The following is a 71,117-nucleotide window of genomic DNA, read 5'->3' on the forward strand; positions in this document are numbered from 1 at the left end:
AATCATACAGCAAGAATGAAAAAAGATTATGAGCAATGACAGAAGTATGAGAAAATTATCTGAAGCAGCCTTTTACTATAAATAACCATATGATTTAACATGGTTACTAACAGCAGTGATCACGGCTGAAAGCCTTTTTGATACAGAAGTTATCTGAGCTTTACCTTTAGTTTTTGAACAGGATGTCTTTATTTAAAAAACCTGAAACTTAAAACATCAAACGAACCTTCCTATATTTTCCCCAAACTGAACGTAGTAATTTGGTCTCTGTGTATTCTGAAAGGGGATTCCACTTCTTCAAGTCCTTTTGGAAACAAATGACTAGAGGGAAGTTTCTTATTGTTGCCAGCATGGTGAAAAGAATGTCTAGTCCGAGTTCCAACTTTATTCACGGTTACCTCTGAATGCAGCATTCTAGTATAAACAACCCTATGATTTAACACATGGGAAGAACTGCCACACTTCTCAGATTCCACTAATTTGATGTATGACCAAAAGCAATGATTCTCAAGTTTCATTTAAGAAACCTTTTAAATTACTTTTTTTACATTCTGAAGCCTAATTCCTGCTAGACATTTGGGGTGGATCTGGTGATACCTGGAGACAAATTACTATATGAAATAAAACCCAAAATCCCTTAAAAGAGAAAAATTTTGAAATCCAGTCGTTTGATCGTTAGCCTTCCCATCCATGTGTATTCCACACGGACACTACACTGGAAAGCTAATTCACACTTGGAAAATGCCATCAAACCTGAAGAAAGTATTAAATTTACAATGGCACTCTAGATTCTGCCTTTATTAACTACAAATATGTCAAGTATAAATGTTAAATGAGCAACTTTTAACCAAGGATAGCTACTACTGAATGCTCTACACATTTTAAACATTTGAAGAAAATGTGTATTTAAATGTTCATCTCAATATTGGTAAAGCTGCAACTTTAAACAGTATGTTACTTTGTTGTGGGGATGAGCACTAGGTGTAATATGGAAACCAACTTGACAATAAACTATTTGTAAACCCCCCTCCTCAAAAAAAAAAACCCAGTATATTACTTTGAAAAAGTAACCAAATATATATGTTATCAGATAAGGCATAAAATTAGGTTTGGAAAATTGTTGCAATTTACACTTTGACCACTAACAGAATTTACTACAAAACACAGATGAGCACTTTGGTGACTTCTTAAGTGCTTTACCAAGTGCATGTGGGCTCACTCTTCCTCATGAAAACAGGAAAAATACATCTGAACGTTTTACATTAAAGTCAGAAACACATTCAATGGATCACAGCATTAATTTAATTACCGTGGAAGCTTAAAAACAGACACATTCTATACAGTTACAAATTCAAATTCAGTTTACTTAACTGTTATCCTGTGGCCCACTAGGAGTCTTAAACTAAAAACTGGAACTAAGAATTTCAGGCAAAGTATATTTTTCATGTATGGAAACCGTTTAATGGACTCTGAAACAATAAATCTTCTCATGGTCACTGTTTTAAAAAACAGTGATTTAACAAAGGTTTTTAAACAAAGGTTTTTAAAATAGACATGACCATTTTTTCTAATCCAAAATATGAAGCTTGAAGTCTCTAACAAGTTGGAATATAAAGTTTATAAACATTAAAATTTTGTTTTTAATATAGAGAAAACCTTAATATTGTAAAACAACAGCTGCTAGATTTTAAGAGTAGGCCACAATGTCGATTATTACCACACAGCGAAACCCACTTACTGAGCCCACTTAATCACATCATCTTGCCACTACTGTGGTGTTTTCCTAAGTGCTGTAGAACATTCTTTGTAGGAGGGAACTCCTGCTTTCCAATCTATAGAGATGAAGAAAAGAAGGGAGAAATCAACAATAAAGCACACGGATTGCGCCAAACCCAACACGGCTGAGCAGCAGACAGTAGCCCTCCCCTGGTCTGCGGTCTCCCTTCCCGAGGCTCCATCGTCGGTGGGCAGGGGCGGCCAAGCACGCTGCAGCAGCAGACGGTCTTCCTTCTGAAGCACTGTCAGGAGGGCAGGGGTGGCCCAACGCTCCATCCCAGTGCCTGCGCCACTCCCTCCCTCCGTCTCATCACGTGGGCACTGTACCATCTCCTCATCACAAGAAAGCTAGGCTACGTACAACGTGAGCTAATTTGAGAGGACCACATTCATATAACCTTTATTATACTACATTATAACTGTTTTATTAGTAGACTGTTGTTAATCTGACTGTGCCGAATTTGCAGATTAAACTTTATCACTGGTCTGTAGAAATAGAAGAAACAGTGTATCGGGAGGGCCTGGCTGGTACTGAGGTCTGAGGCATCCACCGGGGATCTGGGCAAGTGCTCCTTGCAGATAAGGGGGGGCCACTGTCGTTATGTGTCAGTACACTCTAGTGCTAAATCAATTACTGTCATTAAATTCACTTACCATAAATATGAATATCAAAACCACGCATTTACCATTAAATTCTATCATCACTAAACTCTACTACTCTATCAAAGCAGAAATAGGCCACCGGATATTACACACACAGAGAACTATTCAGACTGTTTAACAGAGGAAACCAGATTGTTCTTGTAGAGATGTGGCAATGTCTTGAACAGATCACTTAAGTGAGAGGCTACATCTATTCACTATGAAGCACCTCAGCTAGTGTCATAAAGGTAGAGTTGCAAACCGGCTTAGTAACGAACACCTACTACATGAAAATGATTACATGTCCAGTATAACAAAGATATCTTCCTCTATGACAAAGGTCTGGCAGGCTTGCCTGCAGTCCAAAATAAAATACCTGGGTTCCCTAAGCTTGGGGTTCTTCCTGTAATGTAACTCACTGTATGTGCAGCATCACCGGGCCCTCCTTGAGTTGCTTTATGAGAACTGAGGCTCCAAGAACTAGGCAAGAAAATCATATTCTGGCTACTGCTATTGCTGTGGGAAAAAACTCTTTTGTCTCTATCCCAGGAAGCTCATGTCTTTTACCAGCATTAATGAAATTGTGGCAAGTTGTTAGTTTCCAAGTACAATAAAATCTCAAGATCCTGGGATTTCCCATGAAGAAGAAAAGATTTGACATTCTACTTCTCGTTTGTTCAGAATTTTATCACATATGAGTGGTGAATTTTATCAACTGCTTCTGCCTTTACTGAAATAACAATTTTTCTCCATTGTTCTATTCAGAGAGTGAATTACACTGATTTCCAAATGTTAAATGGACCATTCCTGGAATGAGGTCAGTTTGGCCATAAACTATTATTCTTTCTACAAATTGTTGGAGTTGGTCTGCTAATATTGTTAAAATAATTTTTGCATCTGTGTTCATGAGGTTGATCTGTAATTTTCCATTCTTCTAACGTCATTGGTCTGGTTTTGGTGTCATGACTATACTCATTTCTCTAGAAAACTTAACACTAATATCCCTTCTTCCTGAAATGTTTGAGGAATTTATTAATATAGCCATCTGAGCCTGGATTTTATTTTGTGGGAAGAGTTTTATTTATTTAATAAATATAGAATGAGTGAGATTTTCGGTATCTTCTACAGTCTGTTTTTGTTAAGGCTGAATTGTCCTAGGAAGTTGCTTGTTTCATCAAAAATTTGTATTAGAGTCGTTTGCAGTGTCCTCTCACCTTTCCAACGACTGTAGGATCTGCAGTGATACTTTCTTCCTGAAAACTATTCTTTTTTTTTTTAATAAAAATTTTTTTACAATTTATTTTTGAGAAAGAGAGACAGACCACGAGTGGGAGAGGAGCAGAGAGAGAGGGAGGCACAGAATCTGAAACAGGCCCCAGTCAGCACAGAGCCCGACGCAGGGCTCGAACCCACGAACCGAGAGATCACGACCTGAGCCGAAGTCAGACACTCAATCGACTGAGCCCCCAGGCGCCCCTGTTATTTCTTTAAGTATTGTATCTACCCATTAATGTTTTCCTCTTATTCTGGGGCTTGTGTGTTAGATCTTTTCATTCTCTTCCATTTGTTTTTTGTATTCTTTAAAAAGATTATTTTTTTAATAGTTTGTGTATTTTTGAGAGAGAGACAGCATGAGTGGGGGAGGGGCATTGAGAGCAGGAGACACAGAATCTGAAACAGGCTCCAGGCTCTGAGCTGTCAGCACAGAGCCTGACTTGCAGCTTGAACCCATGAACCGAGAGATCATGACCTGAGCTGAAGTCGGACACTCAACCGACTGAGCCCCTGCCCAGGCGCCCCTGAAAACTATTCTTTACCTAATTTGTGTCTTTTCACTTTTTTGCTTTGTCGGCTTCATCAGGGGTTTATCAACTTTATTATATTTCTTCAAGAATCTTTTGGCTTTGTTAATCCTTCTTATTGTATATTTGTTCTTATTTCAGTAGTTTCCCCATTTCTTGTACTTCTTTTGGATAATTTTTTTTCTTCTAAGTTGAGTTATATACTCTGCTCATTAATTTTGTTTCACTTTTATGACGTAGGAACTTAAGGCTATCCACATCAGTCTACAAAGCTCTAACAGCTTCCCTCAAGTTTTAATGTGGAGGGTTTTATTATCATTCTTTAACTGAAACCCACCTTCTAGTTTTCGTTACGTGATTTCTTTGTTCACTCACTGTTTAGACATTTATTTCCAAACGCGAATTTCCTATTTATCTTTCCATTGCTGATGTCTGGTATTCTGAATTGTAGCCAGAAAGCACATTCTTTCTCAGTCCCTGGTATGTACTGGGACTTACTTTATGGTCTAGAACATAGCCATGCCGTGTAAACATTTCAGAAGCCCTAGAGACCTGACTTTGCAATTATCAGGTGCGTTACATTCTACATAATGTCGAATAGGTCAGCTTGGTTACTTGGATTATTCAAATCTTCTATACCATTACTCACATTTTTGCTTCGTCTATCAGAGAGGTATTTTAAAATCTCCCATTGTAGTTGTAAACTTGCCAATTTCTCCTGATAGTTCTGGAAATATTTGCTTTATATGGTTCAAGGTGTTTTACTAGATGCATACAAATTTCAAACTGTTACTTATTGCTGGTAAATTAAATATTTCTTCAGTAATTTTACTGAAATTAACCATATGGTCCAGAGCCTATTTTGTCTAACGTTACTATAGGGTGGTTCTTTTTCCCATCCGTTTATCTTCTGATATCCTGTTTTTAAGATGTGTTTCTAGAGATACTATACAGTTGGTTTTTATGTTTCAATGTCTATCTTTGAGAGAGAGAAAGAGAGAGCGAGCGTGAGCAAGCATGAGTGGGGGAGGGGCAGAGAGAGAGGGAGACACAGAATCTGAAGCAGCTCCAGGCTCTGAGTTGTCAGCAGAGAGCCTGACACGGGGCTCGAACTCATGAACTATGAGATCATGACCTGAGCCAGAGTTGGACAGCCAACTGACTGAGCCCCCCAAGTGCCCCTTGGAGAAATGTCTACTCAAATCCTTTGCCCATTTAAAAATATGTCTTTTTAAACTTACTGTTAAGTTATAGATGTTCTTTACAAATTCTAAACATTGACCCTTATCAGGTAAATGATCTACAAATACTTTCTCTCATTTTGTGGGTTGCCTCTGTTGAGAGTATCCTTAGATACACGTTTTTAATTTCGATGAAGTCTAACTTATCTGTCTTTTCATACCCAAGAAATCACTGCCAAGTCCAGTGTCATGAAGCTTTTCCCCTCTTTTCTTCCAAGAGTTTTATAGTTTCAGCTCATATGCTTAGGCCTTTGATCCACTTTGCATTAGTTTTTTTACACGGTGTAAGGTAAGACGCCAATTTCTTTCTGTGTATGCTTCTAAAAATTGTTCTTTTAGTAATGACACCACGGATTACAACATGTGTCCGCTATTTATCAAAGTCTGGTATAACTGGTACGCGTGTAAGAGGGGACTTAACGCACCAGGACGGGGACCGCTGTCCTTTGGAGGATGTGCTCGCAGGGCTGGCCCCTGGCCAGTGGTGCCAGAGGCGGGAACAGTGGCTCACAGTACCGGAACTGTAAAAACAATGTGCTTTATGTTCTGAGAGTCTGGAACTTTGGTATGTGTGAGGCAGAGAATCCTATGTAACTGGTCACCAGTAAAAATACCGGGCACTGATTCTCTCATGAGGTTTCCTGGTAGACAACATTTCATAGGTGAGTCAGAACTCATTACTGGAGGAAACAAGCATGCTTGCGGGGCCCCGCTGGGAAAGGACTCTTGGAAGCTTTTGTCTGGTCCCTTCTGGACATCACCTTCATGGTTTTTCCCCTTTGTGGACTTGGCTTTGTGTAATTTTGTCAAATCACAGCCATGAGTACAACTATATATGGAGTCATGTGAATTCTCCAAGCGAATCACTGAGCCTCGGTGGGCGAGTATTGGGGACCCCCAACAAAGTACATTTTACCCTCTTCCCAACCTACAAGGGGTTTAGAATAGTTAACGGTACTAATCCTCTTTTAGCTTATATACTAATGTCCTAGGTTTATACTGGATGCCATAAAAATACCCTTATTCTTGTTTTACACAGTCAGTACTAATTGATATCTACCACATTTCGCTCTTCATTTCTCCTGCATCTCTGGCCTTTCATCTAAAATCATTTTCCTCCTTCCCAGAGAACACTCTTTAGCATTTTCTTTATTGTAATGAGTTTTCTTCTAAGAAACAAATTATCTTAGTTTTTAATTGAGTAAAAGTATATTTATTTAACATTTATTTCTGAAGGCTCTTTTTGGGAATAAAGAACCCAAGGTTTGCAGAATTATCTGATAGCTTCTGTTAAGAATCAGACGTCAATCTAATTGTTGTACTCTTGAGCTAAATTCTTTTTCCTCTAGATATTTTATAGTCTTTTTAGCTTTGTTTTATTATGCAGTTTTTCCTCTGATTTACTGAAGTCTTTTTATTTTTCCTGCTTGGGATTTGAAAGGGTTTTACTGAATTTGTGGCTTGATGTTTTTCATCATTTAAAACTTTTCGGCCATCTTTTTTTTTTTTTAAACAAAAATTATGTCTGTTCTATTTTCTCTTCCCTTTTTAAAAGTTTCTTTATTTTGAGAGGGGGGATAGAGAGAAGGGGGGGGGAGAGAATCCCAAGCAGGCTCTGCACTGTCAAGAGTGGGAACGCAATTGGGGTTCAATCTCACAAATCGCAAGATCATAACCTGAGCTGAAATCAAGACTGGGATGCTTAACCAACTGAGCCACTCAGGCGCCCCTATAAGCAAATATTTTTTAAATATGTCTGATAACTTAAATATTTGTGGAGTCCCTGTGGAGGGACTATTATCTAGTGTTTATGCTCATTTTCATTCATGTGGTCTCACTTCATTTATTAGTTATTTTGGACTATGCACTCTTATTTACAAAGTAACTGGTATGTGCAAAATTGTTGGCAGAAATAATTTAAAGCCTAAAATGATGCTGCTTTATTCCAGAGAATTCTTGTCTTCACTTCCTCTAGGTGCATGTCAGAAATAACACCAGATCACTCCAACTTAGGGAATAACTTCTGAAGCTGATTTCCAGTCTCTGAGGAACTCTCTCTTTCTGGTTCATAGTTACTTAACCTGTTGAGGTTCCAACCCACTGCTGAGAGTTCACCAACGTCCCATATCCCTGGCTTCAAGGCCATCAAAGGGTCCTTTAAACTAGCTACCCCTCTGCAAATATTACCAGAGAAACAGTGGTCCTGACTCTGGGCATGTTTCCCTGAGCCTCACCGTGCACCCTGGCCCATTACCTCGAGAGCTGCCCAGGGCCTTGTTTAAACAGATGTTCTTCAAATTTATTCAGCTCTTCTAGCTGTTGTCTATAAAAGTTGGCTTTAATCACCTAGATGGCTATAACTGAAAACAAATCCCCATTCCAGCTAACAAAGGATCCTATGTTTATGCATGTAATTAAAAAATACATACACAAATTCTTTGATATACTTTTCTGCAAGAGGGGAACTTAATTCCCCTCTTCTGGAGTGTGGATTGCACTCAGTGACTCACGTCTAAAAGAATGTGACAGAAAGCATGGTGTGTGACAGGTTACAGACACCGCAGTTTCCACCTTGCTCCTCTCTCTGGGGAAGCCAGTCCAGCAGCCCCAGGGAGAGCCCCGTGTGGAGGCCCATGAGGCCCACAGTCCCGGGGATGAGCCATCCTAGCAGCAGGGCCTCCGGCGTTTGTCAAGCATCCCGCTGGCTTCAGCCTAGGGACTCCTGTGATGCCACAGCAAGGTGTTGCCTGGGCTGCCTAAGCCACTCTGAACCCTGACCTGCAAACTATGAGATAATAAATGTTGTGTGAGGCAGGATCTGGGTAACTGGGTTTGCACTGATATCTTGGTTTTTAATTTTATAATATTATTTTTAAATTTAATACTATTTCTATTTGAAAAAATCAAGTTTAAAACAATGGGTTTTAATCTTAGAGAATGAATGAGCACGAGTGGGGGAGAGAGGCAGAGGGAGAGGAAGAGAGAGACAGAGAGAGAGACAGAGAGAGAGAGAGAGGGAGAATCCTAAGCAGGCTCCACGCTGAGCGTGGAGCCCGACATGGGGCTCGATCCCATGACTCTCAACATGGGGCTCGAACCCGTGACTCTGAGATCATGTCCTGAGCCAAAATCAAGAGTCAGATGCTCAACCGACTGAGCCACCCCAGCACCCCAATAGCTTACGATCTTTAAGTAATATTTAAATATAAAAGATACGCTTAATTTACCTCTTGTTGCTTCTTTTATTCCTGACTGGAATCAGGGTTTTTCAAAACACATGAAGTCATTTCCACAATAGTATTAATAGATAAGCCATTCAGAAAACCTTTATGATTTACTCTTACTTCCTGAAGAGCATCTATAATATGGTCTCTACGCAAAAGGAAAACACACATAAGCACATATCCTTTCCAAAGTAACACATTCTAAATATGGATAAGCCATTGCACTGAACCATATTTGTCCATAAAAATATGACCCCACTGAAAACACCATTGAAGTCATTACCTGCTAACTTCTGGATGTAGTTCAGCCAGTCTCTTCACGATTTTGGTAAAGCTACGCAGATTCAATGTATTTGGAGGTATGAACTGAATAGGCGTATCAGGTAATAATTTAGTAGATTCGATCTGTTTACAATTCTTCTTGACACCCTAAATAAGCATTTTAAAGTTTTCTTAAAAGCAGTAACCATTAATTATATAGACACTCCAACGTATTTAATTAAAATAGAATTTAAAATTATAAATGGTAAAGTCCCAATTCCTAAGAAATTTACTTTGATGTGGTATTATTTATATCAAGCAGACTTACTTGAGCCCTGTTCAGAGTCATGTTAGTTAAAAAAAATGCCACATCTGTTCTCTAACAGCAGTGACAAAACATTTGAAGCTATGTCTAAATCAGCCTTTCTCAACTGGGGTGCTTCATCTGAACCACAAAACACAGATACTATCTTCTCAATCTTCCCAAAGATAGGACATAACTAGTTCCATTTTCGGTGCACAGGAGAAAGGTTAATTCACCACATACAGTGGATATCTTAGGCTTAGGGCATGGAGGCTTAATTCTCTTACCCAACCTGACAAAGAAAGGCTGGTTTACAGAGTAATTATCAATACTCTATATTTTACTTACTAAATATGTAGTCAATACACTCTATGCCCAGAAGTGGGCCACATACTATGGAGGGAAAACTAGTGATATAAAATTGAACCCCTTCCACTTATGAATTGTACAGTCCAATCAAACAGACAAAATTAAAATGATTATTTACTATTAACCAGGCAAGTAGGCTATAAACTGTATGACGTCACTGTATATCCCATAAAAAGGGAGGGCTGAGACTTTAAAGTCTAGATAAAAAGACAGGGCAAGATACATAAAATATCATATCTATGCCAGAATACTACCTATTTTACTTAATTGCTTAATATCGTATCTACTTCACTAGCTTTAGGCTGTATAAGAACACATATTTTTTGGTCTGTGTTGTTCATTGCTGCCTTCCCAGTGCCTAGAATACTTACCTATACAACGGATGTGTAGTAACATGAATAGATAAAAGTTTGGGACACAATTGACAGTTCAACCACAGAAAAGAGGAGATTTCTAAGAAAGAGCCAAATTACTGGTAAACAACAACAGTAGCAGTTACACTAACTGAGTACATTCTCTGTGCCAGGCACAGTTCCAAGAATTTTTCTGTGCTAACCTCATTTAAACCCCACAACATCTGCGAAGTAGAACTATCATTCCCGTTTCACGATAAGGAAGCTCGGACAGAGGTCAGGGCATGTGCCCAGTCACACAGCGAGTAGGCAGCAGAGCTAGGGTCTGCCTCTCGCCGTGGACGGTGAGTATCTTCTGCACAAATGAATGTAATGAATGGATCTTGAGAATCTGAGAAAAGAAAGGTGACAATATCTCACATACTAAATAAGAATGAACTCAGAGGGAGGGGTTGAGATGGCAGAGTAGGAGCATTCTAAGCTTGTCTCATCCCTCGGACACAGCTAGCTAGTTATCAACTCACTCCGTCCACCCTAGAACTCAAGTGGCGGTCTGAGCAAACAAAACCTGTGAGTCTACAAGTAGGAAGAGTCTACCACCTTCTGGAAGGTAGCAGGTGTGGACAGTTGACTTGGGGGAGATATAACCGTGGGTCCGGCCGTGGGGAGGGAGCCTGCTTACAGAGGATACTGCAAAGTCGTATAAGCCGCAGATGGCAAAATCTGGATTTTCAGCATCCGCTATGGCGGGGGTCGCAAGAACAGGTGGTGACAGCGTGCTGCACTGTTCCAGGCACAGGGGCGGGACTCCGGCTGAGGGCAGCGAGCAGGGTGCAGGCTGTCTGCTCTGTTTTGCCATGAACTCCAAACCACTGGGGGTTGCGCCACCACTTTTCTTGCAAGGCAGGTCGGGGTGGGGGGGGAGGAGGAGGGGTGGCAAATGGCAGAAGTGCAGGGAGACCCTCTCCCAGAGGAACAGTGCTGATCTGAGCTGCAGGGGTCCCTAAGATGTGGAGTTTTGAAACACAGTTGCACACCTGAGATAAAAAAGCTCAGACACAGGCAGGGTGAATGCAGGGTTCTGACGGAAACTGGGGGACGCAAGAAGGGTGGGGGATTACCCTTCCGTGAGGGTTCCGGGAAGAGCGGGGATGCAATCTTTCATCCTGGGGCTAGAGAGCAGGGCGTGGCCATATTCACCACACCCATCAGCCCTGAAAGCCTTCAGGGGGCAAGACAGTGGAGGACAGGGCCACTTACACCTGTCTGCCTGCACCCTGCTGATGCATCTCCACTGAAACAAGTCAGCCTGAGAATGGGCACAGCAGCCCCTCCCCCAGAAGACCAGCATAAACCCCTCTCCTGCACCAAGTCTAGTGACTGCAATGCTGCGAAGTTTCAGCCCTGAGGAAAACAGGACCTGACTTGTTTACTTTTATTTTTTTTAATCATTTAAAAAATTCCTTTTTAGTTTTTTATTATTTTTAAGATTTATGTACATATTTTTAGATATGTTTTTGATTTATTTTGATTTCATTTATTTAATTTTTGGATCTAAATTCTTTTAACAAGCTGACCAAAACACACCCAGGATCTAGCTTTGTTTTTTCCTTTGTTCTTCTTTTCTTTTCTGGACAGAATGATGCGATGAAGGAATTCACCCCAAAAGAAAGAACAGGAAGTAGATCTCATGGCCAGGGATTTAATTAATACAGATATAAGTATGATGTCTGAACTAGAATTTAAAACAACAGTTATAACGATACTAGCTAGGCTTTAAATAAAGCATGGAAGACACCAAAGAATCCCTTCCTGCAAAGATTAAAAAAAAAAAACCCAAATCTAGTCAGATCAAAATTAAAAATGCCATGATATGCAAACCCAAATGGGGGTCATAAAAAAGCATGGATGAAGCTGAGGAGCAAATAAATGATACAGGAAATGAAATTATGGAAAATGATGAAGCTGAAGAGGGAGAGAGCTAACAGATCACGAAGGTATATTTAGGGAACTAGTGACTTTATTAAAATGGAATAACATTTGTATCATAGGAGTCCCAAAAAATGAAGAGAAAGAAAAAGGGGCAGAAGGTTTATTCAAACAAAGTATAGCTGAAAACTTCCCTACTCTGAGGAAGGACATACATCTAAATCTAAGAAGCACAGAGAACTCCCACTAAATTCAACAAAAGTTGACAATTGCCAAGGCATATCATAGTCAAATTCACAAAATACTCAGACAAGGAAAGAATCCTGAAAACAGCAAGGGGAAAAAAGCCTTAACCTACGGGGAAAAAAGCCTTAACCTACAGGGAAAGGCAGATCAGATTCACAGCAGATCTGTCCACAGACACTTGGCAGGCCAGAAGGGAGTGGCAGAATGTATTCAATGAGCTGAACGGGAAAAATATGCAGCCAAGAATTCTTTAACCAGCAAGCCTGTCATTTAGAATAGAGTTCCTGAGACAAACAAGAACTAAAGGAGTCTGTGACCACTAAACCAGCCCTGCAAGAAATTTTAAGGGGGACTCCCTGAGTGGAGAAAAAAAGACCAAAAGCAACAAAGGCTATAAAGGACCAAAGAACATCACCAGAAACACCAACTCTATAGGTTAACACAATGGCACTAAATTTCTATCTTTCAAGAATCACTCTGAGTGTAAATGGACTAAATGCTCCAATCAAAAGACACAGGGTGTCAAAATGGCTAAAAAAACCCAAGACCAATCTATATGTTGCCACCAAAGCCTCATTTTAGACCTAAAGACACCTGCAGATTAAAAGTGAGGGAATGAAGAACCACCTATCATGCTAATGGATGTCAAAAGAAAGCTGGAGTAGCCATACTTTTATCAGACAAACTAGAAGATCTAACAATTATAAATATTTATTCCCTCAACGTGGATGCTCCCAAATATATAAACCAATTAATAACAAACATAAAGAAACTCATTGATAACAATGCAAGAATAGTAGGGGACTTTAACACCCCACTTACAGCAATGGACAGATTAAGCAGAAAATCAACAAGGAAACAGTGCCTTTGAATGACACACTGGACTGCATGGGCTTAACAGATATATTCAGAGCATTTCATTGTAAACAGCAGAATATACATTATTTTCGAGTGCACATGGAACATTCTTCAGAATAGATCACATACTGGAGCACAAACCAGCCCTAACTAAACAACTATAAAAAGGCTGAGATCATACCATGCATATTTTCAGACCACATGCAATTAAACTTGAAGTCAATCACAAGAAAAAATTTGGAAAGGCCTCAAATACATACAGGTTAAAGAACATCCTACTAAAGAATGAATGGGCTAGCTAGGAAATTACAGAAATAAAAAGCACTTGGAAGCAAATGAAAATGAAAACACGACAACCCAAAACCTCTGGGATGCAGCAGAGGCGTCCTAACTGGGAACTGCAGCTCAGGCCGATCTCAAGAAGCAAGAAAAGTCTCAAATACACAACCTAACCTTACACCTAAAGGAGCTAGGAAAGGAACAGCAAATAAACCCTAAAACCAGCAGAAGGGAAATAATAAAGATTAGAGCAGAAATAAACAGTATAGAAACAAAAAGACCCAGTAGGACAGACCAACAAAACTAAGAGCTGGTTCTTTGAAAGAATTAATAAAATTGATAAATCCCGATCCAGACTTATCAAAAAGAAAAGAGAAAGGACCAAATTGATAAAATTATGAATGAAAGAGGAGAGATCACAACCAACACCACAGAAATAGAGTTATAAGAAAACACTATAAAAATTATGTGTTAACAAACTGCACAATCTGGAAGAAATGGACAAATCCTAGAAACTCACAAACTACCAAAACTGAAACAGGAAGAAACAGAAAACTTGAACAGATCCACAACCAGCAAAGAAATTGAATCAGTAATCAAAAGTCTCCCAACAAACAAAAGTCCTGGGCCACACCACATGGCTTCCCAGGAGAGTAATTCCTATTCTTCTCAAACTGTCCCAAAAAATAGAAATGGAAGGAAAACTTCCAAACTCATTCTATGATGCCAGCATTACCTTGATTCCAAAACCAGGCAGAGACACCACTAAAAAGGTGAACTACAGGCCAATATCCCAGATGAACATGATGCAAAAATTCTCAATAAAACACTAGTGAACTGAATGCATCAGTACATTAAAAGAACTATTCACCATGATCAAGTGGGATTTATTCTTGGGCTGCAGGGTTGGTTCAATATTTGCAAATCAATTGTGATACACCACATCAGTAGAAGAAAGAAAAAGAATCATATGATCTTTTCAATAAATGCAGAAAAAGCATTTGAAAAAAATACAGCATCTGTTCTTGATAAAACCCCTCAACAAAGTAGGGATAGGAGGAACATACATCAACATCATAAAGGTCATATATGAAAGACCAACAGCTAATATCATCCTCAACGGGGAAACACTGAGAGCCTTTCCCCTAAGCTCAGGAACAAGACAAGGATGTCCACTCTGACCATTACTATGTAACATAGTACTGGAAGTTTTAGCCTCAGCAGTCAGACAAAAAGAAATAAAAGGCATCCAAATCAGCAAGGAAGAAGTCAAACTTTCACTATTTGCAGAGAACATGATACTCTACACAGAAAATCCGAAAGACTCTACTAAAGAATTGCTAGAACTTATACATGAATTCAGCAAAGTAACAGGATATAAAATCAACATGCAGAAAATTCTGTTGCATTTCCACACACCAATAACAAAGCAGAAGAAAAAGAAATCAAGGAATCAATCCCATTTACAACTGAACCACAACCAGTAAGATACTTAGGAATAAACGTAATGAAAGAGGTAAAAGATCTGTAGTCTGGAAATTATAGAACACTTATCAAAGAAACTGAAAAGGACACAAAAAATAAAAAAGTATTCTATGTTCATGGCTTGGAAGAACAAGAACAAACATTACTAAAAATGTCTACGCTACCCAAAGCAATCTACATATTTAATGCAATCCCTATCAAAATACCACCAGCCTTTTCCTCGGAGGTAGAACAATCCATCCTAAAATTTGTATGGAACCACAGAAGACCCTCAATAGCTGAAGCAATTATGAAAGACAAGACTGGAGGCATCACGATTCTGGACTTCAAGCTATCTTACAAAGCTGTAGCCATGGAGACAATATGGTACTGGTACAAAACCAGACACATAAATCAATAACACAGATATAAAACCCAGAAATGGACCCACCAACTGTATGGTCAACTAATCTTCAACAAAGCAGGAAAGAATATCCAGTGAAAAAACGATGCTCTCTTCAACAAACGGTGCTGGGAAAACTGGACAGTAACATGGAAGAATGAAACTGGAGCATTGTCTTATATCACATACAAAAATGAATTCAAAACAGATCGAAGATCTAAATGTGAGGCAGAAAGCAATCAAAAGCTTAGAGGAGAACACAGGCAGCAACCTCTATGACCTCAGCCACAGCAACTTCATACTAGACACAACACTGGAGGCAAGGGAAAAGCAAAAATGAACTACTGGGACTTCATTGAGATAAAAAGCTTCTTCACAGGGAAGGAAATGATCAACAAAACTAAAAGACAACCTATGGAATGAGGGAAAATATCTGCAAATGACATATCTGATAAAGGGTTAGTACCCAAAATCTATAAAAAACCTATCAAACCTAACACCCAAAAACCAAATAACCCACTAAGAAACAGGCAGAAGACATGAATAGACACTTTTCCAAAGAAGACATACAGATGGCTAATAGACACATGAAAAGATGCTCAACATCATTCATCATCAGGGAAATACAAATCAAAACCATGATAAGATACCACCTCACACCAGAGTGGCTACAAGTAACAACACAGGAAACAAGTATTGGCGACGATGTGGAGACAGGGGAACCCTCATGCACTGTTGGTGGGAAGGCAAACTGGTGCAGCCGCTCTGATAAATAGTGTGGAGGTTCCTCAAAAAACCAAAAATAGAACTACCTTACAATTGAGCAATTGTATGAGTAGATATTTTACCCAAAGAATACAAAAATACAGAATCAAAGGGGCACCTGGACCCTGAGGTTTATAGCAGCATTATCAACAATAGCCAAACTATGGAGAGAGCCAAATGCCCATCAACTGAAAAATGGTAAAGAAGATGTGGTACACATACAATGTGATACATATACAATGGAATATTACTGAGCCATCAAAAAGAATGAAATCGTGCCATCTGCAATGACATGGATAGAGTTAGAATGTACTATGGTAAGTGAAATAAGTCAACCAGAAATAGACAAATACCAATTTCCTTCATATGTGGAATTTAAGAAACAAAACAGACAAACATATGGGAAGGGGGGAAAAAGGAGGAGTGAAGAAAACAAACCACCAGAGACTCATTTTAACAATAAGAGAACTGAGGGCTGATGGAGGGAGGTGGGTGGGGGATGGGTATTACGGAGGGCACTGGGTGTTGTATTTAAGTGATGAGTCATTGAATTCTACTCCTGAAACAAATACTGCATTGTATGTTAACTAAAATTTAGATAAGACATTAAAAAAATACAGAATTAAAAATCTTTGTGACCATGGGTTTTGTAAAGATTTCTTAGATACAACACTAAAAGCACAAGTTAAGAAAGAAAGTTAATAAACCGTATGTCATCAAAATTAAAAACTTCTTTGAGAAAGACAGTATTACAAGAGAGAAAAGCCTAAGTACAGGCTAGAAAAAGTATTCCCATATTATGTATCTATTTTATAAAAGATTTGTATTCAGAACATAAAAAACTCAAAACTCAACAAAATAAGCAATCATTTATCAACTGATGGACACCTGGGCTGTTGCCATAATCTGGTTATTGTAGATAATGTTGCTATAAAAATCAGGATGCATGTATCCCTTTTATTTTTGTATTCTTTGGGTTAACACCCAGTAGTGCAATTGCTGCATCATAAGGTAGTCCTACTTTTAACTTTGTGAGGAACCTCCACACTCTTCTCCATGGCCGCTGCACCAGTCTGCATTCCCACCAACAGTGCATGAGGGTCTCCTTTCTCCATAACCTCACCATCACCTGTTTCTTATGTTGTTGACTTTAGCCACTCTGACAGGTGTGAGGTGATAGCTCATCATGGTTTTGATTTGTATTTCCCCGATAAGTGATGTTGAACATGTTTTCATGTGTCTGTTGGCCATCTGTGTTTTTTGAAAAAATGTCTATTCATGTCTTCTGCTCATTTTTTAACTGGATTATTCATTTCTGGGAACTGATGAATGGAAAAAGATGTACACACATACATAATGGAATACTACACAGCCATAAAAAAGAACGGAAGCTTGACATTTGCAATGACACAGATGGAGCTAGAGAGGATTACACCAGGCGAAATAAGACAAAGACATATGCCATATGATTTCACTCCTAGATGGAACTGAAGGAAAAAAACCCAAATGGGCAAAGGGGAAAATAAAGGGAGAGAGGCAAACCAAGAAACAGACTCTTAACTACAGAGAACAAAGTGGTGGTCACCAGAAGTGGGTGGGGGATGGGTGAAATAGGTGATGGGGATTAAGGAGTGCATTCGCCATGATGAGCACCGGTTGATATAAGAAGTGTTGACTCACCATACTGCACTATACTGCATACCTGAAACTAATATTATACTGCATATTAACTAGATGGAATTTAAAAGAAAACCTAAAAAAGTAAAAAATCAAATAAAAATGGTCAAAACATAAACAGCAGTGAAACGCTATACACACAATATGGGTCAGTCTCAAAGCAGCTCAGACAAATAAGGTTACAGGGTATCATTTATATGACACTCTGGAAAAGGTAAGATCATAAGAAAAGGAACTAGAGCAGAAGACAATGTCCTGGAGTGATGTTCTGGAACGCCAGCCACTTTGCTGAGCAGTGGAGAGACGAGAGTGCATGAGGTGATGTCATCACTGCTCATGTGATGAGGCACATCGGGGGCATATATAACATGATAACTTTATTTGGTGGTTTTAACAATTTTGAGCTAAGATTAAGATTAACTGTGTAGAAAGGATGAGGGTGTAAGTAAGTACTTGCACAGCAATACTGCCCAAGAATCAAGAGACAAGAGAGACTGGAAAGCACTGGTGACGGGCCTAATGCACGGTGTTTAAGAGTCTCTAGCCAGGTCCACAGAGACCTACATTCCCCTCCCCCGCCAAGAGCAACTGGACTCGTACAATCAACAGGTTAGGGTGGGCCCAAGGCTCAGCTTAACATTCTCATTCCCACGTCAAGATCCCTGCTTCTAGAGTTACCTGTTCTGCAAGCTCCTCATTGCAGGAGAGCATATACAAAGACCACGTAAGGGATCCATCAAGAAAACTCACCTCACAGTCTGGCTCGGATCCCAGCTGCCTTGGCCTAGTTCTGGGCAATCTCGAAATCAAGGAGGCTGAGCTACTTTCTTTGCTGGTGCCCCTCTCCATTCCATTTTTGTGGTAAAGTGATGAGGTATATTCTCCAGGAGTTTTCACAAGCCGCACCTTTACTGACTTTCCATTTATTTCTTTCCCATTCATTTCTTTCACAGCCATCTTTGCATCAATGTTTTTTTTAAAAGCAAGGGATGCATATCTAACATAAAAGCAGAAAATCAAAAGGTTGTTAATGACTTTAAATTGCCCCAACCCTCACTTTGGTCTACTGGATAAATACTATCTTTTACAAGAGAGTTGCTCTTAAAATTAGAACACTTACTATACTTACCTTGGGATTAGGAAGAACATTTATTTAGAGTAACTAAAAAAAAAACCAAATTAAAGATGGGAAATAAAAGACAGCATTTCTTATGAATTCTCTCCTATTAATTTTACATTAAAATTTCCTGTGTAACACTTGCAAAGTTGCCATCTGACAGACTAACACAGAACAGTAGTTTCAGGACAGCTGGTTGTCCATTCTAAAGACATTACAATTATTCTCTGCACATAAACATAACCGCAAGGTGGATAAAAGGCTTACCTGTGAAAGGCAAATTTTAAAAACATTTGGCAGAATACGTAAGAGAATGTCCTCAGGACCTTGCTAGGGGAAAAATATGAGGACCAAAAAAGAAGTCAGAAAATGGAGCCAGAATTTTAACTGTCTAACTGAGAACGAGTCATCCTTCTGGAAGCACCAGCTCCAGATGTGTCAATGGAAGGATACACCTCAAATCTGAGAAGGAGTTGTTTTCAAGGGACAGGACTGTGGATATATTTTATCGCCTCTTGTATTTTTCTTTTTAAGTTTTTTTTTCTAAATTTCCACACAAAATGTATAATACTTCAAGTAATAAAAAAAAAACCAAAGTTTTTTTTTTAAAAGGATGCAACAAGTACTAAAAGAATATTTCACATCAAGTAATACTTCCACGATTACAAAACTAATTTAACATAGTGAAATGTATTAACAACATATCAATAGGTCAAATTAAAAAAGCACATGATCTTAAGTGACTCCATTTAAGACAAAATTCAGCAACTATTTTTAATAAATTTCAACCCCAACTACATACAAGATTTTTTCTTAACTGGTAAAGACTTTTAGATCTGATAAACAGCTATTATCATTACTGATAAAACAGTTAAGGCCATTTCCACGAAGCTGTCACCATTATTATTTGATACTTTCGAATGTTCCTATAGCGATCACAAAACAGAAGGTGGCACGATACGTATTGGAATGATTATATGCAGATGATGTAAAAAATATAAAAGCATGAACTAAAAGGTAACTAAAATTAAAAACACTAAAAGTACAATTTTCTGAGCAATTGTTTTTAGATGCTAGGATATCACTTTACTTATTTAATGCTGGTTTCACAGCTTTGATGGTACTATTATTACGGTCACTTTACAGATGAAGAGCCTGAGGTACAGAAAAGTTATGTAACTTGCCCAAATATATCCAGTAAGCTACTGATGCACCTGCGAATGAAGCCCAAGCCATAAGCCATCTAGTTAAACTCCTGCATTCTACCGCCCGTATGAAATGGTATGAAACAAGATTAAGTGTACAAAAATCAATAAGCCATTAACGGCAAATCAAAAAGTATAATGAAAGACTGGATTGGGAAGAGCACCAACTGACTTCAGCTCAGGTTATATGATCTCACAGTTCATGAGTTTGAGCCCCACATTACGCCCCATGCTGACAGTGTGGAGCCTGTTTGGGATTCTCTCTCCCCCACTCTCTCTGTCCCTTTCCTGCCCGACCAAGTAAATAAATAAACTTAAAACAAAACAAAACAAAAAGAACAGCACCAACTGGGGCAACTGGGTGGCTCAGTCAGTTAAGGATCTGACTTGGGCTCAGGTCATGAGCTCATGGTTTGGTCCGTGTGTTCGAGCTCTACAGTAGGCTCTCTGCTGTCAGCATGGATCCTGTTTCAGATCCTCTGTCCGTGCCCCAACCTCACTCAAAAATAAACATTAAAAAAAAAAGACCATCACCAATTAGTGACTGTAGCTATTTGTCGATATGTCTCCCTCTACCAGGCCGGGAAACCTCTGTGGCAATGGCCCCCTTGACTTTACCACCGCTGTGGCTGGCGTCCACTACAGGACTCCTGGCACACAGCAGACACCAGCAGATGCACACTTGCTGAATGTGGGAAACATACCTATAATTAGTAGAATCATAGACTGAAATTTCAGAAACTTGGTATTTCTGGAAATAAGACCTTAAATCAGCCTGAAAGAAAAATAATAGTTTGTGAAAGGTAGGAAAAAAAACCCCCAAAATATGAACAATTAATAGATTTTAAAAATGAAACTCAAAAAAATCAGTCCCGGCATACCTCAGACACTGAAGGGCAGAGACCACCAACATGAATCAAATAACCTTTATCTTTCCGTAAAGTTTCGGTATTTTTCGTTTCTGCTTGAAGAGAAACAATATAGAACAGAAGATGGCCATTACTGTTTTGATACTTGAAAAGAACCCTGAAACCTTTTTTATGATTGTTATTACAAAGCTTACTATGACGTTATTACCAAGTATCAGCCCTAGACTGAAGACCAAGAGCCTAGAGTACAGTTGTAAGATTTTGGGGTCTTCCTCATGTCATCTTCAAAATAAAGAGATTGGATTGGTTGATTTTAAGTCTTGTAGCTCAAAAACAGGTCAATAACCTCTAATCAGATAATCAATTACATCATAATCAAGAAAGGTGTCTTTCACTGTCATTGGTTCAGAGAAGCGCTATTGAAGATGTTGGACGAACACAGGATCCTGAAGGCCCCAGGGTGATACTGTACATGTATCATGTATATTCCTTTGCTGGGGAAACATCCCACCAACAAACCCTTTAAATCAGAAAAATATCAGCAGGTGGCAATGGTAACGGCATATGATAAAAGGGGGGTACCTGATTTACGTAGCACTTGTTGGAAACCACAAATATTAGGATTATAGATACATTTTTTGTTTCAGATAATTCAAAACTCTTAGAATGCATTTTCACGATCTCTATTTTGAAAAGAACTGGGTCTGAAATCAAAAAGGATTTACTGAATTGAGATTCTTTCAACCTATCGCTGGCACATCAGTGGTGCACAACAAATAGTTGTTGAATGAATTCTTAAGAGTAGCTTTACTTGTTTCCATGTTTGTATAACAATGGGAGAGCTGTACGCTTAATTTCCTATTTCTCCTTCTCTAACATGCCCAGCACTTCATACGTGTCATCTCACATAATGCTCACGAGCGCCCCGTGACCCAGCAACTGCTACCATCTCCTTTCTGCAGAGGAGGGTGCCAAGGTCTTAGGCGTTTAGGTCACGACTCTGGTTAAGTGGTGCTGCTGGGTGGGATTCAGGCAGAGTCCTTCATCTCTAGGGAACGATAACTCAGCCTTCTTCATTAACTTAACCTCTTTCAATCTCTTGGTTCATAACGTACTGTTTGTTGTAGACAAAACAGTGAAACTAATTACCTGTACAGTTTTACATTGGGGTGAGGAGGGAGCAAAGAGCTACAGTGAGCAAATTATCAGGAGACATACATTCGACTCATCCCCTCCTCTTTCACTAGTTCAGTACATATATGACCACCAAACACCCCACGGGCAGAACACTGCACATGGCACTAGGTATGGGTAGTGAAAAATACAGAAAAATCCGACCTCACTAAGCTGCTATATGATGTGGGAGGGCAGTCCACAGACCAAGTAAGCTACGTACACAGTGGGTGCCAAGTGACGTAGACAAAATTAATGCAGGGAAAGGAAAAAAAATTAGTTACAATTAAAGTAGATGAAATAATGTCATTTTAAGCTGCAGATGTGTATTATGTATATGCATAAAGAAAGCATAAATGAGTGGTAAAGTATATTGAGAGTGGTTAATGCAAAATTGGTAATTTAAACTTTCTTATATTTTATTTAAAAATATTAGTAAGCATAATTTACACAAGCAAAAAAACACACCCCCTGAAAACCACTGCCATTATGTCAAATAGAAGAAAAAAATCCAGGAATACATATAGGAAAAAAATAAAGGTATTGTATATTTAGAAATGATAGAACGGCAATGATGACAGACACTAGAGGAAATTACAACTGTTATAAGCAACTAATACTATCCAAAGGTGCAATAATATTAAAAGTTTAGTCCCCAGAACAGCACAAGAGATGGTTACAGAACGAGCTACAGTAATTCAGGATTTCTCAGTAAATCGTTTGCAACCAACCTTGTGTAAACTTGGGATCCCCTCTGTCCTTCTCCAGCTGATTTTCCTGTGTTCCTGACAAGTCAGCTCCGGTCAGGTTTTCTTTAGCATCAAACCAGTCTTCACTTACTTCTCGGTCATTTCTGCAGCCTGAGAAATTGAACAGAAGTAGCTATGAATTCTGTCTGATGTTAAACTCTCTGAGAAATTATCTAACAGGCTTCTCAGAATGAAATAGCATGACGGCAATTATTAGTTTTATGTAAAAATGTCAGCAAAATATAAACCAAGCAGAAGACTCTTTGAGAAGGAGTTTTCAGTAGCCCCTGAATAAAAAGTACTATTCTGAGTGACCTGCTTCCCAGTACTTATTACTTTTTTTATTTTATTTTTAAATATTTTATTTATTTCTGAGAGAGAGAAAGTGAGAGAGAGAGAGAGACAGCATGAGCAGGGGAGGGTCAGATAGAGAGGGAGATACAGAATCTGAAGGAGGCTCCAGGCTCTGAGCTGTCAGCACAGAGCCCAATGAGGGGCTTGAACCCACGAGCCTTGAGATCATGACCTGAGCCGAAGTCAGACGCTTAACCGACTGAGCCACCCAGACGCCCCTACTTTTTTATTTTAAAGAAAGCAAGTGAGCACGAGCAGGGGAGAGAGGGAGAAAGAGAATCTTAACCAGGCTCCACGCTCAGCATGGAGCCCCATGTGGGGCTTGATCTCATGACCTTTGTATTAGGACCTAAACCAAAGTCAAGAGTCAGACACTCACTGACTGAGCCACTCAGGTGCCCTTTCTAGATTTTTTTTTTTTTTTTTTTTTTTAATTTTAGAGACAGAAAGAGAGAATGCTTGAGCAGGGGAGAGGAGCCACTTTTCCTTTAATTGACAATGATTCCTTAGTTTATTGAAAGCATTACTTTTCTGATTTTTAAATTAAATTTTTATACACAGAATAACAGTAAACATTTAAAAAAGGGATTAAACAATACCGCAGCTCTATTTCATAAAAACTGAATTAATGACCTTTTTGGAATGATTATAATCTTTTTTCACAGAGGGCAAAACTAAAACCAAAGTACATCTTATATAGAAGCAAAATGGACAGAAGAAAGAAACTTCAGATTGGAAAACACGAAGCAGAAGAGTCTGGATGCTTATTTGGCATTATCAATATCAAATAATCTATCAAGTAACCTTACAGATGGTAAGTAGATGGAACAAGAACGTACTTCGCATTCATAATCAGACTGATGATGTTCAATAAATTACAAGTAGTTACTCTGACGTAATCATGGGCACTAGGAACGTTTTAAACTTGATTTAGTTTTCCGGCAATGACGCAGGACTACATCTTTACACTGACCTTTTTCATCAAGTTTCAGTTGACTAAAGTCTAAGTCTAGGTCACCATTTTTTAAGCCATCTTCCTTGGGTAACGTAGCCTGTTTAGGATGACTACTGTCCGACAGTAAGCACATCTGAGGAGAATAATAAAACAATAAATAAGGACCAACAGCTATGGACGCTGTGGGGCAGCAGGCATCCCCACGTGCACTTGCTTACCTGCGCAACAGTGAGGGCGGCAAGTGCTCAATCATTTTCTCTGCTGAGCAACTGGACATGAGCGACCTGTTGCTCTACGTTGGTCACACTTAACAAGAATAAGGTTTGAAGTCAGCCTGTGTATGGCGACCGACACTATCGATATTTAGCAAAGTGTGGCGTGCACACACACGAGAAGTACTTGAGAGGCTTTTCAGAAGTGTACATGTGAGTATTTTTCACGTTAACAATTAACAGTAATAGATTTAATGTGTGCTTATATATGCCTTTTATTTATAAAAAGTAGTATTTCTTTCCCATGTATAACAGCTACTCTTTACACCTAATTTTAAAAGAATCATTTAAAAAAACACAAAGCAAACAACATCATAGGTAACACACAGCTACAAAAAACTGTGAAGATAGTACATGAGTAGCTGAAACTTAGAAACACTATCTTACATTATACTGGTTTGCACACAGAACCTGTTAATTTAATTTCATCCTAACTTTAATAGGTATTGTCTGAAAGCCCAAACTAAGATTATAAAAACTGCTGTATCTGCATCTTGTATTTTTAAAGACATCTTATTGTTCTCCCCAAATAAGCAGGTTATATCCCTGTTATATGTATATAAGATGTTCCTCCAGAACCTCATATATTATTAAATGAACATGTTTAACAATCTATGTAAGAAATGTGAGGATGTTGGGGCGCCTGGGTAGCTCAGTCGGTTAAACATCCAACTTCGGCTCAGGACATGATCTCATGGTCAATGAGTTCGAGCCCCATTATCGGGCTCTGTGCTGACACCTCAGAGCCTGGAGCCTGCTTCAGATTCTGTGTTTCCCTCTCTCTCTCTGCCCCTCCCGTTTGTGCTCTGTCTCTCTTGCTCTCAAAAATAAATAAAACATTTAAAAAAGAGGATTAAAAAATGTTTTGGGGCGCCTGGGTGGCTCAGGTCATGAGCTCACAGTTCGTGAGTTTGAGGCCCGCATCGGGCTCTATGCTAACAGCTTGGAGCCTGGCGCCCGCTTCAGATTCTGTGTCTACCTCTCTGCCCCTCCCCCACTCACGCTCTGTCTCTGTCTCTCAAAAATAAATAAACGTTAAAAAAAAGAAATGTGAGGATGTAAAAATCTGGTTTTAGAGCTGTTAAGTTCATTTGTGGATAACTGAGATTTTGTTTAAACAAGTGGAACAATGGAACACATAATTTGCTGAAGTAATTTACTTTTAAACACGTGTAAATAGAAAGTATATAACTCAATAATAAGTACTTAACTTTCAGCCTTGAAATGCACCCTTTTATGTAAGACTACCCAAATAATAGCACGTCAGGGGTAAGACCAAAATCAGAGAACTAAAGTGGCTTTTCTGCCCCCTTGCCTCACTTGACAATGGACCACACCCGATGCCTCTGCGTCAGTCCCCAACTTGCAGAGTGCTCCCACAGACTGCCATCTGACAGACAATTCCTTAGGGGAACAAAAGAGATCAAGAAAACCTATGAAAGGCATTGAAAAACTTTTTTTTATCATTTCACTAAAGAAGGAATTAAACCTCTGCTCTCTCTAAAGTGAATGAGACATTACTTTACCTTCAGAGACACAGGCAACAATTAGTTTTAACCGCACTGGACCAGGGGGACAGTGGTCACACGGCCTGGTACGGCTCAGGTTACACCTCCTGTCACGGGGGATTAGTAACATCACCACCTGTCACCCTCAGAGGTCTCCTGGTTTGACGCAATGTTACATGGTCACCCCACTAAATGTACACTATTGGCATCTGATCAGGACATGAAGTTCCTTCTAATCAGTTACACTGTGTCCCTCCAATGGTCGTACACAAAGGGAGCTGAGTGAAAAGAAAGATGTGAGAGCATATGAAAACCATGGTTTACTCTGCCTGAGCCATAAAATTAAAGATTTACAGCAATCAACTACTTTTTAAAAATCTCACTTGAGAGAGTGTCTTTTTTAGGCTTGAAGAGACGTCAACATCACATGTATTTTGATTATCTAGTTCAGAATCTGCTCCTGAAAAGCTAAACAGATAAACATTTCATTAAGAAATTTGTCAATGTTCTGAAAAAAGGACCAAAAGAAAACTTAAAGCTAACTGAATTAAACAGTTTTAAAGATCTAACAATTCTACATTGGATGAACCAGTAACTTACACGTGTGGTTCCTCTTTCATTAGCTGGAAAGAGAGGAAAGGGAAGAAAAATCTTTTAGTTTAGAATGTATTTTGTGTAAATGAGGTAAAATCATCATTCTAAAACAACAAGCCTACCATGGAGGCCAGGGTAGAAAAGGTCGATAATAATTTTGACTCCACGGACAGCGGGAGCAGCTCCTCCAGCGGCCGGCCCTGGACTATTCTGTCCTTCAGGCTGTCGTACCGCACCTTCAGGTCTCCCAGCACAGACAGCAGCGCTGACCCCAGCTCCTTCTGAGTAGAATTTCTCCATAAGTTCCTGTTTGGAAGTTACATTTACAAAACTACTTAGGTACAGGTCACCCACTGAACATGATTATGTTACATTACACGCAGAGTTCTAACTCTGCCAGATCTTTACAGATTTTTCCTTTAAATGTTTAGTAAAAGCAAGTGAGCCAAAGAAGAGGTTTTCTAGGGGCAGCACCACAACCCGCCATGTGTAAGCTAGAGAGAACTGCGGCAGAATGTCGTGCCAAACTCTGCAACTGACTTCAGCCATACTTGGGACTTTATTTAAAAAAAAAACCATCAACGCTATCTTTTGACTGGACTCCTCATCCCGACATACACTGCTGCCTCTCCATGAAATTGAAACGTGTTACTTTTGGAAGCCCTCTACCCCCAGGCCAGCTAACAAAATTAGTTACAATCTACCCCTCATTTTGCCTTTGGAAAATAAAAACTAAAGATGTTTTCTGGTATAAATTTAAAGCTTGTTGTAAACTTCCAAGACACAGATTTAAAATGAACAATCACCTGTTTACTCCTTCCCTGTTGTCTGTTACAAGCTTGTAAATATCCCCGCAATGGCGCTGGCACATCTGGTAGTGAACGTTTAGAAGGTGCAGCTCTGCCCTCACTGCCCTCTGCATGACCTCCTCACAGCACCTGGAGGGAAGACTCCTCCTCGACTCTTTATAAAGTGGACATTCCCTTGAAAAGAAAAGACTGGATTCGGTAAGATTCCAAATATTTTTCTCTGGTTAATGACACGCCTTTCAAACAGATTTTAAAATTTCTTATGTTTTCCCATCAAGCTTAAATCAATTTCTACTAAAGATGGAAAGGCTGTAGGAGCACATTACATCTTCCGAAAACAAGGATGTCATGTCAAAGTTCTAAAAGTCAGGGAAGTAAGAAATTCTCCAATGTATATTCTCTTTTACCAAAAAGAAGGATTCCAAAGTAAAATATCAACTTCATTCACCCAGAATCAATAGATTTTCAACCTAAACCAAGCTTTGGCCAACATTTTTTAAAGTTGTAAGCATTCTGGATGGAAATGCTTCTTAAATGTGTTATCTCTTTGGGGCGCCTGGGTGGCTCCGTCGGTTAAGCATCCGACTTCGGCTCAGGTCATGATATCATGGTTCGTGGGTTCAAGCCCCACGTCGAGCACTGTGCGAACAGCCAGCTCAGAGCCTGGAGCCTGGTTCAGATTCTGTGTCTCCCTCTCTCTCTGACCCTCCCCTGCCCACACTGTTTCTCTCTCTCTCTGTCAGAAATAAAACATTAAAAAGAATTTAAATTTGTTATCTCTTTAACAGAAAATAAACATAATTTACATGTTTCTTAATTAAGGGTTGTTACTATAAGCAAATATTTTACTGTAAATAGATCAAAAAGCCCCAAATCACTATTGTTCTCTGAATGTTAATAGTTCCTCCCTTGCGGCTACTTGCCACTTCGTGCTGTTGTCAGTAGCCCCGCGTGGGGAACAAGCTCTTCCACTGAATTTCAGAGGATTGGACACCAGATTAAACTCATTAGAATGAAGAGCAAATAAAGGAAAAAGTAAATGACCTCATGCATGACAACGAACTTGGCTTCTCAGAGTCCTTCCCTTTCCTCTCCAAATCCCCATCCCAGTTCTCCATGAATGCAGAGTAAACTACACAATGAATTAAAATCAAGACTAAAAAACCCCAGTGAGAGTAGCTATTTACTTCTTCAAATGTGTAAAGTTTCCCATAGGTGCTATGGGTCTATAGGGGTAGAAAATGAAAGAAAATGGAGTAAATTTGTATAGATTTGAGTTGAATCAACAGAGATAATAAGATGCTATGAGTTTCTGAGGGAATTACTGAGACTGAATTAGTAAGTGAAAAGCTTTAACACTATATGTTACCCTAATGTTTATTTGACAGCAAATGGCCAAAGCAGATGGCCCCTTAAGGTCCCTTATAGCTATTTTTCTACGTGGTTAAACACCTTACAAAAAAGCAAAGTATCATTTTGCTTCTTTTCCCCATGTACATCCGTTAAGCTTATACATCTGACTTACCTTTCAGGATGTTTCTTTAAGTCTGTGATAGCAGATGTTTTTCTTAATTCCAGGGAATCCTGGAAAATATGGTTTAACGTTAAATTAGAAATAAATACAAACAAATGCTGTATCTGGAGTTCCAAACTGGTCAAATGCAAAGCCCGACTTCTAACGGACTCTGGCAGCAGCTGCCTCCCAGGAAGGCCAGAGTTCGGGGGCACTCTGTTCTCCGTCTCCTCCCAGCCAGCATTTTCTCACAAACGCCTCAGGAACCCCCGTGATAATGTGCTGAGTTATAACGTACGCTGCCTTTCTAGAAGGTCAAATAAAATTTTATTATTAGTCACACTGGCTTTACCTTACTTAGGAAATCTCCATCAGGTTTTGATCCGTCAACTGAGAGAGATCTTCCCAGCAGCCCTCTGCTCATTGCCACTGGTGTGTCTTCATGACCTTGGCCATGTGGCCCATCTGTGTTACAAGCCACACTTCTTTGTCTTGCACTCTGCCAGTCCCCAGGCCACCTTCTGTTCGTCATGGTTATGTCTGTATTGCTTGACGTGGATACTACAGACGGTCCCGCACTTGTTGCCCTGCTGGTTGTGAAACAAGCCCTAAAGTCAGTGCAAACGTCCACGGTCTGATTAACGGTGACTGCGCCACCTGCTGCACGCATCCCCAACTCGGGGTGTGTTCCTTCTATGCTGTGAAAACACGGCTTACTTGTGGTGCTGCCCCGGACCGCTCTGAGGGGGGGGTCTGCTACCGCCTCAGGGGCTCGGACTGCAGTCTTTGGGACAGTGACAGCAAAATCTGAGGCTAAGCTGGGGGCATTTTGTCGGCTTGTGCAATGGGAATATCCACAGGAGGAAATGACGGAATCATCAAAAACAGAGGCCCAGGGAGGCTGACAATCTTCACAGGGCTGGAGGAACACCTGTAAAGCTCTGTCTTGTCGCAACGTGCTAGGATTTCTAAGGTGGTGCAACTTGCTGCTCTCAACGACTTCATCCTCACAAAAATCTTTACTTTCAATTATCTGACATTTCACCTTGCTGGTATACATTTTGGTTTTTAGTGCTTTCTGAGGGTTCAAGAAACTGCTCTGAGATCGAGATGCCTGGTTTTCAAGGGGACTGCTCCCTAGTACAAGGTCATCAAATACCGTGTGGTACATCAAACTAGTCTCTTGTTCCTTACACCTTTCCGGCTCTGGTTCATGATACTCTCTTACCACAACGGAACTCTGAAACCTGGAGCCATGAGGTGCATCTTCTTGTCCATAAACATCAACTGAATCTAAAAAGATGCTAGAATCACTTGCCAGTGTAACGTGATTTCCGTCTAGAGGGCGAGCACACGTAACCTCATGAGCTGAATTCCTCGACCCAACCACTTCCAGATCAGGTATGTGTAACAGTTTCGTGTGGTCAGAAGACACGCGGGCGCCCATGCCTTCCTGCTCCTCGGCGCTGTGGTACTCCTGCTGGGAGTCCTCATCCAGCTCACGCTTCTGCGCGTCTCCAGCAGTTTCTTTACAATCGTCATCCGAGATCTCATAGGCTCTCTCCAAGCCAATAACCTTCATACTGTGATGGTCCAAAATGTCAAAACACACCCCTGCTGTGCTCTGTGTTTCAGAATCCAATTCTGAAGGTGAGTGAGTGAGACTTTCATTCTTCTGTTCTGACTCGGAATAACGTATGGAGTAGGTTTCACTCAAGAAAGCAGAGTCCGCACTCTCCTGGAACTCAGTAGACTGGGAGTGAGCGCTCTCTCCGCTGGCGTCCAGGCTCCCAGCACAAGAGGGCTCCAGGAAACCCGCCATGTCAGGCTGGCTCACTTCTGGGCTGTCAGCTCTTTGTTCTGCTGCCAAGGAATGCGAGTCGTCCTCAAGAAAAGCCAATTTGGGTTCATTACAAACATTGGAAGATAACAACACATGCGCTTTCTTAGGATTAGAAGGTTCATCTGATTAAAAAAAGAAAATGTTGACAGCAGTAACATTACAAGTTCAAAACACTAGACGTCACCCTCAGACATGATCTGATCAAAGCTCTTCCCAACAGAGGGCTTCTTTTTACACTGCCCATGACAAATACCCCTTGCGGTTCTGCTGTGGACTCAATTTTGTCCCCCTCAAAATTTTATGTTGAGCCTTGACTCCCAGGGTGACGATAACTGGAGATGGGCCTTTGGGAGTTAAGTGGGGCTACAGAAGGTCATGAGGATGGGGCCCCCAGGACGGGATACGTGCCAGAGAGCTTGCTCTTTCTCTCTACCATGTGAGAACACGGCGAGAAGGCAGCCATCTACAAGCCAGGAAGAGAGCCCTTCTGGGAACCTGACCATGACGGCACCCTGATTCTGACTTCTACCCTCCACAACTGTGAAAAAATGTGTGTTGTTTAAGCCGCCCAGTCCACCGTATTCTGTTACACCAGCCCCAGCTGCCTGAGGGAACAGCCAAGATGCTTCTTGAACTCGTTCAATGGCAAGGGGTTTACTATTTATAGGGCAGCCACTCTATAATCTCTGGGTGCCTAAGGACACCTCAGGCATTGTAGAGACAAGGAAAGAAGACACAGGCACTGCACCCAGACACACCCGGCTTCCAGAAGGGACACAGATAAGAACCATACATGTGAGTTTGACCCAGCTGCAGGGTGCTGACAGAGTTGTGTTAATGAGCAAGCAAATGGCCGAGAAGAAAGGAGATGCAAACTTCAGAGAAAACTTTACATTAAAAAGTGTTGTGAGGGGCGCCTGGGTGGCTTAGTCGGTTAAGCGTCCGACTTTCGCTTGGGTCATGATCTCGCGGTTCGTGGGTTCGAGCCCCGCGTCGGGCTCTGTGCTGACTGCCAGCTCAGAGCCTGGAGCCTGTTTCAGTCTGTGACTCCCTCTCTCTCTGACCCTCCCCTGCTCACGCTGTCTCTCTCTCTCCTAGAAATAAATAAAACATTTAAAAAAAAAAAAAAAAAGTGTTGTGAAACAAAATGGGCAGTTTTTAGGCAAATCAAACTGCACGGTACAAAGTTAGCTACGTGAAAGACACGGCATTTTCGGGAAACTGTAAGCCACTCTGTGGGAGTCAAACAGCTCCGTGGAAATGACAGGAGCTATGAGCACAAAGAGGCCTTTCTCAAGGTGCTCCGGAGTCCGGCTCTCGCGCTAAGGCAGCGGACAACCCCTGATGGCTTCTTAAAAGGGTGGGCGCGTGGGGCGCTTGGGTGGCTCAGTCAGTTAAACGCCGACTTCGGCTCAGGTCACGATCTCACAGTTCGTACGTTCGAGCCCCACGTCGGGCTCTGTGCTGACAGCTCAGAGCCTGGAGCCTGTTTCAGATTCTGGATCTCCCTCTCTCTCTCTGACCCTCCCCTGCTCATGCTGTCTCTCTCTCTCTCACAAATAAAAAACATTAAAAATTAAAAAAAAAAAGGGTGGGCTCATGAATGGAAGTCGGTGGACGCCCCTGGCAGCGTTAAGGACAGAGGCTTGAAGGGAGGATGGAGGCACAGAGACCGAGCAGAGGTGGAAGCGAAAGTGTCACAGCTGCCACGATTGGCTCATCCACTAGGAATGGTCGACAAGGCAGAGATAATGGCTTTTAAAATTTTGTTGATGGGGATGCCTGGGGGGCTCGGCCAGTTAAGCGTCTGACCCCGGCTCAGGTGATGATCTCACAGTTCCCGAGTTCGAGCTCCACACTGGGCTCTGTGCTGACAGCTCAGCACCTGAAGCCTATTTCGGACTCTGTGTCTCCCTCTCTCTCTGACCCTCCCCTACTTGCATCTGTCTGTCTCTTTCAAAAATAAACATTAAAAAATTTTTTTAATTAAAAAAAATGTGTTGACTAAGAACATAATCGGAACCATGGTTTCTAGGAAGACCCAGTACACACACACACACACACACACATACACACCCACCTATGTGCATTAGTGAAATAAAAATCGTACAAAACAGTACCCTATGTCTGATACATTTTGGTAGTTTCTGGTCTATTTAATATATTTCAAAAAAAGCCCATCACAATCAGCTAAGCTGATTCCATGACTACCAGCTGGGTACCACCTGCCTGAGCACCATTCTGAGATAACGTTAAAGTTGACAGTGGGGTGGTGCAGTTGCGTGGGGGAATGCGGGGCTGAAGAGACCAGCACTTTATGAAGAGCAGAGCAAAAGTGGGGGGGGGGGAGGAGATAAGGAGGAGTTCAGTTCCAGGCAAGCAGAGTTTAAGGTTAGGGGTAAGACACCCAGATGTGAGGGTCTAATAAACTATTATGAACATGGGGCTGGAGCGAAGGACAGGGGGTGGCCTCACTTTCACATTCCTAAGTTTTTCTGAGGGATGTGTTTAGGACTTTGCTATGTATTCTGGGTACTAATTCTTTGTTTTTCATATTTTTAATAGGAGTGACTTTTTCCAAGTTTACTGCTTATCTTTTCATTGTCTATAAAATCTTCTCACACCATGGTTTTTAACATTAGTTGAATGCATCAGTCTTCTGTGACTTCTGGGTTCTGTCTCTCTGGCTTTCTCTACCACATGGTTATAAAGATATTCTTCCATGTTTTATTTGAATTCTGTGTGTGTGTGTGTCTGTTAAAGCCACAAATGTTCACAGGTACATAAAGCTTAATCATCTTGCTTTTTATGCTCGTTTTTTCCTGTTTTCTCAGGTACCATTACGACGGAGAAGGAAGTTTCAGGTCTGTGTGAAGACAAAACATCCGCAATCTGGGCGGCGGACGCCGAGCCGCCCACCTTCCGCTCACGTCCACTCGGCACCCAGAAGGCCGCTGTGCCCGCCAGCAGTTCCCGAAGGCCCGCGTGCACAGACACCCCTCTGCCTGTCCACCTGGTCTTCCCTGACCCCTCCATTCACCGGAGCGCTCCCGCGTTGGCGGCCCACACTCCCCAGGAATCACCTGAATCTGCCAAATTACAAACACGCGGACTCTCACCACCTTACTAGAAGGCAGGCTTAAAAAATAGCAACCGAGGAGAACTATCTAGCCCAATTACATTACGTACCCCTCTCCACCCACAATAAAGCCAACTGGCTGGCCCCTCACCTTTCTGGATGTTTCCTCCATCGCTGCGGTAGCCTTTCCCGGAAGCTACCTGCTTCATGGCAGAAGCCTGCATCTCTCAAGGGCTTGCACTCTGGGAGAGGCAGAAACACTGAACTATTATCATACTTGGCATTATATTTAAAAACACTATTAGAAAATCAAGAATGTGACAAAATGCCAATTATAGGCAAAGATTCACATATAAGAGAGCTAACAAAGGTGGCAGAACACTTGAGTCACTGTTATAAAAGCATGAATTGACAGCTACATAATAGATTATACTATTTAAAGACACATGACACATTCTTTTAAAATTTCCAAGAAACGTTTAAGGGAAACAATATATTAGGCCATCAAAAAGTCGTAATCCAAAAAAACAGTGTTAAAAGCTATAGTATGGCCCTCTGACGTCAAACCTGGATCAAAAATGTTTGGACCTGGCTCAAAGTTATAACCAGAAGAAGCCACAGCTTTAGATGCTTATTATTAAGTCAAACTCAATGAACTCATAAGCAATCAACTCAAACCTCAGTCTGTAGAGCATGCAATTCTTGAGCTCAGGATCCTGAGTTCAAGCCTCACGTTGGGTACAGAGCCTACTTAAAAAAAAGAAGAAAAAAAAAAAGAAAATATAGTAAAGATCTAAAATATTTAAATCAAAAAAGAATTAGTTAAGACAAAAGCAGAAGTGACCAATTTAAAAAGAGTAAAAAATAATAACTAAAACCACAAGCTATGCTTTGAAAAAATAAATACCTGACAAATCTGAGAAAGGACTGAGTCACAATGAAAAAAGGAGCATTTTAATAAGAGATTTTTAAAAAGTTCTTTGGGCACTTGGGTGGCTCAGTCAGTTCAGGGTCAGACTCTTGGTTTCAGCTCAGGTCATGATCTCATAGTTTGCAGGTTTGAGCTCCACACTGGGCTCTGCACTGAGAGTTTAGAGTCTGCTTGAGATTCTCTCTCTTGCCCTTTCTGCCCCTCCCCTGTTCATTCATATTCTCTCTCTCTCTCTCAAATACATAAACTTAAAAAAAAGTTCTCTCAAAAACTGAGATTGCTCGGGTGCCTGGGTGGCTCAGCCAATTAGGTGTCTGACTTCAGCTCAGGTCATGATCTTGAAGTCCGTGAGTTTAAGCCCCATGTGGGGCTCTGTGCTGACAGCTTAAAACCTGCAGCCTGCTTCCAGATTCTGTGTCTCCCTCTCTCTCTGTCCCTCCCCCACTTGTACTCATGCTCTAAAATAAACTTTTAAATAATTAAAAAAACCTGAGACTGCTATACACACTTCTGATGGATAAATGAAAATATAACCAAAATAGGCAATTTTTCTAGGAAAATTATATATATAAAAAAAACTTAACATAAAAAGCTGAATGGAGAACCAATCAGAAAAAAACTTGTAAGGCCACCAAAGATCTACCCTGTATCAATTCCTATCAAGTCTACTAAATTCTTAAAAAAATTTTTTTTAATGTTTGTTTACTTTTGAGAGAGGCAAAGACAGAGCACAAGCGGGGGAAGGGCAGAGAGGGAGACACAGAATCTGAAACAGGCTCCAGTCTCTGAGCTGTCAGCAGAGAGTCTGACGCGGGGCTTGAACTCACAAACCATGAGATCATGACCCGAGCCAAAGTCAGACGCCCAACGAACTGAGCCACCCAGGTGCCCCAATTCTTCTTCTTCTTTTTTTTTTTAAAGCAGGTTCCACACCCAGCACTGAGCCCAATGTGGGGCTTGAACTCATGATCCTGAGATCAAGACCTGAGCTGAGATAAAGAGCTGGACACTCAACTGACTGAGCCACCCAGTCAGTGGTACCCCAAAGCCTACTAAATTCTTATTTCATCAGTATTAGCAGGAAAATTCTAGGTCAAGTGAACAAAATTCTCACCTGAATCATAAAACAGAGTCCTGGCTCCTTAATCAAGTCCCAGAATTGTGCTAGTTTAGACCCAGAAGCCCTTGAATTTAGGGGAAGCAGGGTCCTCTTGAGGAAGGACCCCTAAAATACACTAATAAAAATCAGAACTGTTAATCTTTCTCCTAAGGGACTTACAGCCTTTTACTAGGCTAGCTATACATCGGCAAAAAGGAAATAATCAGACCTTTCAGGGACTACTGGCTCTGAATGGACACTGATTTTATGAGACTCAAAACGTCACTGTGGCCCGGCCCTATACTCAGAGTAGGAACTTCCGGGGACCAGATGATCAGTGCAGTATCAGCTCGGGTCCATTTTGTAGTGGGTCCACCGGGTCCCTGAGCCCATCCCGTGGTTATTTCCCCAGCTTCTGAATGCACAGTTGGAAAAGACATACTTAACAGAATCCTCACACTGCTTCCGTGACCTGTTGGGTAAGGACTATTATATGGGGGGTAAAAGCCAAATGGAAGGCATTAGAACTGCCTCTACTTCGGAAGAAAGTAGTAAATCAAGGCAATATCACACCTAAAGGGACTGCAGAGATTAGTGTCACCACCAAGGACTTGAAAGATGCAAGGGTTGTGATTCCCGGGTCCCCGCTGAATTCCCATATTTGGCCTGTGCAGAGGACATATGCATCTCAGAGAGGACAGTGGGTTTATCATAAGCTTAACCGGAGGTGACTCCAACTGCAAGGGAGTCAGCCAAGCGCGGTCCGTGGCCTGAGCACGCCTGCAACCAGCATCCTGCGTCCTGCAGCCAGCGGCGCAGGGTTTGAGGCTGCTGATCTGGCCAGTGTGTTTCAGGTAGGAAGCCAGGCTTCCACAGGGTTCATGTGGTTTGTTTTCTGTCCTTCAAGAGTCACAGTCCTGTACTGCCTCCTGTCCACTGTTGGGAAGCAGCTGTTTCACACACGTGGCCTAGTTTTCAAGCTGATTTATGGCAACATGACGAATCTAGTCTGTTACTACATTGTGGCCAGAATCTTCCATATGCTTAAGAGTATATTTTCTGACTACAGTACAACTAAGAATAATTAAAATGATAACAATTTCCCAAATATTTAGAAATTAAACAAAACACTTGTAAATAATTCATGGGCAAAAAAACCCCCCAAAAACCCAAAAAAACCCCCGTATCATAATGGAAATTAGAAAATATTCTGAACTAAAATGATTATGAAAATACAACATATCAAAAGTTGTTCTGTTTAGAGGGAAATGTATAGCTTTAAGAGCTTATATTAGAAAAGAAAAAAGGTGTAAAATCAATTATCATTTTAAAATATTTATTTTGAGAGAGAAAGAGAAAGAGCAGGGGAGGGGAAGAGAGAGAGAGGGAGAGAGAATCACAAAGAGGCTTATATCAGCACAGAGCCTGACACACAGCTTGATTTCACAAACTGTGAGATCATGACCTGAGCTAAAACCAAGAGTCAGATGCTTAACCAACTGAGCCACCTAGGCATCCCTAAAATCAGTTATCTGTCTTAAGAAACTAGAAAAATTAGTGGTGTCTGGGTGGCTTAGTTGGTTAAGCGTCCGACTTTCGCTTAGGTCATGATCTCACGGTTCGTGGGTTCGAGCCCCGCGTCAGGGTCTGTGCTGACTGCCAGCTCAGAGCCTGGAGCCTATTTCAGAGTCTGTGTCTCCCTCTCTCTCTGACCCTCCTCTGCTCACACTGTCTCTCTCTCTCTCTCTCTCCTAGAAATAAATAAAAATATTAAAAAAAGAAACTAGAAAAATTAGAATTAAGCCCAAAGTGGGATGGAAATGGGAGGTAAACAAAAATAAACAAATAGATAAAAATGAACACATCCAAATTTTTAAAAAAGATTAATAAAATTCGTAAACCCTTCACAAAACATTTAAGAGCAAACACAAATTGCCAGTATCATACATGATAAAGGGGATGTTATTATAGAACCTATAGACATTAAAGCAATGGTGAATATAATGGACATTATCTGATAAATTCTACAATTCAGACATATTTCCTTGGAAACCACAACCGTCCAAAACAGACATAAGGAGAAATAATGTGAATAGTTCCATCTCTCTCTCTTTCTCTTTTAATGTTTACTTCTTTATTTTTGAGAGAGAGAGAGTGAGAGAGAGTGCGCACAAGTGGGGGAGGGACGTAGACAGGGAGATACAGAATCCAAAGCAGGCTCTGAAGTGTCAGCACAGAGCCTGAGGCGGGGCTCGAACTTACAAACCATGAGATCATGACCTGAGCCAAAGTAGGGTGCTTAAAGAGCCACCCAAGCACCCCCCCTTTTTAAAATTAATGAATAGGCCCACATCTCTTAAGAAAATTAAGTCTGTAATTAAAATTTTTCCCTCAAAGAAAATCCCAGATGCAGATAGTTTCACTGATGAATTCTACTCATCAACTAAAGTAGAAATAAAGGCAGAATTCAATTTTAACCAGTCTTTTAGAAAAGCGAGGAAGAGGGAAGACTCCCCAATATGTTACAGATCCAGCATAACCCTGTTACCAAAATCTGAGGATGCTCCAAGAAAAAAATAAAAGGACTAATAGCACAGAGACTCCAATATCCTAAAGTAATTTTTTGCAAAACAAATCCAGCAACATAAAAAAGCAGTCAGTTACTGATCAAAGTAAGGGAATAAAGGAGAAAAATCACATGATTATCTCAATAGATGCAGAAAAGGAATTTGATGAAACGTGTTAAAACTCAGAACCTATTCATGGTAAAAGCTCTCAGTGAATCAAAAACAATAAGGACTTTCCGCAATCTAATAATAGGTATCTACAGAAAACCCAAAAGAATAAAAAACCATACAGACAACATACTTGATGGTGAAAAATTCAATAATTTCTGTCAAAAATGAAACACTTGTTCTCTTACCACTTATTTCATGTACCAGAGATATCAGCCACTGTAATCAATCAAAGGCATACAGACTGAAGAGGAAAAAAAAAGTAAAACTATCTTTATTCACAGACCACACGATAATGTACACACAAAAGCCAAAAAGATAAAGAAACTACAACTAATAAGTAAATTCAGCAAGGTTGAAAAATAAAAGATCAAGCGCAGGTCTATATTCTAGCAACAAACATCTGGAAAATGAAAATTTTAAAAGAGTATCATTTACAAAAAACATGAAAAACTTTGTGGTTAAATGCAATGCAAGATGCTAAGACTTTTATGTTGAAACCTACAAAACACTCCTGAGAGAAATTAAGGCAGAACTAAATAAAAGGAAAGATATACCACGTTCATGGGTCAAGAGACTCAATATTGTTAGATCTGTTCTCTACAGATTGAGTTACAATTTGCATTCAAAATTGCAGATGACTTTTTTTGGGTAGAAGTTGACAAGTTGATTATAAACTTATGTGGAAATGCAACAAACCAAGAATAGCCAAAATAATTTAGAAGAAAGTTAAATGACACATATTTCAAGACATATTATGAAGCTACAGTATTTGCAATGTAGTATGTTTGACTAATAGATTATGGGGCAAATTATGAGAGTCCAGAAAGCTACTTGATTTTTGAGAAAGACACTAATCCAATTCAATGTGGAAAGGAATGTCTGATGCATATTCAATAAATGGCGCTGACACAACCAGGTTTTTGAAGGGGAGAAAAAATATACCCAGACCCCTACTGTACACTCTACATGGGAACAGATGTGAGACAGATCCTATATCTGAATGTAAAAAATCAAACCTGTGAAATTTCTCAATATAGGAAAATATATTCATGATCTGAAGTAGGCAAAGATTTCTTAGAATATTCTTAGAATACAAAAGATATTAATTAAAAAAGTGTTAATTTGAACTTCCACAAAATTTTAAAACTGCTGCTCATCAAAAGATACCACAAAAACAGTGAAAAGACAAGCCAAAGACTGGGAGAAAACATTTACAATTTATATATCCAACAGGGGACTGTTACCCAGATTATGTAAAGAACGCGCGTAAACAAAATTAAAAAAAAATTCTTTAAAAAGCTTCACTTGGACATTATTTCACACACATAACGCAAGGCATATTAAATGTACTTAAATGTACGAGAAAGTGCTCAACATCACTAGTCATCAGGGAAGTGCAAATTTACACCACCAACATACCACTTCACACTCACTAGAATGGCAAAAAAGAAAAAAAACACCGATTAACGCCAAATATTGGTGAGGATGCAGGCAAACTGGAATTCATAACAACACTGCTAGAGGGACTGTAAATTGTTAAAACTTTTTTGGAAAACTGTTTGGACGTTTCTAATCATGTTAAACATACACCTACCCTATAACCAGTAAGTTATGTTCCAGTTTCAGGAATGTATGACCTTCTCTAGAGGATCATTCTTAAATACATAATTCAATAATGTTTGAATTATGAACCTCTGTTTGCTACGTCATATGCTAAGTGTTGAGGATACAGAGTTGATCAGTCTCTGCCCATATTATGCCCAAAAGTGGGATGGGAGAGTGGAGAGGGAGCACATCAATTTTATTATGGGGTCCCTTTTCTCAAACTTGCCCAAAAAGAGAATCACTTGGGATGCTCCTTAAAAATATACATTCCACAGCCTATTTGGGGCCAAGAAATTCCTATAATCTGGAGATTTGGAAAGACACAAATTGCTGTGTGACATAAAAAGACCTACCCTAGTCTAGGAGTTAGGGAAGGCCTCCCTGAGGAACTGTCATTTAAATTAAGATCTGAAAGACATCCAAATAGGAGTCTGCTATCATACTGACCACTAGATCAATTTAATATTGATTTTGACATAAAGGATATAATGTCTTTCACACACACACAAACACATTTGGAATTTTTAAAACTGAGAGTTACATATTTTTTTAATTTTCTTAAAATTTTTTTAACATTTATTTTTGAGAGAGAGAGAGAGAGAGAGAGAGGGAGAGAGACAGAGCATGATCGGGGGAGGGGCAGAGAGAGGGAGGGAGACACAGAATCTGAAAGCAGGCTCCAGGCTCTGAGCTGTCAGCACAGAGCCCAACGTGGGGCTCGAACTCATAAACTGCAAGATCATGATCTGAGCCCAAGTCAGACGCTTAACCGACTGAGCCATCCAGGTGCCCCAAGAGTTGCATTTAAAAAGCAATAAAAACTAATATTCTAGCCTAGTAAGAGAAATATAATCTAGATCTACTTTGGACTTCACAGATAATTAAGTCGACAATAATACAGCATGGCTGCACTGATAAAGGAAAAGGGAAAGCTTATAAAGAAAGTGACATCCAAGAGAAATCATAAAGGTCACAAAGGGGCTAACCACTAAGAAAGAGCATCTCAAAGGGAAAAGAGCATCTCCACTTAAAAGAACAAATATGGGATGGACCCCAGGTAAAAGATGGGTAAAATGAAGAGACAAGATAACTATACTTAACATGTATAAAAGTGAACTCATTATCACTGATGGTACACTCACTGAACTAGGAACCAAAGAGAAGGAATAATTTTATATTATTTTTCTTTTGGATGGGAAGCCATGGAGATGAGTTCATTTTATACACAGTAAGTTCTAAGTGCCTATAACATCTACAAACTGAAACAGATATACAGTCGTGAAGCTTATGGAAAATCTGGACTGGAAATATTCAACCTCTAATTTAATGTTTCAGAAATTCTTTTTTAGCTAGGAACATAAAAAAAATGGGCTTAATACCAAGAGTTTAGTAGCCTTTTATTATTTTTACTGCTTTAAGAATAACTCAAGTTATTAACCTTTGGGGTTATGGAGTTCCCAAAGATTTGATAAAAATCACACACTTCCCTGAGAAAATGCACATACACACACATATAATTTAACAGATTTATGGGCTTTATACTACATCTGAAAATTCCTAGTAACTCCTGGCTTATAGGATTTTACTTAAGTCATTAAAGATTCTACTCTAGGAATTCCAGGTAAATACTTAAAATAAAGAGTAAGATGAAAAGAAAGCTGGCTTATCAAAATAACTGACATTAGAATACATCAGTGGTTTATTTTTTGCACTCAGGACGTCTTCACATTCTTAAAAAGTATTGGAAACCTCAAGGAGTACTTGTTTATGTGGACAGTATCTATTCCTACTTATCACATTAGAATTAAAATAGTTAAATATTTATTTAATAAATAAACCCAAAACGTAACAAAACTAACATTTTAAATGTAAAAATGTGTATTTTCACAAAAAAGGAGCATTAACACGTTGCACATCTCTTTAATCTGTTTTAGCAAGCTGGGATCTTGTGTATATCTGATTCTGCATTCAAATCTGCATTCGGTGTGCGGCAGGCTTCATTCTTAAATGTGAACAGATAGATACCCAACGTCAAAAACTTCGAGAAAAGGAAAAAGTATAGTACAACAAAGACACTTGTAAATCATTATACCTGATAAGGGTCTACTATCCATAATATATAAAGAACTCCCACAACTCAGCAACAAAGACAACCCCATTTTTAAAATAAGCAAAAGGTCTGAATAAACATTTCTCCAAAGACATACAAATGGCCAATAAACACACGAAAGGATTCTCACTATATCGGTACTCGTTAGAGAAATGCAAATCAAACCCACAGTCAGATACTGCTTTATATTCACTAGGATAGCTGTATCATTATTATTTTTAAAGCGCACACAGAAAACAAGTGTTGGCAAGGGTATGTAGAGACCGGAAGACTCATACACTGTTGGTGAGAATGTAAAATGGCGCAGCCAGTTTGAAGAACAATCTGGCAGTTCCTAAATAAGTTAAACATAAGGACCACGCGACGCAGCAATTCCACTGCTAGGTATATACCCATTTTTATCGTGTCCTCCCAGTTCTCATTTACCAAACGATTCCCTCCTCTATTTTCAATCCCAGAACCAAGCCAGAAACCAGAGGACTCGCCCTTGACCCCTCCTTCATCCCTACCAGGTCTTGTCACTTTCAACCTCTGACACCATGTCCAGGGCCAACGGACTCCCACACGGACGGCGGCAATAACCTTTCCAAAAGGCAAATCTGATCAGTTCCACCTGTTGCTTAAAACTCAGCAACAGATGGTCGTTGTTCTTTGCGAAAGGCCTAGAGCTCCGCAGGCTCTCCCGCGACACCCTCCGAGCGCCCGGGCTCCGCGGCGGCCTTGCCACCTCTGTTCCAGACACGCCCGCCTCCGTCCCGGCGCAGACGGGCCACGTGCATCCCGCGGCCCCCTCCCCGCCGACTCCCCAGGACCCCCGCTCCCGCTCGACCTTTGGGTCCCCCCAACCGCGCGTTCTGCGGGGGACCCTCCCTGCCCCACCCCCGGGCCCCAGGAAGCCGTGCCAGGCTGGCGAACACCCCACACTTCCGGGGGCCTGGTGTCCGCCGCCCGTCTCCCCGTCCCGTCCNCTGCGGGGGCTCCACGCGCACGTGTCACAACCATGCGCACACGGGTGACTGTCCACCTGCCCCGGGAAGTAACCGCACCTGCGCGACAGGTGCCGTAGCTTCACTCTAGGCCCGCTTTTGGGGTGCAAGTGCGCCTTGGCGCTTGCCAGGTGGGGCTGGCGGGCCACGCCTGGTGNGTGGAAAATCCCAAGTATGGTTCTGCAAGGCACAGCAATCCCGTCTTTAAAATGGGCATATGTTTTCATCCATGGTGAATTTTTTGGCGTTAAATTTTTTTTAAGTTTATTTTGAGAGAGCGACAGAGAGCACCAGAGGGGAAGAGGCAGAGAGAAGGAGACAGAGGATCTGAAGCAGGCTCTGTGCTGACAGCAGAGAGCTGGCTTGGGGGCGCGAACTCACAAACCCGTGAGATGACTACCTGAGCCAAAGTCAGACCTTCACGGACTTGGCCACCTAGGCGCCCACTTGGACACTAATTTTGATTTTTACTTGAATCATTATGTTTTGAATTTATTTTTTCAAAGTTTTTATTTTGAGAGAGAGAAAGTGGGGGGGGGGACAGGCAAAGAGAGGGGAGGGAATCCCAAGCAGGCTCCACACTGAGCTTGGAGTCCCATGTGGGGCTGGAACCCACAGACCCTGAGATCACCTGAGCTGAAGTCAGATGCGTAACCAACTTAGCCCCTCAGTCGCCTGTCTTTATTTTTTTAAGATTGTTTCTTTTTGTTTTTCCTTAGGTTTTAAATTTTATTTTTTAAAAGTTTATTTATTTATTTTGAGAAAGAGAGAGAGCATCAGCAGGGGAGGGGCAGAGAGAGAGAGAGGATCCCAAGCAAGTTCCCCACTGTCAGCATGGAGCTGGAGGTGGGGCTTGAACCCACAAACCCCAGGATCATGACCTGAGCCAAAACCAAGAGTCGGAGGCTTAACCGACTGAGCCACCCAGGTGCCCCAGACTATTTTTTCCTTAAAGATTTTATTTTTAAATAATCTCTATACCCAACATGGGGCTTGAACTTATGACCCAGAGATCAAGAGTCTCATGCTCTATAGACTGAACCAGCCGGGTGCCCCTAAATTTGTTTGAAATCATTTAAGATTGTGGGGGAGCCTGCGTGGCTCAGTCAGTTGAACATCCAACTTTGGGCTCAGGTCTTGATCTCGTGGTTTGTGAGTTGGAGCCCCGCATCGGGCTCTGTGCTGACAGCTCAGAGCCTGGAGCTGCTTCGGATTCTTTGTGTTCCTCGCTCTCTGCCCCTCCCCCACTCATGCTCTGTCTCTCTCTCTCTCTTGAAAATAAACATTAAAATTAAAAAAAATCATTTAAGATTGTGTTAAAAGCTTAATTTTCTTTTTATGCTTGTTTATTACATATGGAGAGAGCGCAAGCTGGGGGGGGGGGAGCAGAGAGAGGGAGAGAGAATCAACTCGGAGCTCTATCCTGCCACCTTGAGATCACGGCCTGAGCCGAAATCAAGAGTCCCAGGCTTAACTGAGCCACCCCAAGGCTTAGTTTTCTGACATCATCTCCACATTCCCCACCGGCCCTGGGGCAGTGGGATCCTGGCTTCTCTTAATCAGAGAAGTTCTGGGAGCCTTAGAGTGTAGCCTTGGTCACCACCTTCTCCGCCCGGCAGCTCTAAAGGGTCTGGACTCACATGATTGACTTGGGGCTTCAATTGCTGTGATGTGAAGTTTTATATTTTATGGACTCCGTCAATCTCTTTGTGATTTATTGCCGTAATTTTTTTTCACCCCATTCCGAGTTCAGGATAATGGTATTTATATAGCAGGTTCTACCCGCCTTTTATGACTTGAATTTTTACTTTTAATTTCTTCCTTATAACTTTTCAATAGTTCAACATTATGGAAGTGACTCGTGGTTCATGTAGAAAATGCAGAACCGTGTAAGGAGGAAGCTAGAAATCCCGTGTCAAGTTCTCACAGAGCCTCACGTTAGAAGCTTTGGGGGGCACCGCACGGAGACACCGCTGAGATCCTCTCTCGTGCCCCTTTGGGCGCCCTCGTGCTTGCTCACCTGACCTACCAGGAGCTGTTAACACTTCTTCCAGAAACACCCGCTGACCTGCTGAGGATCAGGCGGGCTGAGGAGTACAGACCTTATGTCAGTCCCTCTGAAAGGACACAGTCTAGCTGACAGCAGCCTCCGTGGCACGGAGCCACAGCCTGGGAGTCCTCCGGGAATGCAGCCAGCGTCCTCTGCCAGGCTGGCTGTCCCCCCGCGGGGACCTGTCTCTTCACGTCTGTCACATCTGTTGCACCTGGCAGAAGCCACTCACTGCCCCCACAGGGGCTTTTATCAAAGTTATGGGAGCTGGTGGTATTTTTTTTTTAAACTTCCACATGACTATTAGAACAACTGTGAGATTCACACCCCGCCCCCCAAAAACCTCAAAGTGATTTTCCTAAGAAATGTATTAAATCTATACATTTGGGAGAAAGTTAACATCTTCATGATATTTGTTCTTACTACACATCTCTATCGTTTTTCATGCTGTGTATCTCATAGCAGGATGCACAGATTTCCTCTAATACAGGCTCCTAGGTATTAAAAGCTCGTTCTGGCAAATTTTCCTTGTCTTGATTCGGCTCTTTGGGTCACCGGTGCTGCCGCGGCCACCTTTGCTGAGGTGAGGACTCGCGTCGTCGCCCAGCTAAGTCAGATTCCCACATATTTTGTTTTCACAGTCACGTATTTACGGGCGCGTCTCCTGTGTCTTACTTTGCTAAACCTTAGCTGTGCTAAATCTTGGGGAATACTTTTCTGGGTCTGACCTTTTGTTTTGTATTAGGTATGCAGAAGCAAGGCATCTTTTTTTTTTAATATCACCCCACAGACTTGGAGGAGGGAGTAATGACTGTTTTGTTCTTTTTGTGTTCCTTTTTCACATTATAACTAGGCTTTTAAGATGACAAATTAGGGGCACCTGGGGGGCTCAGTCGGTTAAGCGTCCAACTTCAGCTCAGGTCATGATCTCATGGTTTGTGGGTTCGAGCCCCGCGTCGGGCTCTGTGCTGACAGCTCGGAGCCTGGAGCCTGTTTCCGATTCTGTGTCTCCCTCTCTGCCCCTCCTCTGCTCATGCTGGCTCTCTCTCTCTCAGAAAAAAAAAAAAAGATGATAAATTAAAGTGTCTCGGCGTGGAAACATTAAACCACATGATCTTCAGCCCCACTTAGTGAAGTCTCGGCGGGTGAGGAATGACTGCTCTCAGGGGCTACAGAACCGCAGGCCGGGTGAGGTCGGTGAGAAAGGCCAGCAGACCAGAGTCAAGAGGCACAGGGGGCTTTGCCCCGGGGTAACTTGTACGAGAAGCCCAGGCAGCAGAAGCTCTCGAATTGGGAGTGAGGCAACAGTTCATTCAAAGCGGAAGAGCCCGACAGGGGTGCCATCTTCAGAAGGCAGAGCCGGGTGGGGGTGGGGACAGGGACGCCGTGTGTGCCCACGGTGGTGGCAGTGGCCCCCGAAGGCTAGTGGCAAGGGGCAAACACAGACCTACAGATCCCTCCTCCCGCATCCTGGCACCCACATCTTGAGATTTAGGGAGTTCTTTTAGCATTCTTGGCACCAAAGTCTGTGCTGGGGTCTTCCCCACACAGAACTCCAGGCAACGTTGACACCAGCGGGCACGAGCTGGCTTCTCACACGGCCAACCCCAGATTGCGTCCACCGGAAGAGGGGTTAGTCCTACGAGACTCCCCGCTGCCAGCCCGCACCCCCCAGGCTGTCCCCCGCGCTGCTGACCAGCTGGCTACAGACTGGAGGGCTCTAGTGGCCTCCTCCTCGGATTCAGCGAATTTGCTAGGGTGGCTCGTAGAAGTCAGAGAAACACACTTACCGGCTTATTAAGGGATATGATAAAAAGTATACAGGAAGAGATACATAGGGTGAGGTCCTGAACAAAAGATCTTCTGTCCTTTGTGGAGCTTGGGGCCTAGGTTGGTGGCCACCCATGGGTACGGGCAGCTGCCAACGGAGACACCCGGCCACTCGGGATTAGCAGAGCCTGCTTGGCATTCAGTGCTCTTGGGGGCAGAGTAGGAGCCACCGGGCAGGTGGTGGGGGGGGGCTATTCTGGCAGAGAGGGGAAAGGAACGAGCAGTGGGTGTTAGGAACCCACCGCAGAGATCGCACCAGCCCGCGGAAAGGCAGTGTGGTAGCAAGTGTGGGGCTGCGGCTTGTGACAGCTGGGAGACCGGGAGCAGGGTGGACACCTAGTCCTGGACGCTCCGGGACACAGGGCAGTCCCCGGCCGCTGCGCTGGGGGCCTCGAAACCCCCAAGTGTCCGCACACCTGGCTGGGGTCAGGCTAACAGGTGCAGGAAGCCGGCAGGTCCGCAGACGGCAGCTCTCATTCCCAGACACCGGACAGGCGCGCGTGGGCCACACGCGGCCTGGCCGTTTGGAGAAACACCCCAGATGCTTCCGCCCCAGGCTGAAAATCTGAACCCACTGCCTCCGCCTGGCACTGCCCCTAACCCCATCCCCCGCTGCCCTCTCCTGCGGCTATCAGTGTGCGCGGGTTTCTCTTCCTTGAGATGGGCCGCCGTCCGGTGCTTCCCAAGAGCTCGGCGCTGCGCAAAGCAGAAACCCGTATTTGCTATAATAACGTAAGTTTTCAAAAATATCAACAGTAAGTTTTGACTCTTTAGTTTACACCTCAGATGATCAAAATGGGAAATCAAAAACAAAAAAATGAGGGGCCCCTGGGGGGCTCAGTCGGTTAGGCGTCCAACTTCAGCGCAGGTCATGATCTCACAGTTCGTGAGTTCAAGCCCCGAGTCGGGCTCTGTACTGACAGCTCAGAGCCTGGAGCTGCTTCGGATTCTGTGTCTCCCTCTCTCTCTCTGACCCTCCCCGTGCTTGTGCTCTTTCTCTCTCAAATATAAATAAACATTAAGAAGAAAAAATGAAAAATGGAAAATAACACCTCACAGAAACTCTGAACTGCATTTGATTTACTTATTCATTTATATCATCCACTTATAATGTCTTAATGGGTCTGTGTATATCCTAAATGCTGTTTTGTTTCTAACAATGAGGGGCGCCTGGGTGGCTCAGTCAGTTAAGCATCTGACTCTTGATTTCGGCTCAGGTCATGATCTCACGGTTTGTGAGTTCAAGCCCCACATCAGGCTCTACACTGACCGTGTGGAGCCTGCTTGAGAGTCTTTCTCTCTCTGCCCCTCCTCTGCTCATGCTCTGTCTCAAAATAAATAAATAAAACTTTAAAAAGATAATAAAAATGAAAACACTTTGTAGGATACATACAATAGGGATCCTGGTCCAGGTTTTCAACCATCTCTTTTCTCTTTGCAATTTTCTGATGTGAGTCAAAGCTGTGGTTCTCATGGGGGGTGCTCTGGCACTACCCCCCCCTTCCCCGCCGCCAGCAGACATTTGGCAACATCTGAAATATTTTTATTGGTCACAACTTGTGGTGGAGCCTGTTTGCATCCAGTGGGCAGAGGCCAGAGGAACCGCTCAACAGCCCCTGATGCACAGAACGGCAGCCCAGCAAGCAAGCGCCATCCCGCCCAGGGTGTGGGTAGTGCGGGGTCAAGAGACTCCCGGGTGAAAAAAGCTGGTGACAAATTCTACAGCTGTATCTGAGGAAACGCTGCAGTACGTGAAATAAATTGGACAATCACGATCTGTCTTCCTCTGGATTAGGAAGCGGGCGTAAAATGCATCTGCTATTTCTGCGAAGAGGGGCGTGCAAGGGAGACTCTGAAGGGTTGACCTGTGTGGAGCCGCGGTGCGGGGGAAGCGCCACCTCCCGGGACAGGGGACACAGGGAGCCCTCCTGTTACCAGGGGCGAGACTTCCCGCCAGTCACCTCCTCGGGCTCTGGCCTCTCCGTGTGCAGCCTCGCAGCGCTTTTGTGAAAATTAATTCAGTGAAAATGTGTATCTCACTGCCAGGCGTGTGGGAAGTGCTGTGTTTGCTATTTTTATTAGTATTGTCTGCGGTCTCTGTATGTGGGTTTTTTGCTGGTTAAGCATAGTTGTATTAAGATGTTGGTTGTGGCAGAAACCTTGAGGATGAGACAATGCAGTGAACATCTCTTCCTTGCCAGCTGGCCCCATACGGTCTGAAGAGGGTGCTGCAGTGACCGTGCAGGACGCGAGGGCCCCCCCTCCTGGTTCCTTCTTTCTCGTTCACAGTGCCTGTGCTGTGCCACCCAGAGGTGCCCGCACTCCAGCAAAGGAAGCCCCCCTGTCCTGGCCCCTGGCCCCCTGTGATTGTCTGTCCCCTCATGGGAGGCGGCCCCAGGCCCTCCAGTGAGGTCTCAATCCCAATTTGTCCTCCCTCAGCTCCAGGACATTCTTTAGAGTTCTCTTCTACCCTTTCTCTGTAGCTAATGCTCTGTGGTGGGTTGATCATTCTTTCTATTCAATTTCCCCCATTCAAATGACTGGGGGGGTTTCTGTTTCTGGATGGGGCCCCGATACGTTGCATTGTTGAAAGAACTTGGAAGGCTTAACGCTTATGAGGTAGAATTTCAAACTTGGAAGTCTTTCGAAACCAAAGTATCCTGACAAATTGTAGATAAACATAAAAACCACGTTGCTGCGGAGACTTGAACTTCCACGGGATCAATGCAAGGGTAGATTTCTGTATGAACACTGGTCTTGAAGATGCATCAGGCAAAGCGGGTCTGTGGGCGCCGCCCTGCGGACTGGGGCCTGGATGAGCTTACCTGGGGAGCGCTCAGGAAGGAGGTCTGAAGTGTAAGCTGTCCTTGGCACCAGGAGATATGACCCCCCTCTTGTGTCCTAATGAAAAGTAACCTGGTGTCCTGGACCCAGACAGTGCGGGGGAACGGGCCCTTCTGACCTCCGCCCAACCCACGCCCCCCACGCCAGCATTCTCCAGTGTCGACGCAAGGTGACACCATCTTGGTTTGCACTCGCTACTGTCCCGAAAAGGTGGCCTGAGTAACCAAGGTGACTTCAGGCCCAATATACACAGAGTAACGAAAAATCAGCAAGTAGCCAAACTTTCTCTACTATTTTTGTCCTTGAAGAAACTGTAGTTGTCTTTAGTCTGTAACTTCCTCAGTTTATTTTTTATTCTAGGGATGCTAATTCTTATAAGTGCACTATCCTTATTCCTGTGAATATACTCTTTGTTTATTAACAGGGAAAGAAAAATTAATTGATTTGATATGCTTAAAAAAATAAAGAGAGGACCCAAAACGTACAGAACAATTAATATGAAAGAAAGATCTTCTTTCTCGGAAAGAAAAATACAAACCACATTGCTAAAGTCTTTCAACATTTCATTTTTTTAATTTCTCTAATAGTACATTCTTTAAAAGAAGTTAACAACTTCAATTCCAAATATAAGGATTAAATAATGCAAATGAAAAGCTGTCATTTTTCAGTGGAGCTATTGCCTAATTACCCTGGAAAAAAGTATTCTTGTGATTGAACTGATGCAAAAATCCCTTAGAAAAGCTTCATTTGTTGCCTGGAAAGAGTCTTCTTAAGGTCACTTTTTACTTCTAGACCGTCCCCTTGTTTCGAGTGAAAAGAGTTTCGCTTGGTAATGGCTTGTGGTTCCACAGTGTTTTGCGTATGAAAAGCGTAGACTAAGAGATACTACTGAAGTCGCTCACATTTGTAGATTGTGCTCCCAAAGGCAGTCCCAACACTAACATTTTCCCTCAATTTTCAGCAAGACGCAGGAAAAGAAAACTCAAGTCCCATTTTAATCTTTACTTCGATTGCCACGTTCAAGGGCGTCGCGAGGCTGCTGCGCGTGGGACACGGAGCTCCCGTGGGCCCGGTGTGCTTGTTAAAATGACCTGCAGGTTGGAGCAGCGGCCCCAGCCCGGGGCGGGTCTGCAGACAGAGGCATCTGGTGGCCGCAGGGGCTCCCGGGGGTGACCCGGAAGCCGGGTGCCCGGCGGGCGTTCTCTCAGAAGCAGGGGAGGAAGCAGCGATCGTGGAGGGCAGCAGAGGCGAGCCCACGAAACCGCGCTCTCCGTCCACCGAGCGGCTTCGTGCGCGGGGCTGGTGCTCACTGCTGGGACAGCAGCGCGCTCCGATTCGCTTTCATTTTCTCCAGACGCTTGACTAGGTGGCCATTGCTCACCTCAAGCTCTTCTGTTTTGTCCAACGCGCAGCGCAGCTGGAAACAGAGAGGGAAAAGGCTGCTTGGAGGAAGCTGCTTCCTCCAAACGTAAAAGGATCGCCAAGGGTCCAGCCTGCGGACAAGCGCGGTCGTGGCCCGGACCCGCCGAGGCCCCAGAAGTACATACACACGGATCTGCGAGCAGAGGCACTTTCCTGAACTGTCCTTAAGGTACACAAAGGACAAGAATCTGGCCTCATGAGTCACTAGGCAAGCGTCATCCTCTGAAACAACTTGACCCCGGACATGACGCGGTCTTGGGGGTCCTGATGGTCTCACAAAAGGTAAGGGAGGCAGAGAGAGCAGGGCTGAGCCCAGGCCAGCGGGAGGAGTCGGTCCCCACAGCCCGGGCAGCCGGGCTTCTGCAACCAGAAAGCGAAGCAGAGGCCGAGCCGGTCCCGCCCTGGAGCCACGGCCACAGAGCCTGGCGGTCAGAACGGAAGCCACAGTGGCAGGGAGCCACGGGGACCAGCAGGCAGCGGGGCAGAGTGCAGGCGCCCTCAGGTGGGGGTGGGGGAGGGGACAGGGCAGCCCCGAGGTTGTGCAGACACGCATCACGGGAACAGGGCCTGCGGCTCTGCTGCTGAGCCGAAACCTCCAGGAGGGTGGCTGGGGTCCCGGAAGAGGTTAACCCCCCCACCCCCCAGCCCCCTCTCACTGGCAGGGGCGGAGGCAGAGGCAAGCCCTCTTGGCCAGAAATTTCCCCAAGTCAGGCCTGGAGTATTTCCACAAATCCGAATCAAGTATAGATTCACGAGACACCCAGCCCACGAAGGACAAGCCACCTGAGCCACAGAGTCAGACCCTCGAGGGTGACACGAGCCAGTCCTCAGAAGTGGGAAACAGAACAGCTGTGTGTGACATCTTTTTTTTTAATGTTTATTTTTGAGAGAGAGAGAGCGAGACCGTGTGTGCATGAGCAGAGGAGGGGCAGAGAGAGAGGGGGACAGAGGATCCAAAGCGGGCTCTGCGCTGAGAGCAGCGAGCCCGACGTGGGGCTCGAATTCATGAACCGTGAGATCATGACCTGAGCCAAAGTCAGACGCTCAATTGACTAAGCTGCCCCGTGTATGACATCTTTAAAGAATTAAGGACAATTTACGGTTGTTAATGAACAGTTAACAAAGAAGCAGGACCACGTGTGACCGTACGACAGGAAAACATCAGGAATGAACACACTTTGAAAAAACCAGAAAAGGTGAACGAGACGATCTGTCAGCAGTGCGGCAAGGAGATGGAAGTCCAAGGTCAGGTGGCTAAGAAATGCACGGGCTGCAGGGAAGGTCTGCCAGAAGGCCTCGGGTTAGAACCCGGGGGGAGGCGGAGAGACCAGGGAAGAGGGATACTTAAGGAGGTCATGGTTGAAAACTTTCCATACTTGATTTACAAAAAAGACTTCCTGGTTCCAAGAAACACCACACGCTCCGAGCGAGCAGAACAAATAGAAGAAGCCAGCACTCGGCACGTTAGGGTGAAGCTGGAGAGAATCAAAGACACAAAGAACTTGAGAGAAGCCCGAGGACAAGGACGGACTCTCGGCGCAGCCTTGAGAAGGTGGCCCACCCAGGGTGGTGGCCGTGACAACCGTGGTTTGGCCTCAGATTTCCCCCAGGCAGCTGCTGCCTCTGTGGGCCAGCCAGCCAATCACTTCCCGCTCTTTCCCTGCAAACAGCCTAGAAAATTTACCTCTCTTTGGAGTTTCCGTTTTTCAGCCTTAAGTTCATCTTCTATCTTTTCGGCATTTTCAGCCGCCGATTTGTAACGTGCTACTTGACTCTCTAACCTTATTACCTAAAAGGAAGGGAAACACCGCACATATAAATTCATAGGCCTGTTATCTTTCTCCAGCGGCTTTATCACCTGTGAGATCAAGGGGTGTGGCTTAATGAAATGGGGAGGACGGAGGATGCAAGTCGTGATGACCTAGCATTTGGGGCTACTGTATAGGCTCCAACCAAGCAAGCTGTTTGAAGCAACCCCGGTGCCGACACCTGCTAGGGCCCCGTTCCCTCTCTGACCCCTGGTCCAGAAGGGTGGCTCGCACAGTGCTGCCGTCCCCGTCCCTGCGTGGGACCCTGCTGCTGGGGAAGGCAGGTCCATGCAGAACGATGCTGAGGCAAAGGACCGCGGCGCTGGTCCAGTGTCTCCTGGCGTGGCGCGGTGAGGAGGTGGGAAGGAGAAGGGACGCCCAAGAAATAGTAGGGGAGAAGACGGAGGGTTTGGGACGGCAGCCCACAGCCGGGTCTGCGGCGAGAGACAGGAGCAGCCACAGGCCAGCGGGGACCCAGGGTCCACGGAGACCCCAGCACCTCCCTCAACTCCTGCCTTCCCGGGGACGCTGCTCTCACTTCTCTTTCCCCAAACATCCCCCAACGCTCTAGCCGCATAGAGCCACCATTTTAATCTCTCCCTTTGGTTAGGACACCGTTTGCCCCCAGTTTGCCCAGCATGCTCGCAGCGTGAGGACCCCACATCTAGAAACCAGAGAGAGCCACCTGGTTGGGAAAGACAGAAAAACCCAGGCGAGAGGAATATCCCCACGTGAAGTGCTTTGTAATTAAATAAATTATCTTTAAAGAACAAACTAAAAAACTGCCCGGCCACATTACCTATTTTCTACAACCAAGCGTTGTTTATAAAGGGTTAGTATCCATTATAATAACCCGAATCCTAATAGTGATCTTCCCTACTCTCCGCAGGAAATACACTGAGGACTTTTTTTGGTTCTAGAAATCTCTGTCTGCTTCTCTGTGCTCAGCCTTTCCGAGCGAGTTCTAGCAAGCACCACTTATTTAATCATCACCTTCACTCTGCCCAATGTTGCTTAAAGGCGTGCACGTACATTTTGTTCTAATGCGGTTATCTCTTGCTCAGACTTTGCAAGTTTAAATTTGAGGTCGCTGATCTGTCTGTTGGCGTCCCCTAAAGGGTGAAAGAGAAGGAGAATGTGTTAAGCTCTTGGGCTTTTTAAAGTGTTAAGACAATAGTTACTGGGAACCAAGCCCGTCCTTAGTAACTGGCATGCAAATCTGTGCGTGCTGGCCTGTGGCCCCACACCTGGTGGAGCCCAGACAGAAGGCGCAGTCCCTCCAGGAGCCCAGGTGGGCTAGTGCCAGGCAGGGGAGGGGCAGGGAGTGGGGAGAGACGGGGAGAGACGGGGAGAGACCGGGAGTTAATTTTATCTCCTTTAAGGCTCTTTCTGGTTTACTTGTATAGAAAAATGCCTTTGAATTTTTCCATAAACAGGCTGATCAAAAGACAGTTATACTGGGGCGCCTGGATGGCTCAGTCAGTTGGCCGTCCGACTTCGGCTCAGGTCATGATCTCACGGTTCGTGAGTTCGAGCCCCATGTCGGGCTCTGCGCTGACAGCTCAGAGCCTGGAGCCTGTTTCGGATTCTGGGTCTCCTTCTCTCTCTGCTCCTCCCCCACTCATGCTCTGTCTCTTGAAAATCAACCAACATTTAAAAAAAAATGGCAGCTGTATCCAGCGTAGTCAATATGGTTTCTCACACTGGGTCGCATGGTGGTATCTTGGTGCACCAGTTCTCTCTCTTAGGCTCAGACAGAAACATCCTTGCTCTGCCCACCTGCCCGTCCTTGGGCACCTGCCTACTGTGCTCAAGGCTTTTGGGGGGCCAAGGGGGATCCCAGGCTTTCTTTGCCAGGGTGGTTTTTCTCTTCCAGCACAAGTACCATAAAAATAGGACACGCAAAGCATTAACTTCTATGCAAGGGTTGACATTTACTTTGTAGGTCCATTACATGCATGTCTGTCCCGTTTTCTAGGAAGTCGTCTCCAGGATGCGGATTGTCTAGCTTGCCGTTCTTCTGTCTCTCTTCCAGCTGCCCTTTGAGTTTCTTAATCTGAAAACACCCACCGATAAAGTATGTGAATTTCTCCTTTCTCAAGGAGACTGAAAAGCTGAGCGCAGAGCCTATCAGGAAGGAAGTGGCGTGGAAAGAAACAACACCCCATAAATACAATCAGATGTTGCTCTGCAATTATTCTGGGTGTCTTCCAAGGTGCCAAAGAGATAGGGGTCACGTAATCAAGTACAAGAAAAATGTAGTAAGAGGTTACAATCTACCAGCCGCCATAGGGAATCTCTCCCCTTTAATAACCCAACCAAATAAATAAAGGAAAAACTTTTGGCCGGTAACTGCTTGTCTCAGAAAGGAATAGTAAAGTGGGTGAAAATGGAACTAGATTTACAATATCAGGCACACATTATTTTGTAACTCTGGGTGAAAGGTTATTTCTAAGTTTGAGATTCCTCTTGAATTCAGGCGGAGAATGTGCACAGAGCACTTGAAGTGTTTATTTAAGAGTTAGCAGGTCAGTGTGCTGGTGACCTTTTGTTTATTTCGCTAAGAGGCCAGGAAGGGCCTTCTGGAGCCTTCTAGGCACAGAAATACTGTAATCATGTGCCCAGCAGAACTGTGTGGCCGCTCACAGAGCCTGGTCAAGGTGCAGGGGTCAACCTTCAAGGAGCTGGGCTCTGCAGAGCTCTCTCCTCTCCCCGGGAGAGGCGGGTAAAGCCAGAAATGCAGTCAGCAGCCAGGACTCTAGAAAGTTAACGATGTCTATTGGGGAGTCTCCCAGCCCTTGTGCTGTTAACCTGTGACCCTGGTGGCCCGGGGGGGGGACCCCGCTTCCCTGAGCGGCCAGCACCAGCAGATCAGACCCCCTCACCTCTACTGACCACTGGCATTCTCTGCTCTAAGAAAGTACAGAATCACGATGGATTCATGTTCTTAAAAGATCAAAGGAACCTCAATGCTGTCACCGCATTGAGTGCTTTCCCTCATTCTGAGAGAAATCTTCAGGGTGCCTGGGTGGCTCGATTAAGCGTCCGACTTCGGCTCAGGTCATGATCTCATGGTTCGTGGGTTCGAGCCCCGCGTCGGGCTCTGTGCTGACAGCTCGGAGCCTGGAGCCTGTTTCAGATTCTGTGTCTCCCTCTCTCTCTGACCCTCCCCTGATCATACTGTCTCTCAGAAATAAATAAAACATTGAAAAAATTTAAAAAAAAAATCTTCAACAGAATTGTAACAAGTAAGTCAAAATTACTGTTGATTAGGCTTATGAAGGCGAATGGGAGGAACTGAGTTTCCTTAGAAAGTGACTGTGAAATGATTTCATAACTATCCTGCAGACGAAAGGACCAAAGGAATGGCTGTTTAGTGTTTCCTGGGGTGGACGAGAGCCATGGAGGTAAACCACAATTAAAACAACTTTGATCGGCTGGAACGAATCTGCTGGAAAGGGGTGCTGATCGCTGAGAGATCCCCAAACCGACTTCTCCGAGCCAGCAGAAGTGAGAGAAGCGGTGTCTGGGGTGGCTCTTGCCTCACGGCCTTAATGGTTAATCCAGGCTCTTCCCGTAAATATTTAAGCAGCAATTTGCATGGAGCGTCCCAAATTCAATGCCATGGCCTTGAGTCTTTGGGGACATCCTCTCTAAACCTCCCGTGACCCATGACGCCCTACTTGGATAAAAATATTAAGAACACAGGTTGGCTTGATAATCATTGCCGGGCATGGTATGCTAGGGTCTTCCCGATCAAGGAAGAAGTATATGGAAAGGTGGTCAGTTTCAGGTGCCCCCGCTGGAGAACTTGTCAAGTAATGAAAAGATTGTTACCTGTTCCAATAAGCATTCCCGTTCGTCAAGAAGCCTTTTCAACCTAATATCTAAAGAAATCAAAAAGACAGAGGTTGAGGTGAATCCGTGTAGCGCACCTTTCAGCAGACCGCTAAACCGAGGAATGTGCATTGGGGTTAGTGAAACGGATGATGGAGGTGTTATACACGTACCACAGCGGATGAGGCCACAGGCAGGGCTGGGGAGGACGTCAGCCGAGGGAACTTGACTTGGGTCAGCCTCCTACAACATGCTTATCTCACCAGGGACAGCATCCGGCTGCATGCAAACAGGCTAATCTTCCACTTTGGGCTACATGCAAGGACTCTAGCGCCAAACCACACTGCAACACAAGATCTCACAGGCTCCGTGGTTTAACATCATTAGCAAGGTACAAACACACCGAACATCGTGATACGTATCACCGGCATTTTCATGATCCTTGACTTGGCAAGTTTATGTCCCTGAAGAATTTATCACTCTCTTTTCTCTCACAGGCTCACCAGGGTCAGAGCTTTGACTATGTGTCTATGACTAAGTCTGCTGACAACACATCTGCTAACCCGCTTGTCAAGAGCGGATACTATCTCAAGAAAGACGCAGTAATGCTCTAGGTTTCTATCGCCCTCCCCCGACCCAGATACAGAAGCATCTCAAAATCCCCTTCCCCCAAAAACCTTTCTCTGAAGGGGGGGGTCGAGGAATACGATCCTGAGTACAGAGGAGGAGACCAAGGCCTGGGTTTGGGCAAAACCCACCCTACACCTCGGTAAAGGACAAATCAGGATGATGTGATGGTGACAGTGATGTTAATGGGTCCCTCGCGGTCACTGCGTCCCGGTTCGGCTCTAGCAGGTGCGCCTTCACCCGCAAAGCCCCACAGGTGAGCCTTGCCACTTCGTCCCTCTTCTACAGGCGAGCACCCGAGGCCCAGAACAGCTGAGAACTGTCCTCAGGGCCGCACCCCTAACCATGGCACTCCTTCCTCATTCCAGATCTAAACCCGGACCTTGGCGTAGGAGCCGGACTCCCGGCCCCAGACGCTTACTCCTGAGGGGCCACTGATCTCACACTGCACAGCTCTGACTCACCACGTGGAAAGGAAGTAATCTGTATAAAATGCAATTTGTTTTCATCTAAAAAAAGATCACCTATCTAACATGCTTACCCAGGTTACACGCTTTCTCTAAGTTGCTTTTCCAAACACCCCAAGTTGTTATTTTCAATTACAAAAGACACGAAAGCAGAAGTGTCAAGCATAAATTTATGATCCTCTGGAGTTCTATTTTAATGTACGTAATCAAACTGCTTCTGATAACTTATTCTTTCTCTTCTGCAAGCCCACCCAATGCTGAAATGAAAACATTATAAGCCCAGCTCTTTATTCAACATTACTTTTTATTTTATCTTATAGTTTATATAGGCATCGTAAGAAGCACTGAACATACTTGAAAATGATCTTGAACCTCACCTACCTATGGCACAATTTTATTATGATATTTCTTTCTATGAAGACTTCCAATATCCTGGACGGCAAGTACAAAATCCATGTTAAAAGGTAACGATAGCACTAGGCAAACAAAAAATAAGGCTAACGTGACCTTCACTCTTATGGTGAGAACATGAAAATTGAGAAGTAAACTTTTAAGGAAGAAAAGTTTGGAAGCAGAATTGGAGAGGAAGTTTAAAACTAAATTGTTCGAAGGAAATGGAAAAAAGAAAGGAGCACATTAGTTTGGTATAAACTAGACGGGCCTCACTTTTTGAAGGAAATGGAAAAAAGAAAGGAGCACATTAGTTTGGTATAAACTAGACGGGCCTCACTTTTTGCAGTTTTACAATTTTTTTTTTTTTTTGCAGTTTTAAAAACCAAGTCTGATGTGGTGATTGCACGGTGGGGTATTGTCAGTATGGTGGCTACTATAATACTTAACCAGGGCACCGCACACCCTCCTTTACCCTGTATTTACTAAGTGCTACGGCTCATGGTTGGCCCATAATACCCGGTTACAAATAGATATAAACTATTCATTTAAAGACCACACTTGGAGTTTTTAGAAACAAGGCGTCAAAGCAAATGAAGTCAGGGTGCTTCAACTCCAGAGTTCTCTCTTAAACTGAGAAATCAAAATGAGTTGCCTATTAAAGGTTTCACTTGTTTTAAAAGTCTTCTTTTTCTGTATTAAACTCCAATGAACTTTCCGGTATGTGTGTTAAGAGACCTGAGAAGCACTTGGTGTGACAGGGACTTGGGACAGGGGGCAGCCAGTGCAGATGGCTCCGGAAGCATCTGAACCCCCCTGGTCTTCCTGGTCATTCTTCTGGTCTGCACATTGTCACCTCATCGGTCCAGGTGCAGCCTGGTCACCCACCGGCGGCCACCACGGTCCCTGAGCCCTCCTTCTCTGCGCCGCCCTGCCTGGATCTGGCACACAATTCTGGAGGCCAGTTTCCGACTCCATTTTCAGAGAGCAGACAAAGACGGGGAGGGTGAGCAGCTTGCTCAGAATAATACGCCACCGGGAGCATAATCTTCCCTGTGGGGGGTTAATTTCAGCCATCGTGGGCCCCACGCCCCTCTGCCCACGGCAGAGGAAATGTCACCTCCCGTCTGCGTTTGCAAAGAGAGTGAGGCAGAGGCCGAGGCCTCTCACGGAATCCACTCCTGCCTTGCACTGACGTAGTCTGACTATAATCCACACGGTCGGTTTTCACCGTCCCTGGGGCCAGCCCCCCACTCCGGAGAGCATCTCCTTCCTGCAGAAGGCAGAGCACGGGACAGGCCCTTCCCCCTGTTTATAGGGCCCAAGAAGTCTGTACAGATGGGGACTGTATACGTCAGCCACCACCAAGGTCATTCACATCTTGAAAAAACCTCAGTCGCACAGTGTATAGGATGAAAAGGAGAGAAGGAGGGTTTTTCTCCTAAAGGACAGTTCTTGCTGTATACGATCATCACACCGAATGAGCAGGTATTCTAACATAACATAACATAGGCACAAACACCCCTTCCTCTCCTTCCGGAGCCTGGACATTGGGAATGGATCTCTGATGTTCCGCATTTCGATGGTGGGCTGTACGAGGCGGACTCCTAGGAAAGGGGTCTATCTCTGTAAACCCCCAGAGCTAACACTGCAGGGTCCTGGTGAGAGTGGAAATGTAAATGTTCAGGTTTTCCATTCACTAAGACTCAGGGCCATACATCCTGTTCCCAAAAACTCTTGAAAAAACTTTTACTGCCTCTCAACTTCTGTACATTGTAACAAGCTGTCACTCAAAATTCCATTACCTTTCCCTGTTTCTCGCATAGACTCATAATTATACTTAATTATACTTTTGGAGGAAGGTTTTCATTTTATATACAGTAGTACATTCTGGTTTGGGGCTGGAAAATATCCTCATTTTTAAATTTAAGGCATCAACGATCAGCACTCTCCTCTGTTTTGGATCCTGCTGAAATCTCAGGGGCCTGGGTGTCTCTGGGGATGTGGCTGACAGGAAGACTTTCCATTCTTTTCTAAGTCAATCTTTTGACACAGAATCTTTCCAAACTGCCTCATATGCCTCTGTGCCTTCCTGACCTGAATTACCTAAGGTAACGATTTCTTGGTAACTTTAAGGGCCTTCGCGTGGACATCAATAACCGTGCTACAATGTCATTTCCCCGCTGGAGCAGAGTCACTGCTGTTCACACTGAAGGCTCTTAGATTATCAAGAGATGGGGTGGCTGTTCAGAATCCCTTTTTTTCTTTCTTTGCTCGCTTGCTGATTCTCAGCTGCCCGCTTCCACGAGGAGCTGGTTCGTTTCTGCTTGTCCACTGGCATAGTGCCTCCCAGACATGAAGTGATCAAAAAGTCTATTACTTAAATGAATGAGTGGATAATGGAGACCACTGGACAGCTGGCCTGTGGGGTATGAAGTGTGCCACAGTGCCCTTACATGTGCTGTTGAGTAAGAGAGGGAAGAGAGACCTTAAAATGGTTGGATGATCTCACCCCTTAGTGGGTTTGGTTGCTGAATCACCTCCCCAGGGGCCTCTGGAGGTAGGAATGAAAGGGGTTTCCGAACGTGCATTCCAGGGTGGACGCGGCTTTGCTGAAGTTACGGGCATCCGCTGACCCCCTTTCAAGTCCTGTGCAGCCCTTGGACTCGATCTCTAGCAAGCCCCATATTTGTCTGCGTAGGTAGCACTGGTGGAGAGGGTCTATCGGTCCCCGACTTCAGGACACTTACACGGGAAGCCTCAATGCTTATTTTCACCATACTCTTCAAAACATTCTAAGTATTGGGACAGGTAAGCTGAGCGACAGAACAGGGCTAGCTGGAGATAACGGGCTCCTCACCAGACTCACAGATCACAGGGGACTCTATGACGGAAGATGTTCTCAATTCTCCCAACGCTAGCCCTGGCCTAGGAGCCAGGAGAGAAGCCGAGTCATTACTGACAGAGGGCATCAGGCATGAGTCCTTCACGCGAGGCTGACTGGGGAATCAGCAGCCTGGAGGGAGGGACTGCTTTAAAGATCACATCACGCAGAATAGGAGCCTGTCGGAATTCAGGCAGGCCAAAGACTGGAACCACAGGCTTGTCAAATGATAAAATGCTCTTTTTTTATTTCAGTTACATAATAACACGCTTGCCTCAAGTTTGATTGAGGTTCTGGTCTTTTTTGCACTCAATTATATCTTGTAACAGTGACATGAACTCATATATTCTCATAAAGTGTCCACGGCATTCATAACGTACAGTCCTTTGTAATCTGAATATTTTTACAGTTTTTTTAATTTAACTTTACAATTATTTTTTAAAAGGCTTCCGTATATAGAAAAGATATATTTCCTTCAGGAAGATCAAACCGAGAATTTTCCAATAAGAATATACTGAGAAACAGCAAATGAAAATATCTATACCAAAACACCAAAAGTGGATCTCTATTTAAAATATCCGGTGATAGTCCAATTAGCAGTTTGCATAAAAAATGGTCACCTCTCTTTTGAATAACAGTTAGACAAATAGAAAGAAGTAATTCTAAGGTTAAAAAAATAAATTTCAGAAATGGTCCCCCCACACAAATACTGCATTAGGAAGTGCAATTTCAACACGTGTCTCTTCCAGAAACAAATTAAAAAAAAAAATCTTTGTATAAAAGGACTTTGGTACATAATCAGCACAGAGTGAGGTCGAAATCTACAAAACAAATTCGGGTATCATTAACAATGACATCAAAACGTACTGGTTTGAGAGAAAATATTTGAATGAGGTAAAGGGAAGTAAGATCTCCCAGTGCTGGAAGGTATTTGTTTCTTATCCCGAACATGATGCATTACTGTCCTAAGGTGCAAATCTTATCACTCAGTGACCTATACGCTATTTGGCCATTTATCTCCTTTTAAAATAAAATACCTCATAGGTTATAACGTACACATCAACATTAAATATGAAAGTACATATATTTGAATGAGACAAATCAATTTAAATATCACTATGCTTACACCATGGGCATCTCAGAATGCCACTTGGTCAACTGTATGCTGACAGATCTGGTCAAGAGTATCAGCCTAAGGCAAATGCTTAAGTCACTTTATTTTGATTTTAAGCAGAAATATGAAATGTACGTTATATCTGACTCTACTGGAATGCTCTTGGTTAGAACGTATACTGATTACAAGCGTGTCTTTCTTTCTCATCGGGGCGATAGGCTTAATGTGGAAGGATACATCCCCAAGTAACAGTCTATAACTCGACGTGGTAGACAGCTCGGTGGTTGATTGTCACGTGGTACATCTATATCAGGTGGGACGTTGTAGACAGAGAGTGGAGAGAGCAGATGGGCCTCTGACAGCCGGAGCTACTGTACAGTCCTCGGCCCCCTCGACGGCCGGCCTCAACTCCACTTACGACAGCGTACAGTCCTCTTTGCTTTTGCCCTTCTCGCTTCTGCCTCTCGGCTGGTCTGAATCGGAGGCTCCCAGCTCTCCTGTGGGTGCTAAGTCATCCTCATTTTCTACAACATTCCCGACTACCTCACCGGGACATTCTGTCACCTCCTGGTGCTCCCGGCTTCCTGTTTGAGAGGCATCATCGATGTCCTCAAGGGGACTCCCGTTCTCCAGCAGGGTGCCGCCGGACGCTTCTCCACTCCCTGGATCTGGAACGCTGTGAGAGGCGCCATCTTCGTCTCCACTCTCTGGTTCTGGAACGCTGTGAGTGGCGCCATCTTCGTTAGCCTCATCTCTTATAGTGGCTTCATCCGGCTCCTTATTGTCGGCACTCGCGCCTGACGACTGGGTTGTGTCATCTCCCGGCGCCAATGTGTCGCCATCGGCTGCTTCTTTCCCTGCCTTAGTGTTTACATCATTATCTTCTTGGTTAAGTTTTTCATCCAACTCAATTTTAGAATTTTCTGGACCATCAACATTTTCACTGCTTCCTGCTGCACTTTCCTTCTCTGGGCTTTCAGGTACCTCAACTTGTGATTCTACAGCTGCTTTTTCATCGGTAAGCTTTACCTGCTCTTCTTCCTTACCTTCACTTAAATCTGGGTTCTGAAAGGTTAACTCTTTCTTAACATCTTTTAGGGTTTCCACAGGTGTCGGTGGTTTTTTCTTCTTGTTTTTCTTCTTCTTATTCTTTGTCTTCTTCTGAGACGAATCCAATGCCTCTCCCTGTTGGTCATTCTTTTCCTCCTCGGGTTCTTTTGTATCTAGGGGCTTGCTGTCTGTGTCTGCCACACTTGGGCCCGTCGCTCCCTGAGGACTGCTTTTGGCTGCTGGGCAACAAGGAATGTTCTGCACTTCTGTCTGGATTGGTTTCTCATCCCTCAGCCCCCTCTCCTGGTCCTCCTTTTCATCGCTCTCCCAATCTACTGCTGTGCTCTCCACCGGGAGCTCTTTGGGCTCCACAATTCCCTGCATGGTGGTCTCTTTCTCTAGATCGTGCCCTGAGCTTGGGTCCAACTCTGTTGGGGTATCTACCGCGTGCTTTTCATCATCACTCACAGCGTCGCCGCTGTCCCTCGGAGGGCCGGAGGCTACTGTGCCCACCTGCTCTCCAAGCCCCGTGAGCCCTGCCTCCACCACACCCTCTGTGGGGCTCCCACCTCGCTCCCCCACATCTATGCTGCCCAGCCCTCCAACTTCAGATATTTGTGGAGATGCAGAGTCTTGACATGGCTTTGTGCTATCTGCTCCCAGGCTGGTTTTCAAATCTTCCTGTGTTTCTGTAGATTCTTTACTCTGGTTTTTGACATCCAAGGCATTATAACTGTCCTGCCCGGCCACAGGATCTGGCATTTCACCATCTAATTCGCCCGCACAGCTGGACCGCTCAAGGGAAGCCCCAGTCCTATTGTCTGGTGTGTTTATGGCCTCACTGAACTCAACCTGCTCTGTGTTTTCAAGGAAGGGAGCGTTCTCAGGACTCTGGTTTTGAACCTGTTCCTCATCTGGACCATCTGCTAAGACTCCTGGTGAGGGGGCCCTGTCTTCAGAGGCTTTCTGGCCCTCGGCATTTCCACCAGGATGGGACACCTCTGTGTCCACACGCTCCCGGGCTGGGTCTTCCTTGTGCTGTTCTTGCTCAGTATTCTGCAAGATTCCTTTTCTCCCCACATTCTCCACAATTTCGCTTTTCACCTCCACTTCACTGGCTCTTCCTAAAAGACCATTGAGAAAATTGAAGGGACCCAGTGATGTGGTGACTGCTTAACACATATTACAGTGTAAACCCGCTTCCTCTCTCCCGCCCGACCCCAATCCTAAGGAGAGAGAATCGTGAGAGAGTCACATGAAACAGAAGCCCTTCGCCAGTTCTGTGCGGCAAAGCAGCCATTGCATCAGCCAACGTCTGATGGGCGAAGGCCACTGCCGCCATCGCCGAGGCAAGAGTGGCGGCCGGTGCATCTTTGTGGGAACTGATTTTCAAAGGGTGCTGTGAAGTTGTAACACAGAGCTCGGGACCAGGCAGCCAAACAATCCGAAATGAGGGGTTTGAGAACGGTCTACAGTTCCTGTTCCCCCTTCTCATTCCCAAGCGCACATCTGGGCTACGCGCTTCCTCAGCTGTCTACCTGTGCTGCACACCGCAGGGCTCTAAACCCCCCGCCAAGCAATCAGAAACCTTCAGTTACCCTGAAGACATTTAGCCTTTGGTCAGTGGTAAGGGAGCTGCTTCTGAAATAGCTCATATGACGTAAAAGGAAATCAGCCCCCCGCCATCTAATTCCTGTGTTTCTGAGAAAGGTTTGTGCCCGGGACACCCCTGCTCCATTCCCTAAGGGACTGGGGGGTGTCTTAGCAGAGGCCATGCTCAAGGGCAAGGTGGCCACTTAATTAACGATCAGTTACTCACCAACTAAAGAATTACAAACTAAAAAAAAAAAAAACATGTTACGACTTTGCAACCAACACGTATAAGTTTTAGATTCTCCAACAAATGCACCCCCAGCGTCTCAGACGCCATGTTGCTGCGAAGCGAAGTCTTGAAAATTTTCAAAGACCGTGGTCTCCACAGGTGGGTGCACTTCCCCCAGACAAAATGGGCAAAGTAGTGGGACTTCCAGTTAGTTTTGCTTCACACTTTAAGGATGTCTATCGGGCCACATGTTTTATAATACACACTTTGTATTGATGAAATAGTATGTGTCCACGAATAATTTGTGAATACATATGTATATATGTAAATTAAAAATATACGTATTGGAAAGTTCCAATAATTATTTACTGATGGGGTCTGCGGTCAACAAACATTTGGAGACCACTTATAAAAGTGATATTTCTGGTTCTTGGAGGGTTGGTTTTGAATGGTTAACAAAGATTGATAAAATGTGTGTTTGAACGAGAGTGGCATGGCCAAATTCCCAGCCGCTCGCAGAGCTTACATAAAGGTATGATGGAAAACAATCCAGTTCTCTTCTTTCAGGAACTTACGCACAATGGAAGCGCTGTATGTCTGTAGTGGTCATGGAGGTGATGAAGTATCTCCCTAGGAAGCGGGTCCCGAGAAGCTCGGGGGTACAGGTTTCTATGTTTCCATAAATAAGAAGTACAGTGAAAGCCTCTATGGGGAACTCAAAGTCACTGGCCCCGGCTGTGTTCCAGCCTCTCTGTAAATAGCAGGGGACCAGCTGGTCGTTAAGTGACGGGTGAGACCCTATCTGCTGGCCTGCAACTCCGGGCGGCATGCCGGATTCCAAAGGCTTATCCAAAAGCCAAATACTATGACAAATCTCAATGGGTGAGTCTTTTCAGGTGTTTGCAAACTGCAGCAAATACTCTTACAATCTGTCGGATTTCCCAATTTCTATTCTTTCAGAAACAAAATGTGACCTACAGAGCGATGGCACCTTTAACAAGGGGAAAGCATATTCAGACTCTTGTTGGTAAAGTACAGCTCCCACTCTGACCACACTCACCCCCAGCCTGGGGCTGCCATCTCTCATGCTGTACCTGCCCCCCTACCCAGCCCCCAGCCTGGGGCTGCCTGTCCGACTTGTCCCCCACTTAGGGCACCTGAGTGGTAGCTTGAGAATGTCAACCAGGCTCTATGTCACAAGCCCCAAACTGCCGTCCGCAGGCACCTCAAGACCTTAGAACACTGACTGCATGGTGTCTAGAATGTGGAACGCTGGCTTGTAAACGGGGTTAACTAACTCGCTTTATAGCCTCGGTTGTTCTGACCTTTTGAGAGATCTGCAACGGGGTAAGTTAAAAGCCGTACTCGGCACCTGTCTGAGCAAAGGCAAACAGTAACTGCCAAAACGGTCCCTTAATTTTGAGACGATTTTCCTCGTATTTCAGTTTCACTTGGAGGCTTTGAGAAGCGAGAGAAACGTATTCTTCAGCCATCGGTGGTGAGCACAGAGACGTGTGCCAGCAACACACGCGGGTGATCGCAGCGTTCGGCAGGGAAATTCCCATGAAGTGACAGACGCATGGCATGCTGGGTGATTGTTAATTGATCAGTGATGATTACGCCAATTCAATAATGCATGGAAGGTGCAGCGATGCTGACCGGAAGATGAAAGAACGCAAAAGAGAGCCGGCACTTACCTAGCGTCCCGTCGCTCATCGTCTTGAGAGCATTTAACTCCTCTTTTGTTATCTTGGTAGGACCTTGGTGTCCGATGCTGTTTAGGCTGTCGGAAGTCTCTCCGTTGGTGGTGATCTCTGAATTGAGGACAATTCCGTGTTTCTGGGAACAAAAACAGACTCGTTGCAATACTCGCTGACTGACAGTAGGTGACACTCTGTTTTACTAATAATTATTAAAAAGAAACTATTTTTTCCTGAAGTCGAGAAACTTCCACAGAGTCGGAGAAGCAGTAGACACCATGCTCATAAGTATTCTATCAACACTCATAAGCCTGGGACATCTTCCTCCAGAGGCTGCCTCTTTCTTACAGGCTCCAATCAATCCCATGTCTTAACACGCTGGTGACAAGACACTATTAACGGGCATCTGGTATAACCGCAGGCAGTGGCCTGCAGGCTGCCACGGAGGAGGACGTCAAGCCAACTACTGTCAAGTGACCTTACTTTTAAAACCCTGGGTGCATTCTTTAAAAAGAGAGACAGAGATAAAGAAAGAGGTTATGTGCGTGTTCTGCAAGGAGTAAGCACAATTTATGCTAAAGAGGGAATAAAGAAGTGGCTGGAATGTGTGCTATATTCAGAGGAACTAGAATTCATGCTCACTACACAGCGAAACACTCTAAAGAGTTAACACTTGGCAACTCCAGGATGTGCACGTCACAAGGGATTGTGGACTCAGTCGCTATGCCTGCTGCCCCCGGCTGTCTCCCCGAGTTGGAGGGGGCCCCCGCACCGGACTCACAGCCCTGGGAGGTGCACTGATAGGAGCCCATCCCCTCTGGTTGACTGCTCTGGCCTTGGCCCCTGACTATAAGCCGCTGACACTGACGTGCTCCCACTGCTGACGCAGGAATTTGCCTCGGCCATACCCTCTCCCAGCTCTGTCTCCTCCAATGCTGATAACCTACTCAGAGTCTGTTTTTCTTAACTCAGTGTCCAGCCAGCAGCTGGAGACCCCTTGACTTGGCCCAAACAGGATGTGGGACTTTCCTCAAACCACTGGGTCTCAAAGTCTAATTAGTGTGGGCCTCACCCACACCGCTGTTCAGCTGGAGAAGTCCTTCCGTTTGAGTCTTTAGTATAAAGAAACACATACGTTCTCTAACTGAGTAATGTCCTGGAGAATTTATTAATGAGCGTGAGAAAAAAAAAAATCTAGAAAATTCTTGGAAATCAGAGTTGCTTTCGAGATCAGATATACTTGTAAACAGACCCGAAGGAATCCACGCTCATTTGATGTGTCTCTTCAGTGTCAGTGAGCCTAAGATTTGTAATTAACAGGACTAAAATCTGGGGCGCCTGGGTGGCTCAGTCAGTTAAGCGCCCGACTTCGGCTCAGGTCATGATCTCACGGTTCGTGGGTTTGAGTCCCGGGTCGGGCTCTGTGCTGACAGCTCGGGCCTAGAGCCTGCTTCAGATTCTGTGTCTCCCTCTCTCTCTGACCCTCGCCTGCTTGTGCATGCTGTCTGTCTCAAAAATAAACATTAAAAACAAACAAAAAAAACCCACAACTAAAACCAATAACACAAAATTAACTAACACCAGTTCACACACACAGTCACTGTTGAGAACCCCAGAAGCCGCTGTCACGTGGGTGTTTTTGTTTTGCACTATACTGTGGCTTCATACCTTCAATTCCTCTTTCAGCATCACTACTTCTTCTCTAAGATCATCTCGGTCACTCCTTATGGAATCAAAGAACTCTTTCTGCCTCTCTAAAGCCTGAGTGTGAGCAGAGCAGAGAGAGAGAAGATTCGCACGGGTGAGCAGGTGACTGAAGTGGGGGTGAGGCAGCTTCCGCTACACAAACCACCAACAGAGTTAAGGCACGTGTAGCAGACGCTTAAAGACACAGACACAATGCAAGTAATAAGCTTCGCATTAATTTATGCCAGCCAAGAAATGTTGCCTCATGCTCCCTTTAAAGGCATGAACAGCTGGAAGCTACTGTATTTGCAAAGTGTTCCAGCTCGGTGAGAGAATTAGCAGAAGCCATGCGCCCATTTAAATGAAAGATAAATGAGGCATAAGGATATGTGCTTAAGAAAACCCCAGGTGACCACTCTTTGAGCAACTTGGGGACTATTTCTGTACTTGATGCTCGGCGTCTGTGGTCCGGGATAAGCACAAAGTGGTCTGGAAGCAGACGTGCGTGCTCCCCAAGTCCTGACTGGGCATGGCAGCCCCATCAAGCACGTGGATGGCCAGCGTGCTTTAGCATCAGAGCCCCACCTTGGCGCCATGGAGGCTGCCAGGTTCTGGAAGACGTTTGTCATTAGGAAGCATGGCGGTGGGTTCCTTCCCACTCATCATGCCTAAAGGCAGGTGGGCTGCCTGTCTCATTAAAGGAGGGGGGCCTGAGGCCTCCGTGGGCACATTTCAAGGTGGGAACACCCCGGTCACAGCACCTGCCACCTGGAGGCTTCCTCAAATGCCTTTAAGAAAAGCCCAGGCAACGCCAGACAGAGAACCCAGGAGGCCTCTGAGCCTCCGCGCGGTCACCCTGCCCTCGCGTGCCTTCCTCACTGCTCACATCTCGCGCGCTGCCCGCCTGCTCGGTGCAGGCCAACAGCCCGGGGAGTGTCAACGAGACGCCCAGCCCCCGTCCCGGAAGTCAGCTTCAAAGTCAGGGTTAGTGCCGGTTGGGGGAAGCCAGGGTGTTGTCTGTATTATGATTTTATGGCACACGGGGCGCATGCACGCTCCTCCGAGCATTTCTGCAAACCAGAGACGGAGAGCCCCGCATCTGCTAGCGGACTGCCTGCGTGAGCGCTGCAGAGACGTGGGAGCCCTACCCCTATCTTCTTGTCTTTCCACTCTATCGTTTCCTGAAGGTCAGAAATGTCCCTGATATAACCCGCCTGCTTCTGCTGTAGCTGTCGGATTTCCTGAAGAATAGGAACAGATAGAAAGAAAGCAGATATAGGGTTAAGTGAGAAGACAAAGGGCGGGGCCAAATAATCCGAGAGTTCTGACCACCAGCGAGCCTCAGTGATCCCCAGGGAGCCCCAGTGATCCCCAGGGAGCCCCAGAGAGTCCCAATGAACCCCAGAGAGCCCCAGTGAACCCCAGAGAGCCCCAGGGAGCCCCAGTGAACCCCAGAGAGCCCCAGTGAACCCCAGTGAACCCCAGAGAGCCCCAGTGAACCCCAGAGAGCCCCAGTGAACCCAGGGAGCACCAGAGAACTCCAGGGAGCCCCAGCAAGCCCCAGCAAGCCCCGGAGAACCCCAGGGAGCCTCAGGGAGCCAGCAACACCAGCACCGGGCCCTGTATCAGCCCTTATCAATTCATATCTCTGCTCACTGGAGCCTTTTCCTCTGCCTTGTCCCCCAGCTGCCACAGCACAGGCAGAAGTCCTGCCTGGGTGACATTCTTACTGACAGGCACTAAAGTTTTGATCAAGTTAAAAAGTTAGAACCAAGCCTGTATCGGTTTTCCATGGTGAACGTCATACACTACTGCAAATTCAGTGGCTTCCAAACAACACGGGTTTATGTGCTGAGAGTTCTGGAACTCAGGAGGCCACAATGAGTCTTACGCACTGGAGTTAAGGGGTGGGCAGGTCTGGATTCTCTTCCGGAGGTTCTAGGAGAGACCCTGTACCCTCCCCTTCTGTTTAGCTTCCAGAGGCCGCCATACTGCTTGGCTCATGGCCCTTCCTCACACGGCACCCGCCTCTGTCTCCCCTCATACCTTCCCTACTGCTGCCTTGGGCTCTCCTGTCTCCCTGTACAAGGACCCTGTGAAAATACCGGGCCTCCAGATAATTTAGGGCCAACTCCCCATCAGAAGGTCCTTAACTTAATCACACCTACAATGTCCCTTGGACTGGGTAAGGGGTCACATCCACAGGTCCCAGGGATCAGGACATGGACATCTTAGGGGGCCATTATACTGTCTGCCACACCTCCCAAAACAAACACAAAGCCACCAAGGGATGACAATCTTCGGGGCACCTGGGTGGCTCAGTCGGTTAAGTGTCCGGCTTAGGTCATGCACGATCTCACAGTTTGTGACCCTGAGCCCGCATTGGGCTCTGCACCGAGCATGGAGTCTGCTTGGGATTCTCTGTCTCTGGCCCTCGCCTGCTCGCACACGCACACGCGCTCTTCCTCTCTCAAAATAAATAAA

General features: G+C 44.1%; 3 protein-coding genes and 1 long non-coding RNA gene across 5 annotated transcripts in view; 1 reads left to right on the plus strand and 3 right to left on the minus strand.

The window, feature by feature from the left end:
* Positions 1-1,283: 1,283 nt before the first annotated feature.
* RBM44 (RNA binding motif protein 44) lies at positions 1,284-33,857 on the minus strand. 2 transcript variants are annotated; one of them, XM_077757534.1, is made up of 15 exons: positions 33,785-33,857; positions 29,064-30,676; positions 28,724-28,782; positions 27,196-27,372; positions 26,512-26,695; positions 26,396-26,418; positions 26,179-26,263; positions 24,034-24,148; positions 22,689-22,817; positions 20,797-20,876; positions 20,620-20,690; positions 18,344-18,590; positions 8,969-9,114; positions 8,689-8,833; positions 1,284-1,832 (listed from the first exon to the last, which is right to left on the minus strand). In XM_077757534.1, the coding sequence occupies exons 1-14, from the start codon at positions 33,855-33,857 to the stop codon at positions 8,704-8,706; spliced, it is 3,132 nt and encodes a 1,043-aa protein (XP_077613660.1). In that variant the 3' UTR covers positions 1,284-1,832; positions 8,689-8,703. The 2 variants fall into 2 exon arrangements, with proteins under 2 accessions (XP_077613660.1, XP_077613651.1); XM_077757525.1 differs by having other exon boundaries at positions 27,196-27,387.
* On the plus strand, positions 6,047-33,788 carry LOC144226204 (uncharacterized). Its single transcript, XR_013333549.1, has 4 exons — positions 6,047-6,123; positions 23,726-23,874; positions 27,228-27,396; positions 33,389-33,788. It is a non-coding gene; the product is annotated as an uncharacterized LOC144226204 (long non-coding RNA).
* Positions 33,858-50,372: 16,515 nt separating the features above from the next.
* On the minus strand, positions 50,373-57,303 carry LOC144226871 (leucine-rich repeat flightless-interacting protein 2-like). Its single transcript, XM_077758385.1, has 7 exons — positions 57,289-57,303; positions 57,067-57,136; positions 56,894-56,943; positions 54,995-55,112; positions 54,089-54,168; positions 52,933-53,037; positions 50,373-51,243 (listed from the first exon to the last, which is right to left on the minus strand). The coding sequence occupies exons 1-7, from the start codon at positions 57,301-57,303 to the stop codon at positions 51,133-51,135; spliced, it is 549 nt and encodes a 182-aa protein (XP_077614511.1). The 3' UTR covers positions 50,373-51,132.
* Positions 57,304-61,480: 4,177 nt separating this feature from the next.
* LOC144226885 (leucine-rich repeat flightless-interacting protein 1-like) overlaps positions 61,481-71,117 on the minus strand; it is a 95,907-nt gene continuing 86,270 nt past the window's right edge. Inside the window, exons 24-27 of the mRNA XM_077758390.1 lie at positions 69,782-69,874; positions 68,616-68,708; positions 66,945-67,086; positions 61,481-64,549 (exon numbers count right to left, since the gene is read on the minus strand). Of these exons, the coding sequence (XP_077614516.1) occupies positions 62,790-64,549; positions 66,945-67,086; positions 68,616-68,708; positions 69,782-69,874 (2,088 nt within the window). The 3' untranslated portion in view covers positions 61,481-62,789. The remainder of the gene's footprint in view (positions 64,550-66,944; positions 67,087-68,615; positions 68,709-69,781; positions 69,875-71,117) is intronic.

This window comes from Crocuta crocuta, unplaced genomic scaffold, assembly GCF_008692635.1.
Source record: "Crocuta crocuta isolate KB4526 unplaced genomic scaffold, BGI_CrCroc_1.0 scaffold290, whole genome shotgun sequence".
Taxonomy (NCBI): Eukaryota; Metazoa; Chordata; class Mammalia; order Carnivora; family Hyaenidae; genus Crocuta; species Crocuta crocuta.

What these genes read in the sequence shown, in the direction of transcription:
- LOC144226871 (XM_077758385.1), bottom strand. An exon ending in GGGAATGCTTATTGGAACAG is followed by an intron (nt 55,113 to 56,893) that starts GTAACAATCTTT and finishes GGGTGTTTTCAG; the next exon opens with ATTAAGAAACTCAAAGGGCA. An exon ending in TAACCGCATTAGAACAAAAT is followed by an intron (nt 53,038 to 54,088) that starts GTACGTGCACGC and finishes CCTTCCTTTTAG; the next exon opens with GTAATAAGGTTAGAGAGTCA.
- RBM44 (XM_077757525.1), bottom strand. Translation starts at nt 33,857, where the DNA reads ATGCAGGCTTCTGCCATGAAGCAGGTAGCTTCCGGGAAAGGCTACCGC. An exon ending in TATGATTCTACTAATTATAG is followed by an intron (nt 18,591 to 20,619) that starts GTATGTTTCCCA and finishes CTTTTATGTTAG; the next exon opens with ATATGCATCCCTTGCTTTTA. An exon ending in CTACATCCAGAAGTTAGCAG is followed by an intron (nt 8,834 to 8,968) that starts GTAATGACTTCA and finishes CCTTTTGCGTAG; the next exon opens with AGACCATATTATAGATGCTC.